This window comes from Littorina saxatilis, linkage group LG12, assembly GCF_037325665.1.
Source record: "Littorina saxatilis isolate snail1 linkage group LG12, US_GU_Lsax_2.0, whole genome shotgun sequence".
In the NCBI taxonomy this organism is placed as follows: domain Eukaryota; kingdom Metazoa; phylum Mollusca; class Gastropoda; order Littorinimorpha; family Littorinidae; genus Littorina; species Littorina saxatilis.
The window spans coordinates 34,675,195-34,731,589 of NC_090256.1; the positions used below are offsets into that span (position 1 = coordinate 34,675,195).

Genomic DNA, 56,395 nt, shown 5'->3' on the forward strand with positions numbered 1-56,395 from the left:
TTGGACGCGTGACGTCAGCCGCGGAATCGGCCGGGTTGAACGGTGCTCTCTTTATGCCGTGTAATGGGCGCAATCGGGTTGTCTAGTCAAGCCCTCAAGCATACTTCACGGGTAGGTGAAGAGAAACTTAGGATGGGGTGACTTCTCCCAGGCCAAAATTTCGCAGTAAAAAACGGAGTTCATAACATGTCTTCCGTCCCCCTCCTGCTTTTGTTCCACTTGAACCCTGTTTTTGTTCAACTTATTGGCAGATATTGTCACGCGTCGAGGAACACAAACACACACACACAAACACACTCACACACAGACACACACACGCACACACACACACAGACACACACACACACACACACACACACACACACACACGTGTTATCACACATATACACAGACACACACACACATACGTGTTATCACACACACACACACACACACGCACACACACACATACCCACCCACACACACACACCCACATACACACACACACACCCACACACACCCACACACCCACACACACACACACACACACGATAACCATCACAAACACAGCCGTTTGACAAATTCATCTTTGATTTTTTGCGGCCGAATCCCCCTCCCCCATTTTCCACACTAGATCCACTGTTTCATCTTTGTCTCCGTCTCTCTTCCCTTTATCTTATCTCGTCTATCTACTTGAGTGAGTAACTGAAGATGTATTATCATCATCTCTTTCCTAGATTTTCCCACCGACAGAGTTGGCTTTTGTCTTGAATTCAGTACCTCACACGTACACGGTAATTGGTGTGACACCTCAAGTGGACCTTCTTCATAAGTGTACAGTGTCTGCTGACCAGGGACACGAGGGTCTGTGGTTGAGCAACTTTATGGTTTAACCGGGTGGACTGGAGGAGTAGCAACAGCATGTGAACCACTTTAGAAATGACTTGTAAAGGTTGCAGTCGGTCAGATCAAAGAAGAGAAAATGGGAACGTGGGTCTTGAGAAGATACCACCATTCTAATACTTTACTTTGTGCAAGAATCAATCACGCGTACAGCATTACAGATGTCCAGCTGTAGTCTACATTGTACTGTAAACTTCACAGCGGCCTTATCGGCTTCCTCGAGTGACGTCACAGCAAGGCTAACGCTGCGGCGTCTTTTCTTGTGCTGACAGAGTTGTCGGTCGCGGATTTTGAGTCGTTTCGGCCTGCCAACTGCTTCGTTTTTTTGCGGATTGTGAGAACTAGCAGAAAGTTTCACGCATTTTAATGGTTTCAAACTAATGATGAAAGTGTCTTCTTCTGGACCAAATCAACAGTCTTTAGTTGAATCAACTCGGAAAACTCTTAAACGCGTTTTTGCACGCGACTCCGCGCATTTTTGAAGCCAGGCAACCCGACAGCTGCCCTTTAATTTCGCAGATTGACTTGGTTGAAAGTTACCAAATCGTTAATCCAGCAACATACACAGTAATAAAATTGATATTAAAAGTCCCACGTTTTTTTGCCATTTAAGGACTTGAGTGTTTGTCCACAACATACACAAACCTTACCCTGCACTTAAAGCTTCCGCTACGTTGGTTTTTTTGAGTGGTGTGTATCCGCTACGTACGTTGTTTTTTTGGAGTGGTGTGTATCCGCTACGTTGGGTATTTTGAGTGGTGTGTATCCAACTAGAAGGATGCTCTTATCCAATTTTAATTAAGGCCAGAACAGATATATTGTTTTGTACATATAGTAGTGTGCACACAAAAAGGAAAGAATGTTTTAAACAGTCCCTGCGCCTATTATTTTGTCGAGTCATGACGTAAAATGCTCTCGCACGACCTTCCGCAACAACAGCCATCCACTCATTAAAGGAGTTGTTTTACACCAACATGAGCATTTTTCCCCGTTTTTATATTTAGTCAAGTTTTGACTAAATGTTTTAACATAGACGGGGAATCGAGACGAGGGTCGTGGTGTATGTGTGTATGTGTGTATGTGTGTATGTATGTATGTATGTATGTATGTATGTATGTATGTATGTATGTATGTATGTATGTATGTATGTATGTATGTATGTATGTATGTATGTATGTATGTATGTATGTATGTGTGTGCGTGCGTGGAGTTTCTGGGTATGATATCCCCGGATCTTCTTTTTTCTCCATTTTTTCGATATATGCCTTTGATGACGTCATAAAATTATACGTCTTTTTGTGAAAGTTGAGGCCGCACTGTCACGCCCTCATTTTTCAATCAAATTGATTGAAATTTTGGTCAAGCAATCTTCGACGAAGGCCGGACTTTGGTATTGCATTTCAGCTTGGAGGCTTAAACATTAATTAATGAGTTTGGTCATTAAAAATCTGAAAATTGTAATTAAAATATTTTTTATAAAACGATCCAAAAATAAATTCATCTTATTCTTCATTATTTTCTGATTCCAAAAACATATAAATATGTCATATTTGGATGAAAAACCAGCTCTGAAAATTAAATATATAAAAATTATGATTAAAATTAAATTTCCGGAATCGATTTAAAAACAATTTCATCTTATTCCTTGTCGGTTCCTGATTCCAAAAACATATAGAAATGATATATTTGAATTAAAAACAAGCTCAGAAAGTTTTAAAAGAACAGAGATACAGAAAAGCGTCCTATCCTACTCAGCGCAACAACTACCGCGCTATTCTGACGAGTCAATTTCACTGCCTTTGGTACGATCGGTGGACTGACGATGCTACGAGTATACCTGTATACGGTCTTGGTGGAAAGAAAATGCAGTGCGTTCAGTTTCATTCTGTGAGTACGACAACTTGACTAAATGTTGTATTTTTGCCTTACGCGACTTGTTCTTTTTTTTCGAGATCAAACCCGTCCACTCATCTAATCCCCCTCTATCATACATAAAGTGCTCACGTGGAGCCCCGATGGATCGAGGCTGATGCGTCAGCGTGCGTGGTACGTGTTTTCTGGAGCGTGCACATTCAATATTAGGCCGTCAACTTGTCAAATTGTTTGACAGTCATTTCAACTTTCTTTCAGTGGAGCCCACGATTATGACCGGCGTGGAGCGAACTCATTAGAAATACTTGGTGACGTCATGCCTGTTTGTCCTAGTGCTCATTGTGTCTCTGCAAGTAGACCGCACCGTGGGCGCTAAAGATGGTGGTTGATCAAATTTGAAACGAATCATAATTTAAGTTGATCTCAGGGGTGGACGAGGGGGGGGGGGCACAGGGGGCACGTGCCCCCCCCCCCGAAAAAAAAAAAAAAAAAAAAAAAAAAGAAGAAAAAAAAAGATTTTTCTATGCTGATTCTATGACCATTTCTAAGTTCAAATGGCACCAGATGGCACCATTTTGCTTCTTTGGGCAAAAAAATTTTCCGGGGGGGCATGCCCCCGGACCCCCCCTAGCAAATTCGGGCGCTTTGCGCCCATCACATTCACTTTCGATTCAAAGTGCCCCCCCCCCCTTACAAAGCAACTGATCCGCCCCTGGATCTATTTAATCACCGAACCGGGCAAAATAATAGCGTAACTGAGTACACGATTAAGCGAAACCTTTTGTTTTTGTCATGTTCGCTTTTGTTGTTGTTCTTTTTTTATGTGTGGTGGTACCGGCTGCTGCTTTAATTGGTTGTACAATCATGCTGACTATGCGGCAGAGGCCGTACATGCATTTATATTTACCTATAGTCCTTTATTAGTTGTCACACGCACACACACGTACACTATCACAGACACAGGGGAATTACTATTTTCATCAGTTCACTGTGAGAAGTATTATTGAAGCACACCTCACGGAAACACTAAATATAACCTATTGTTAAGAGAAACGAAATAAATTAAAATAAAGAATACTGCATGATGCTTGTTGAAATCTTGAGCGCCAGCCAAAATTGGTCGATTATTGTTGTTCTTGATAGATCCGTCAGGATGCCTCTTCGTTAATGACCAAAGCCAAAATGATCTTTGTTTGTTCTTTTCTTCTGTTTATTGGAGGTTGCCCATTCTAAGATGCTCATATAAAATTGGCATCCTTTCAAGTTTTGCGCTGAAAAGATAGGGTCAGCATTGATTAGGCTGATCCATTCGGATTTGTTTCAGTTACTGATGATTTTTTTGTTTTTTAATAATAATAATAATAATAATAATAATAATAATAATAATAATGGACATTTGATATAGCGCATAATCATATATATGCTCAATGCGCTTTACATATTAATTTCTGCCGTGTGAGATGGAATTTTTTACACAATATATCACGCATTCACATCGGCCAGCAAACCTCAAGCCTATTAGGGCGAGCATTCACCTTTCACGGCCTTTATTCCAAGTCACACGGGTATTTGGTGGACATTTTTATCTATGCCTATACAATTTTGCCAGGAAAGACCCTTTTGTCAATCGTGGGATCTTTAACGTGCACACCCCAATGTAGTGTACACGAAGGGACCTCGGTTTTTCGTCTCATCCGAAAGACTAGCACTTGAACCCACCACCTAGGTTAGGAAAGGGGGGAGAAAATTGCTAACGCCCTGACCCAGGGTCGAACTCGCAACCTCTCGCTTCCGAGGCAAGTGCGTTTACCACTCGGCCACCCAGACCACGTGTGCGGGGGGGGGGGGGGGGGAGAATCAGTTATCTTTGCGCATAAATGCCCTTCCAATGTCTACATATATACACCTGTCGAGATGAATGCGTCAGCTAGGTACGTGTTTTCTGGAACGAACGTACAGTTATGTCAGTTCATTATCAGGTCGACTAGTTGTCTGATTTTTTGACAGTCATTTTAAATTTCTTTCAGACGAGCACACGATCATGACCGGCGAAGCAAACTAATTAAAATATATACTTGACGTGCTTGTGATCGTCTACGTGCCGGTGCTTCTTCTGTTATGGCCGGGGCGAGGCTGATAGTCATGATCGAGCGTGGGCGGTCGGCGAAGGTGATGGATCTAAATAAAAACAAGCATTGACCTTAACGGGCAAAAAGCCGCCCGTGGTGACACGGGGGTAGGACATGGATACCGTCTCTGCACAAACAGTTGACCTGTGACCTAATCCGCGACCTTAAGTCACGCTTAACAGTTTCAAACCATATACTGAGAGAGAGCGAGAGAAAGAGAGAGGGAGTACTGAGAGAGAGCGAGAGAAAGAGAGAGAGAGGGAGAGAGGGAGAGGCACCGAGAGAGAGAGAGAGAGAGAGAGAGAGAGAGAGAGAGAGAGAGAGAGAGAGAGAGAGAGAGAGAGAGAGAGAGAGAGAGAGAGAGAGCCCGAGCCCCATTTATATATAAATAGCGGCTTAATAACATATTAAGACCAAAACATTATTTGGCAAACGAGTCCGTACCACGGAACCACACACATCAATAAAACAAACTTCACTCTTACCGCCCAACTAAGCATTTAAATATCGGAGCACGTAAAATGAAATTGAACAAGACCAACGACACACATTCCTGTCGGTGATAGAACGAGATTCTAAGGGGAGTAAACGAACAACTCTGTGATTCAATTAGAGAGAGAGAGAGAGAGAGAGAGAGAGAGAGAGAGAGAGAGAGAGAGAGAGAGAGAGAGAGAGAGAGAGAGAGAGAGAGAGAGAGAGAGAGAGAGAGAGAGCCCGGGCCGTATTCTAATCCGCGAACTCTGTGATTCAATTAGAGAGACTGAGAGAGAGAGAGAGGGAACAACTCTGTGATTCAATTAGAGAGAGAGAGAGAGAGAGAGAGAGAGAGAGAGAGAGAGAGAGAGAGAGAGAGAGAGAGAGAGAGAGAGAGAGAGCCCGGGCCGTATTCTAATCCGCGAACTCTGTGATTCAATTAGAGAGAGAGAGAGAGACAGACAGACAGACAGACAGACAGAGACAGACAGACAGACAGACAGACAGACAGACAGACTTTTTTTAATGAAATTTTTTATCATTATTTTTTAAAGTAAATTGATAAATTTAAGAAAGAATTAATTAAAACAAATTAAATTAATAAATTAATAAACAATTAAAAAAACAATTGACCGAGCTCTTCATACGTGGTGACATGGTAGACGATTGCGATGAAAAACTGAAAAACAACAATAATAACGTAAGACCAAAACATTACTAGTTTGGCAAACGGCGAGTCCGTACCACGGAACCACACACACCAATAAAACAAACCCCACTCTTACCGCCCAACTAAGCATTTAAATATCGGAGCACGTAAAAGGAAAAACCAACGACACACATTCCTGTCGGTGATATAACGAGATTCTAAGGGGACTCTGCCAGCGGGTTTCGTCCCTTGGTTCGGTTTGTAAAAGCGTTTTAGCCAATATCTTCCGTTTGACTTTCGTTAGGAATGTAATTTTTTGCATACACCCGTGTAACCCTATTCCTTACAATTTCACGAAATTTGAGCTTAATTGACCCAGAGATACAAGTCTTACCCGACTTGTTTGTAAGACATCGTCCACCCGCCCGCCCTACTCAAACAAACAAACAAACAAACAGACAGACCAAATCCAGTAAGCCCCATATAATGGCGGCTTAACAATTCACGGCTACATGGACTAAGTTGCTGTCAACGCCGAAGCCGAACAATAATACGAAGCTGAAACTGATTTTTTTGTTGTTTTTTTGTTATCACATGTGTTTTTTGGTGGGCTCAGTTTTTGGTCTCGCCTTATTCATGTAGGATAGATAGGTCAACTCCTACAGTGAACAAAGTTCCTTTCTGAATGTCTGGTTATTATTGTGTGTACTGATCCGACACACACACACCGGAACACACACACACACACACACACACACACACACACACCGTGGCACACACACACACACACGTACACACACACTGACACATACACACACACCTGACGCGGCACACACACACACACACACTGCACACACTGGCAGTGGCACACACTGGCACACTCACACTGTGACATGCACACGCACACACGCACACCGGCATCAGTACACACACATACACTGACACACACACCCGGGCCGTCTGGGCACACTCAGTCACACCGTGGCACACACTGACTGACTCACTGGCACACACACACACACACATACACACGGCAAACACTCATACACACACCGTCACCGTCACACACACACACACACACGGCACACACTGCACACACACACTCACTCACTCACTCACACACACACATCGACACACACTGGCACCACTCACAGACACCGTCGTCACGTGATACGGCACACACTCAGGTTCAGTGACTCTGACTGACAATCAGGTATAGATATGATTGAGCCTTGCTTTGTCTGTGACCATAACGCAGTAAAAGGCTGACGCTAATGCCTTTTGAACTGCCGAGGAACAATAAGTAGATGTGCAACGCCAAGGCACTGCATACCCCAGCGAAAGACAAACCTCTCTCTCTCTCTCTCTCTCTCTCTCTCTCTCTCTCTCTCTCTCTCTCTCTCTCTCTCTCTCTCTCTCTCTCTCTCTCTCTCTCTCTCTCTCTCTCTCTCTCTCTCTCAAACACACACGAACACACACACACACACACACACACACACACCCACACACATACCCCAAGTTACACACGTACACACGCACTCACTCACTCTCTCACACACACTTCATACACACAAAACACCCCCCCATACGCACATATAAACAAACACACACATACACTTACGCACACGTACAAACACACACCCACCCACCCACTCTCTCTCTCTCTTTTTCTCTCTCTCTCTCTCTCTCTTTCTCTCTTATACAAACAAACACACACCCATACAAACAGACACACACCCACACACACACACATGTACATAGGCACGCATGTACGCACGCACACACCCGCAGACACACACACACACTCACACACACACACACACCCACACACTCACACATTGACTCACACAAATCTCATACACACAAATCACACTCATACGCACATACACGGTTGGCCTAGTGGTAAGGCGTCCGCCCCGTGATCGGGAGGTCGTGGGTTAGAACCCAGGCCGGATCATATCTAAGACTTTAAAATTGGCAATCTACTGGCTGCTCCGCCTGGCGTCTGGCATTATGGGGTTAGTGCATGCTAGGACTGGTTGGTCCGGTGTCAGAATAATGTGACTGGGTGAGACATGAAGCCTGTGCTGCGACTTCTGCCTTGTGTGTGGCGCACTTTATATCTCAAAGCAGCACCGCCCTGATAATTATGGCCCTTCGTGGTCGGCTGGGCGTTAAGCAAACAAACAAATACGCACAGTAGACAGACGGACACACACACCTTTACAAACAAACACATTATACACACTCATACACACACAAACATACACACAAAGTCATGCACACACACATTCACACACACACACACTCTTTCTCCCTCTCTCTCAGTCTTTCTTACACACACACACACACACACACACACACACACACACACACACACACACACACACACCCAAGTCACACACGCACACATACACACACTCACTCACACGCACTCACTCACTCTCACAAAAACTTCATAGACACAAAACACACACCCATACGCACATATGGACAGACGGACATACACACCTTTACAAACAAACACACATACACGCACACACATAAACGTATGCACACACACACACACCACACACACACTCACACACACACACACGAGTACAGACTCGTGCACGCGTGCGCGCACACACACACACACACAAATACACACACACACGCACACCCCACACACACACGAGTACAGACTCATACCTGCGTGCGCCGTGCGCACACACACGAGTACAGACTCATGCACGCGTGCGCACACACACACACACACACACACACACACACACACACACTCACATACACACACGAGTACAGACTCATGCACGCGTGCGCACACACACACACACACACACACACACACACACACACACACACACACAAATACACACACACACACACACACACACTCACACACACACGAGTACAGACTCATGCACGCGTGCGCACACACATACACACACACACACACACACACACACACACACACACACACACACACAAACAGTAACACTAACACATGTGCACACAATGAACACAAATACACACACCGCGCGAGAGAGAAAGACTACAGGGAGGCATGACGTCATGATGCAATAATTGACGTCAAAGACTTTTGACCGTGACGTAATCTTCTCACGCGAGCTTTATCCATAGTCTTGAACAACCACACACAAATAGACTTGGAAAGTACAGAATTTCTACCCGTCCAAAGCGGCCTTGGGTGGCGTTTGCTGAAAAAATGGGGGCGCCAATTTTACCCACCGTATTTTTGTTAGTATGGTCCCAATTTTTGGTGAACTTCCATCTCCAACTGTAGCCCATAATCGGGCACAACGAATCCTTCTTTATCATGTATTATCGGTGTGAACATTTCTCAAGTCGATTACAGTATGTTATGTGGGATACCTCCAGCTTCGCTGGGATCACAGGCACTCGTCACGATCGGGTCGGGATCAAAGTGGGCGGGGCCTGTGCGCTCTCAGGACTACTACTATTACAAGGTAAAACTCTCTTCGTTGCTCTAGACCGAACGGAAGTAGTGAAGTTATCAGAAACCGAGATTGCAGCAGACGACAGACAGGTTGCGCATGTTTTCTGCGCATGTGACCCCGTGACCAGGCATAATTAAAAAGTTGTCAGCGGCGTTCGTCAGTCGATCTGTCTGTTCACCGCCAACTTTCCTATTCCTTGATTCTTCTTGCAACTTCCAGATAATAGGATGCAAACATAAATTTAGATTGTATCATCCTTGTGATGGAGTTGGAAACCATGGATTCACCAGAGATGATATATAGCTGATTCGGCCAGTGTGACCAGTGCATCAAGTCTTCGGATAGTTTTCGAAAACTGGAAAATCTGTTTTGTCAGGGATTGTGGTTGTGTTTCAACCACGAGCAGAGATGAGAGAATTGTTTGTTTACTGCCGATGAACTCATTCAAAGCCTGTTGTTGAACGTCACGAAACATATGACCCATGGTTTTGACCATGTTCTGCTGAAGACGTAACGGAGTCCACATGTGAAGGTGAGCGAATTTTCGAATAGATAATCCCAAACACATGTATCCCCAACCCTTCAGCAGGTTATTTGAAAGAGAGAGAGAGAGAGAGAGAGAGAGAGAGAGAGAGAGAGAGAGAGAGAGAGAGAGAGATTGGGTAGCGTGGGTATGGCAGCTCACTCATTCAAGTAGATCTCAAACTCAGTCTGTGCACCTAGTTCAGTTGTAATTTAGATCTAACGACCAGAAGCAAATGACAAGTTTGGGGATTTTATGTTTCCTCTCTCAGATTGATGTGATTTTTAAAAGCGAAGGGGAGGGGTAAATCCGTTTTAAATTGTAATTTAAAGATTCATAGCTGAATATGGAAGCAGCAATTATCGAGTGATACCAACTACAGATTATATGTCATCAGGTTTACACATCAGTTGTCCAGTCACACAATTTCGGCTATCGGGTGTAGATCTACATTATGAATCAGAAGTTAATTATTTGACACATAATTTTAGGGGTATTGGCACTTTTGCAGGTGGAGTATTCTACATTGATGACTGATAGTGCTGGAACAGCAAATTGCAGAAGAACTTTACAAGAAGCCTCATATCCAGTGGAGCTACAGACGTAACAAAGAGACATCCGTTTACACAGCGGATGCTTGGGGAACTGCATGCAGGCCGAACACGGAAAACCCGAGGTGACATGCATGAGCAGAACTAATCTCTTGAGGAATATCAACAGAAGGTCAACTCTTCATCTCTGAGTAAGTTCAGACACCTATTCTTCAATGGTTTAATTAGGACATGTTATCAGAAAATACAAGATCATCTGTGTGTGTGTGTGTGTGTGTGTGTGTGTGCGCGCGCGCGCGTGTGTGTGTGTGTGTGTGTGTGTGTGTGTGTGTGTGTGTTTTCTAGTGATACATTTTTATTTTACATTTTTAGTTAGAGCTTTGACTATTTACACACTTCTAGGAATTGACTTTTAGACATGATTAATTACCTGATTTAGATTAATTACCTGTCTAATTACCATTTTGAGTTATGCACATGTTTGCGTTTATGCAAAACAGCTTGTCTTCAGCTAGGTTGTTCTTCTTCTTGGTTGTGGTGGTGTTTGTTTGCTTGTTTCCTCTGTTTTTAGTTTTGTTTCTTTTTTTATTTGAGAAACTCTGTGTGATAAGAGAGTGAGTGTACTACGTACAAAAGCAAAACAAATAAGTAGATGGAGAGGTGAACGAAAAAAGCTGCAGTGTTTTGGCTTAAGGACTATACGCACTAATGATATTCTGAACTGTTTGTTTCAGTAACAGTCTGATGGACAAGAACTATACAGTGGAGAGGAAGTGGATTTACCTTAGCGGCCAACTTTTTCAAGATTTATCACAACATTTTTTCAATCAGAGGGCCTCCAACATGTCAAAATGTACCGGACAGCAGGCTGATTAGCCAGTGGTCACAACAGTGCTTCAAATCAGAAAAAAAAAAGTGTGGACCAGTGAGAGAAAAAAAAACTTAGGCCTAAGAGCAACACTGCAGTTGACGATGTTTGGAAACAAATCTACTGAGGGTTTTATTGACCGCCGAACTTTAGGAACCTTAATTATGCCAAGGGATAATAATGTTCAGGCAAGTGATGAAAAGCCTCACAGTCCCGATACACATTTTCTGCAAATAAATATGACGCACTGTTCTTTCCAAAACCTGCACATCCAAACTTATGAGTACTACCATCATGTGTTAACTTTTTCAATCAGCAGTCAAACTATCATGCTGGCAGTGAATGTGGGCTCCCTCGTGCATATTTCCGACACCAACACTTTGACAAAATATGCACTTTATGATTATTGTTCACTATTATACGATCAACATGTGTGTGTGTTTTTTAGTTAGTTTTTTTTTTATCTCGGCTCACCATCCAGAAATTAAACTACTCCATAAACACTCACAGTCTTTTTCGGAAAATGTCTATTGAAAGACGAAAGAAGAGTGTATACTTGCATGTTTCTTGAATACAAGAATGAATGCTTGCATGTTGCTGTTAAATGTGTTCGTTCAACTTTAGCAGTATGATTCCAAACAGTATGTGTGTTTGTGTGTGTGTCGAAAGAAGTGTTGTAATAATTTTGAATGCAGATTATTAGTTAAGTGTGTCTTCCTCTATACTGTTGTTGCTAAATTGTATTGTTGTACATTGGTATGAATTAGTAACATATGGAGGTGTTTAATGAAAGATTTAATTTGAAATAAATATATATGAAGGATCATGATATAATTACTCATGTGTGACTTCTTCAATGGTTTTGAAGTATGCACATGCAGGTATGAGATGTGGAATGATCCTGAGTATATGGCTTCTGAAAATAAAAATATAAATAAGAATATGTCTTGTGATGAACACCAGAACCTGTAAACAATTAGTTACTTTGTTGAAAAAAATGTGTGCATAAAATATGCAGCAGGAGGGTATTATCTGCTTAATTTTCAATCAATTCGATTAGCATTTTGATCAACTTATAATTGCACAGATGGGTCAAGCTCGGTTGCCCTACTCAGTACTGTACACAGATGTCACTGCACTTGGTGCTCTTTGTGTGCTAGCTAACTGGGAATCTAAGCCTGCAAATTAGATTATTTGGATGCAGAGTCTACTTCTTGAAAAGATAAATCCTAACTTCACTCTCAACATAAACCACAAAGTACAATTGGGTTAAATATGTTTTGCTGTGGCATTATGTTCATTGATGAAAAATAGCAATAAAGATCACACTGTAAGCATGCAAGAACCCTGATTGTATATCCTTCTCTGCAAGCGTCTCGTGCTGTGTGCATTATCTGACCTGACTGCTTTGCTATCGTTCTACATCAACAACCAACCCGTAACTGATGTGGATGGGAAACAAAATTTCTCTCTTTCCTCTCTATCTCCCTCCCTCTCTCTTATGGTGCGCAATTTTGGACAGACATTGAGAAAAGCTCCATAAAAATAACAGTCTTGAGCAACAAAAACAATCTTACTATTTCATTCAAGATTACACGTAACCAACCTTTTTATGTTTTCTCAAATCTACAACAGATCTACACGTCAGATTTCGCGCAATATTTTTCCTTCAGCCAATGAAGGCACAGCTTGTTGTCTTGGTTTGATTATAAGGGGAAGTAAGTCATACGTAACTTCCGTTCGGTCTAGAACAACGTGGGTTTTTTGTGTGCCAAAATCCGTGCCGTTTTGCAAAATAACAGCCGTAGCAACGTCTAATTGGTATAAATCTGTAGCTGCCTGATAGTTTAATGTATACTTGATTTTATCATAGCCGTTGTTTTGCTTTGCTAAGCTGTGTATGGCAGGAATGCGAAGTTTGCCGACGAGGTCGAGAGAATCAGTATCATACCTTGTATAAACCATAAGAAAAGACCCCCCGTCCATCACAAGTGACAGCCATAGGCCACGCCCACCTCGTGACGAGTGCCTGTGGCTGGGATGAAGATATGCGCGCACCCAGACTGAAAGAAACTCTCTCTCTCTCTCTCTCTCTCTCTCTCTCTCTCTCTCTCTCTCTCTCTCTCTCTCTCTCTCTCTCTCTCTCTCTCTCTCTCAAACACACACACACACACACGCACACACACACACACACACTCACACACACACACACACCCCCAAGTCACACACGCACACATACACACACTCACTCACACGCACTCACTCACTCTCTCACAAAAACTTCCTACACACAAAACACACACCCATACGCACATATGGACAGACAGACATACACACCGTTACAAACAAACACACATACACGCACACACATACACGTATGCACACACACACACACCACACACACACTCACACACCCACGAGTACAGACTCATGCACGCGTGCGCGCACACACACACACACACACACAAATACACACACACACACACCCCACACACACTCACACACACACGAGTACAGACTCAGGCACGCGTGCACACACACACAAATACACACACACACACACACTCACACACACACGAGTACAGACTCATGCACGCGTGCGCGCGCACACACACACACACACACACACACACACAAATACACACACACACACACACACACACACACACACCACACACGAGTACAGACTCATGCACGCGTGCGCACACACAAATACACACACACACACCACACACACACTCACACACACACACACACACACACAAATACACACACACACACACACACACCACACACACACTCACACACACACGAGTATAGACTCATGCACGCGTGCGCACACACACATACACACACACACACACACACACACACCACACACACACTCACACACACACGAGTACAGACTCATGCACGCGTGCGCACAAATACACACACACACACACACACACACACACACACACACACACACACACACACACACACACACAAACAGTAACACTAACACATGTGCACAAAATGAACACAAACACACACACCGCGCGAGAGAGAAAGACTACAGGGAGGCATGACGTCATGATGCATTAATTGACGTCAAAGACTTTCGACCGTGACGTATCCATTCTTACGCGATCGCGAGCTTTATCCATAGACTTGGAAACTACGGAATTTCTACCCGTCCAAAGCGGCCTTGGGTGGCGTTTGCTCAAAAAATGGGGGCGCCAATTTTACCCACCGTATTTTTGTTAGTATGGTCCCAATTTTTGGTGAACTTCCATCTCCAACTGTGGCCCATTTTCGGGCACAAAGAATCCTTCTTTATCATGTATTATTCGGTATGCACATTTCTCAAATCGATTACAGTATAGCGTTCACGGGATACCTCCAGCTTCGCTGGGATTAAGTAGATGTGCAACGCCAAGGCACTGCATACCCCAGCGAAAGACAAACCTCTCTCTCTCTCTCTCTCTCTCTCTCTCTCTCTCTCTCTCTCTCTCTCTCTCTCTCTCTCAAACACACACACACACACACACACACGCACACACACACACAAACACACACACACACACACACACACACACCCCAAGTCACATACACACACTCATTCACACGCACTCACTCACTCTCTCACAAAAACTTCATACACACAAAACACACACCCATACGCACATATGGACAGACAGACATACACACCTTTACAAACAAACACACATACACGCACACACATACACGTATGCACACACACACACACCACACACACACTCACACGAGTACAGACTCATGCACGCGTGCGCGCACACACACACAAATACACACACACATACACCCCACACACACTCACACACACACACGAGTACAGACTCATGCACGCGTGCACACACACACAAATACACACACACACACACACACACACACACACCACACACACACACACGAGTACAGACTCATGCACGCGTGCGCACACACACACACACACACACACAAATACACACACACACACACACACGAGTACAGACTCATGCACGCGTGCGCACACACAAATACACACACACACTCACACACACACACACACACAAATACACACACACACACACACCACACACACACTCACACACACACGAGTACAGACTCATGCACGCGTGCGCACACACAAATACACACACACACACCACACACACACACTCACACACACAAATACACACACACACACACACACGGGTCATCAAACTCAGCCTGTCCCCGGCCACGGGGGTCTGGCGGAATGGCATAAATTAATTGCAAACAAATTTCATGTGGAATCTGGAATCAATAACTGAGAACATTATTTTAAGTAGTTTAACAAAATAAACAGATTCAATTTCACTTAGATCATCAACGTGATACAGAAGGGCACTCGTTTCACTCGCAAAAGACATATACCAGCAATGGAACTCACAACTGACTGAAAATCGGTATACTATTATTCCTGTTTGTAGCAAGCGGCCGTGTTTCGGTGCGTTTCCGGTCGTAAATTTACACATGCTCGTTGATGTTCCATTTGTCTCGTCTGCTTCAAAGTTGTAGATTGGGCGACTTGCACACGCTTGTGCGTGCTTTAACAAGCGGAATTATCAGATTTTGATGGAATGCTTCGTAGAATGGCAAGCAACGGTCCAAATATTTCACGTCAGCTGAGGAGCGTACTAGATCGCATCAATGCTGCAGCTCAGAGACGACCTGAGGTAAAGTTTGTAAGTTACGTAAGTGGATACATGTGCATTTTATAAGGCACAGTGCGAGTGAGTGAGTGAGTGAGTGTGTGTGTGTGTGTGTATGTGTGTGTGCTTGCTCGGACCCTGGAGTGAGTGAGTGTGTGTGTGTGTGTGTGTGTGTATGTGTGTGTGTGTGTGTGTGTGTGTGTGTGCTTGCTCGGACCCTGTCAGTGTGTGCTTGCTCGGACCCTGGACAGTCCCTGTCGATTTTCTTATCTATAATTATACAATAACGTATGACTTGTTTTATTTTTATGTGTTAAAGGGATATGATGGACATAAAAACGTTTTCTACTCGCACCAAAAGCTCTACATTTCGGCTTTGGGGTTGTAGTTATGTTACCACACACCAGGAATACCTACAATAAGTGTTTGAGCATGCAATTATTCCAATTTAAAAAGGCTGTGTTAGGGTGTTGACTATTCTGAGACTTTGATTTCTCCTCGCTGACAGAAAAAATCCCTCGCTGCCTGTGTTGAGTGCCTGTGTGTAAAACAAACTTAGAAGGGCTCTGGCAATTTTTGAACTACCACGTACATCAACAGCCATTATAAAGCCATATTTGATGATCAGCAACCATGATTGAGTACGCTTTAGACGCGCAAAGGGAGATGCATGAAATTAGAAGCGAGTAAGGAAGCAGCTTTCGACAAGAAGGAATTAAGAGGCAGTCAGTGTGAATTCAAGGGACTTTTATTTTGGCGCTGCTAAGAAGAGATGCCGGTTTTGAATTGCTGATGCCCATCTGGGTGTGCCTTATGTTGAACATTTGAAATGTAGTCTTTTCTCTCACGTAAACACACACACACGCACACACACACACACACACACACACACACACACACACACACACACACACACACACACACACACCCACCCAACACAATATAGTGGCTATAATTCTCAGATGGCACCATATTGCACCATTTTGCATCTTTGGTAGATTTTTGCTTTTGACAATGTCGCATCGGAATTTGGTTGAGGGGGACATTAACTGTCCCATTGCCTTTTTCTCCCAGGCTGAATCCTGCATGTGTTGTTCTTTATTATATGATTATGTTAGTGTATTTTTCTTTTTACATTTAGTCAAGTTTTTACTAAATGTTTTAACATAGAGGGGGAATCGAAACGAGGGTCGTGGTGTATGTGCGTGTGTGCGTGTGTGTGTGTGTGTAGAGCGATTCAGACTAAACTACTGGACCGATCTTTATGAAATTTGACATGAGAGTTCCTTGGAATGATATGATATCCCCGGACGTTTTTTTAATTTTTTTGATAAATGTCTGATGACGTCATATCCGGCTTTTTGTAAAAGTTGAGGCGGCACTGTCACACCCTCATTTTTCAATCAAATTGATTGAAATTTTGGCCAAGCAATCTTTGACAAAGTCAGGACTTTGGTATTGCATTTCAGCTTGGAGGCTTAAAAATTAATTAATGACTTTGGTCATTAAAAATCTGAAAATTGTAATTAAATTTTTCTTCTTACAAAACGATTCAAAATGACGTTCATCTTATTCTTCATAATTTTCTGATTCCAAAAACATATAAATATGTCCTATTCGGATTAAAATCAAGCTCTGAAAATTAAAAATATAAAAATTATGATAAAAATAAAATGTCCGAAATCGAGTTAAAAACAATATCATCTTATTCCTTGTCGGTTCCTGATTCCAAAAACATATAGATATGATATGTTTGGATTAAAAACACGCTCAGAAAGTTAAAACGAAGAGAGGTACAGAAAAGCGTCCCGCTCAGCGCGACGCGACCATTACCGCACTATTCTGGTTTGTCGATTTCACTGCCTTTGCCACGAGCGGTGGACTGACGAAACTACGAGTATGCGGTCTTGGTGAAAAAATGCAGTGCGTTCAGTTTTATTCTGTGAGTTCCACAGCTTGACTAAATGTAGTAATTTCGCCTTACGCGACTTGTTTTCTTACTTATTCACCTCTTGATACTTGCAGGAAGTACAAGTATAGATACATGGATGTACTACGTGTGCATGTACTACCAATATACTGAATGTGAAAACTGGTCAGACATGTAACACTGACATCGGCTAACACACTCATGGTGCCACTGGAACAATTAAGGCTCCCTAGGCTGAGAGAGCGGGACTACCCCAGTGCAACGATTTTCCCACTTTAAATATTTCCCGCACAGGTCCGTTTTGCAACTTATCTTCAATCTGTCAACAGTGCCCAGTGACTGATTTATCATCCTAAGCAAGAGTGAATCAAACTTTCAAGCGCCATATTTTCTGTGTTACAGCACCTGCAGAAAAGGGAGCCACGTCTGGTGGCGGTGTCAAAGACAAAACCTGTGTCCATGATCATAGAGGCTTATGCTTGCGGTCAGCGACACTTTGGTGAGAACTATGTGAGTAAAAAGTTTTCTTCTCAATGCAGAATGCATGGTCATATTTGGTTACAATTATTCCTAGACCCTAGACATTTTTTCTTTAAAATGTTTTGGCTATTGTGAATTTATGTAAATACTGTCTGCAACAGGATTTAAGAATTCTTGTCCAATGAGGGCCGCTCTGCCATAATTTTAAACCAAAAAACAAATTTATTGTGATATTGCTTTTTTTTGCAGGTTCAAGAACTGGCAGACAAGTCAATTGATCCAGAGGTGAAACGTTTTTTCTATCATTGCTTTCTATTTTTTTTGAAAGGCACACATTTAAATTTGTTAAAGGAAAGATGTGGGGGTGTGTACGTGTGTGTGCCTGTGCATGCATGTGTGCAGATGTGTGTGTGTCTGTATGTGTGTGAGTGTGCACGCTCTCTCTCATGCATGTGTCGGTTTGTTTGTCCATCTGTCTGTGTAAATATATATACATATATGCATTTTTCTGCCTGCGTGTCTGTCTGTCTGTTTGTCATTATTCAAGTGTGTTTCACAATAGTTCATATTCCTCATATCTTTGTGTCAAATCAAAGACACATTTGTATCTGATAATGATTTTTATATACATGTAATATTATCATTGAAAATAATTCATGTCTATCTTATGATTGTATGTTTCATATTAATGTTTCAGATACGGGAAAAGTGTAAGGATATACAATGGCATTTTATTGGTCATCTGCAAAGAAACAAAGTCAACAAAGTAACAGGTTAGTATGTGGCTACTTCAGATTGTAGAAAAAATAATAAAGACAAAGTAAAATGCATTCATTGTCATTGTTTTTATTTTTAATGTTAATCGTTGAATTGGCAACAATACTAGATTGCCATCATGAATCAATAGCATTTGATGAGCTTCATAATCTCTCTTCTGAAGGGCATATTGAGAACTTTTTACAAGTTTGTTGTAAACTGTGTTTCTGTTTGCAGCAGGAATTAATGCCAGAGTTCTATGAAGAAAAGTGATAAACATCTGTGATAACTTTTTTTTTTTTAAGAGTAGTGAATTTCAGGAGTGATAAATTAATGCAATAGCATTAACTCTTTAAATGGGCAGAAGTTGATAACGCTAAGTAATGTGAGGAACCTAAACATGGTAAACATCACTGATATCTTTTTTTGAAGTGTAGTGAATTTCAGGAGTGATAAATTCATGCAAAAGCATTTACTCATGAAATGGGCAAAAAGTGATACATGTTACACATATATATAAGTGATTTGAGGAACTGTGGCGCATATTGTCAGTGAAGGTGCTGCTACACTTTTGATGTCACAAAAACTTAGGTACTGTACTTCTTCTTCTTCTGCGTTTATAGGCTTAATCTCCCACGTTCACACATGTTCTTGCACGAGGGAGTTTTTACATGTATGTATGACGTTTTTTCCTCGCCATTTAGGCAGACAATTGCCGCTTTCGGGGGGAGCAAGCTGGGTATTTTCGTGTTTATATAACCCACCGAACTCTGGCATGGATTACAGGATCTTTTTCCTGCGCGCTTAGTCTTGTGCTTGTGTATACACACAAAGGGTAATAAGGCTCTATAGCGGGTCTACACATAAGTTGACCTGAGAGATTGGAAAAATCTCCACCCTTAGCCCACCAGACGCGGTGGGGATTTGAAAACATGTGACCTAGCTTCGGCTTCCGCATAGGAGGCTGGCGTCTTATCCACTAGGCCATTGTGCCCGTCATGTACTGTACCACAGTCACACAAAAAGTTATGCTTGACTCTGACTTGCTTTTACATGTGTCATGTGTGTTTGCACTGCAGGTTCGCCAGGCTTGTACATGGTGGAGACGGTGGACTCGGAGAAGATAGCTCAGGCCTTGAACAACTCGTGGGGCAAGCAGTCAGCCTCTGAACCCCTCGCTGTCATGCTGCAGGTCAACACCAGTGGTGAAGAAAGTAAGTGTCGGCAGGATAACAAAAATCTGCTGTATATATGTACTTAACACTGTTATACTGCAGTAGTTTTTTGCTTATACACACACACAGACACACACATGAACACAGTTGTATGCATGTCCACATTTGTACATCTACAGACAGATACACTCACATGTATACAGGCATAAACAGACCCACACACAGAGGTAAACACACACACACACACACACACACACACACACACACACACACACACACACACACACACACACACACACACACAGGTAGCTACACACACGCACACAAATACACACACACACACAGGTAACCACACACACACACTCACACACAAATACACACACACACAGCGGTTAACACACACAAACACACACACACGTACACACATCCACACACACAGTTCTATCTTGTTAGCTGCATGTTCCAGTGTTAATGTTTGGGAGATCTCAATTGTTCCTGGCATGTTTATCTGGCTTCATGGTTTAAGTTCCTAGTACATTTATCATGCAGTTAACTGCACTTACTCCATACAAAGCAGTGAATGCGTCTAGCCTGATCTCATTAGGTTGCGGACAAGACATAGACAGTTGTTGACATAGCTTTTAAAGTTCATGCTTGCAAGTTTGTTCTTGTGTTGCATGACAGATAAGAGTGGAGCTGACCCCAAGGAAGCTGACAAGATGGCTTTTTTTATACGAGACAAGTGTCCTCATCTGCGACTGGCGGGTCTAATGACCATCGGTTCCGTGCAAAGCAGTACATCGGAAGGCCCAAACCCTGATTTCCAAGTAAGAGATACATGCTATCTAATCATTTTGGTTGCATGTAGCTGCATCATACAGAGCTGCCAACTGTTATGCTTTCAGCATAGCAAGCTACATATGTTGTAGTAGAAATTGCTACGCTGATATGCCAAGCAAAAAATTGCTATGCTCAACCAAACAATAACAAGTATGCAACAGTTGTGAGTCCTGGTACTCATTTCTGGTTCTCACTCTGTGTTGACAGTCATGACATGGGTCAGAAAAAAATGTCCGCACAAAAATGTTCCAATGCAGACATATAATCCTGCTGATGTTTCTTGGTCTTAATACTATTTTTTATTTTTATTTATTTATTTTTTTTTAGATATTATAAACTGATATGAAAATTGCCTGTGTTACTCAAAAACATCCTTTTTTTTTACTCTGATTTCAGAATTTGCATCCAAAGCATGTTAAGCAAATTTTTCTTTCATTTGTTTAAATTTTCTCACAATTATTTGCCTGTCTGTCCTCTATAAACAACATTGGGTCGATGGACACATACTTGTGAATGTCTTGTTTGTCAAAAAATAAATGTTTGAATAACTAACATTTCTTGTGTTTTGCCTTTGTTATTGTGGCAGTGTTTAAGCGAGTGTCGTAAGATGGTGGCATCAGCACTGGGCGTCGAAGAACAAGATCTGGAACTCAGTATGGGCATGTCACAGGATTATGAACGAGCTGTGAGTATGATTCCTGTTGAATATATTTATATTATGCATCACGTGCCGTCATTCCATACTTTCATAATAACATCCTGAAGAAGGCATTTTGCCGAAATACTGAAAAAGAAAAATCTAACCTGGTTACTGATGTGTCCACTTTGGTTTAAATGTTTATGGTGTGTATGATACTTTAGATAGCAGCATGCACTCAAGTATTTGAGAGAACAGCTGGATTTGTAGATTCACTTCATGTTGCTTGTCTTAAGTTTGTATATGAGTTAATAAGAATGTTGTTTGAAACAAATATTACCTATTGAACAATTTACATTGAGGTTGCTAATTAGCCTAACCTAATTACCTTGGGACTCATGCAGGCTAACTCCTACCTCTTACCTCACAGTATTTCAAATATTTGCTGAAGTTTTCTTTTCATCTGGAAAAACCCACCTGTAGGCTTTAGTGAAGCTTGTCATGTCAAAATAATAATGTGTGCTTACAAAATCTTTATTCATTAATTTTCTTTTTTGTAGGTTGAAGCCGGCAGCACAAACGTCCGAGTAGGCAGCACCATCTTTGGAGCCAGAGATTATCCACCCCAGCAGTCAAACGGCACACCCTCACAGAACTCCAGCGACAACCCTTCTGCCTCCTCTCAAGCTTCAGAAAAAAGTGGCGACACCGCCCAAAAGTGCGTTGCCAAGGATACGCCTGAAGCTACCGCTAATTACCTCGATCACTTGTCCCTGGGCACTTGAACCCTTGGGTTGATGTGATTTTGTTGTGCTGTTTTATGGTGTGACCCAATGATGTTTACAGTGAATAGAACCTAGGACTGAGTATGGGTTGAAATACGTTTGTATATGATCAGTTTCAAGGCTGCTTATGGAAATACTATTGATTTGACCGTTTAGGAGGAATTTGAATGAGGTGAATTTGAAGAATCTGGAGAATCCACTGGACCTCAATTTAGACGCACACAGCACAATTTGCTCGGAAATCCACCACAAGTATGGCAATTATTTCAATCATTGGAAGCAATTTAAGGTCCTTTTTATATTTAGTCAAGTTTTGACTAAATATTTTAACATCGAGGGGGAATCGAAACGAGGGTCGTGGTGTATGTGCGTGCGTGTGTGTGTGTGTGTGTCTGTGTGTGTGTGTAGAGCGATTCAGACTAAACTACTGGACCGATTTTTATGAAATTTGACATGAGAGTTCCTGGGTATGAAATCCCCGAACGTTTTTTTCGTTTTTTTGATAAATGTCTTTGATGACGTCATATCCGGCTTTTCATGAAAGTTGAGGCGGCACTGTCACGCCCTCATTTTTCAACCAAATTGGTTGAAATTTTGGTCAAGTAATCTTCGACGAAGCCCGGACTTCGGTATTGCATTTCAGCTTGGTGGCTTAAAAATTAATTAATGACTTTGGTCATTAAAAATCTGAAAATTGTAAAAAAAAATAAAAATTTATAAAACGATCCAAATTTACGTTTATCGTATTCTCCATCATTTGCTGATTCCAAAAACATATAAATATGTTATATTCGGATTAAAAACAAGCTCTGAAAATTAAATATATAAAAATTATTATCAAAATTAAATTGTCCAAATCAATTTAAAAACACTTTCATCTTATTCCTGGTCGGTTCCTGATTCCAAAAACATATAGATATGATATGTTTGGATTAAAAACACGCTCAGAAAGTTAAAACAAAGAGAGGTACAGAAAAGCGTGCTATCCTTCTTAGCGCAACTACTACCCCGCTCTTCTTGTCAATTTCACTGCCTTTGCCATGAGCGGTGGACTGACGATGCTACGAGTATACGGTCTTGCTGAAAAATGGCATTGCGTTCAGTTTCATTCTGTGACTTCGACAGCTACTTGACTAAATATTGTATTTTCGCCTTACGCGCCTTGTTTGTAAGGTATTATCCCTTTAATCATCAGTAAACATCACAGGTTCAGATCAGGTTTCTGATCTTCGGGGAAAAAAGTTATGGGTTAAAGTATTCAGGATAGTGGTTGTTTCTTAAAAGCTCAGGGTAGAGTAGAAACTGAGTGAACACTAGCTGAAAAGGTCTTTTGGAGAATGCTCAGTAAGTGAGATACATCATATGATGCTGTCAGAAAGTGTTATCATGGCATGATTTGAAAACAAAGTATTTTCAAGCAGTTTGTAATCAATTTTCTAGGGAGAGGACAGAGAATTTGATGCAAGAGTGTTTGCATGTGTGTTGTGAACTTGTCATTAAACGAATCCCTGTGTGTTGGTCTGTGTGTATGTTACAATCAAAATATGCTACGTAGCACACTGAGTTTTTGCTGGGATGATGTCATGTACAATATATCTTGTTAACTGCAGATATGTGTACATTATGTGAAATTGCTATTGTGCCTCCAAAGAGAAAAAGACTCATTTGAACTGATCAATATCATTGTATATAGTGTATAGTTAATGTTTGCCTTTATCATGCAAAATCAACTAAAATGGTTTGCACCTGTCTCTTTTGTGCTGTATGACTGCACACGCACAAAGTTCAAACATTATTTTTGGTCAGTCGACTAAACAAGAATCTTTTTCTGCCGATCACGATTTTTTGGGAAGGGATATTTTCCTCTCTTGTGTAACTCAATTTGATTTTCTGCAACATGTTCTGTGAATGTGTCTTTTAACTTCATGAACATCTTTGCCCATGTCTTCTTTTGTGATGTGAAGTTTTGTCCAATGTTTGTGTATCCTAGATGTACATGTATCATAGATGAAGTAAAATGGTGAAGAATTTGTTGAGGTAAGGCCTATACTTCGTGCATGCTTTCAATCAACAGGATTCCATGGTGTTCTTGCTGCCAGAAATTACCTGGAATGTTTGCGCCTTTGCAGTGATTGAACATTGAAAAAGAAACAATAAATTATTATGAGCAGTACAGAGACACGGTTTATTGTTTGTGCTATGTAAGTAAAAAGAGAGGAAAACGTGCTTTGAATGCTTTTGAATGTTCTTGTGTTTTGAGAGGGGGGGGGGGGGGGGGGGTCTTTAAAAACAAACAAACATTCCCACATATAATTAAGTCATTAACAACGAAACATGTAAAAAGGGAAAAAAAACATCACACAGTTTTCTTTCAAAACAAGAAGCACTTTATTAACATAAGTACAATACAGAAGATGATAAAAGTGTGATGCCGCAAAACTGAAATGAATGAGAATGAGTTGAAGGTGACTGGTGAAAATGGATTTCCGTCGAAATGAATGGCACCCTGGAAATGAAATCACAACTCTGAACAGATCTCTCCAGACAATAAATTAAAATACAGCAACAGCACACATATAAAAAAAAATCTACAATGAAATATGAAGTGAAACAATGTAATAGGAGCACAAAAAAGTGACAAATGGTCGATAACACTGACCACTGTAGTGTCCAACATGTATCTAAATAAATGAGTTAGTGTCCAACATGTATCTAAATAAATGAGTTAGTGTCCAACATGTATCTAAATAAATGAGTTAGTGTCCAACATGTATCTAAATAAATGAATTAGTGTCCAACATGTATCTAAATAAGTGAATTTCTGTACAAATATCAAACAAGAGCAAACAAACACACTGAATGACACATACTTGTACAAGCATTTAAGCAAACAAACATAATTAAAACAGGTATTAATGCAGATTTCTATTTCTCTGAAAACTGTAATTTTAGTTACATAAGAACATTTTTTTAAACTTCATAGGACATGAATCAAAGTTTACAGTTGCCGATGTTGAATGTTAGCGTTGTAAATTCAGGGATGTTTTTCTACTGCAATCTAGTCCTCTGTTTTTGGAGGACTTGCTCTTGTAAGCATAAAAAGTCATTTTAGTTACCATTCAAGGTGTGGAATGAAGAGTTCAGATGCATTTCATGAACACAGGGTTTAGAACAAAAAGGTTGGCGCAACCAGTAAGGGAGACAACTATGTTGATCTTAGGTATGCGGTTTCTGCAAAAAAGAGACAACCAAGACTGCTATTTTCCTCGATCAACTGACCAAAGTGCTAAATTTGGAGGGTCAATCTGTCAATTAATTTCACAGACATTATTCTATGCGTTGATATAAGTGACTTGTTCCAAATATATATATATATGTCAAAAATGGCACTGGATTGTGAGCTGTGAATTTACAACGCTAAAGTTCTACATTACCATTTAGTCTTAAAATATAGATAAGCAGGTGGAGGAGTTTTAATTGATAAGTAGAAACACGTATAATGTTTCTTAAAATAGTTTAAAGACATTAGCACGCAGATTGTATCTACCCCTTAACAAGAAGAGCAAACGCTCGATCGAGTCACTTTCGCAGTTCTGAATATTATATGAGGCATCAGATGGACAGGAAGAAATTGCTATTCACAACACAATGAGTCACGTTCACATAAAATTTGAGCCCGGTCACTTTTATAGTTTCCGAGAAAAGCCCAACGTTAAGTTGTGTGTTGCCGAACAGAAAAGGCTAGTTATCTCCCTTGTTTTTCTGATAACGTTCGTAAAAGGCTACAGATGTAAATACTTTGATGTAAAGAATAATCCTACAAAGTTTCAATCACATCCGATGAACTTTGTCAAAGATATAAAATGTCTAATTTTTCCTTTGACGCTGACCTGTGACCTTGAAAAAGGTCAAAGGTCAACGAAACCATCGTTAAAGTGTAGAGGTCATTGGAGGTCACGACTAAACAAAATATGAGCCCGATCGCTTTGATAGTTTCCGAGAAAAGTCCAACGTTAAGGTGGTGTCTACGGACGGACGGCCGGCCGGCCGGACGGCCGGCCGGACAGACTAACACTGACCGATTACATAGAGTCACTTTTTCTCAAGTGACTCAATGAGAGGGATCTAATATTACTTTTGTGTTTCTATTATGTCTGCAAATAATTTGTCTACAGTACTTTGGAGGGTCCTATCGCACACAGATGTACAGCAAGTCCTTTTCCTACATTAGCTCCATTTTCAAACTCTTCATAAAACCTTGTGGGCCTTTTTTTTCATCTTCTTTGTTCGGTGTTTGACTTTCATGACAACAGACATTTAGTTAGTTCCTCATACCCGCTAATCCCCCCAGCCCCGCTCTATCTTTCTTTTAAAGTTTTTGTTTTGTTTATCCCCTCGAGATTAAACTTTGCAGGTGGGTTAAGTTCAGAATCAGAACATATGCACTATATGGCTTATCTTAATAACATTAAATAGTTGTTAAATAAGTTTCAATTTACTTAACTTTTAATCTGTGTAGGTTAGGAAAACAAATAGCTCTTTCTCACTTAAAACAACATTTTCTAGCATTTCCCCCCGGAAATAAACATTCAATCAATCAATCAATGAGTCTTATATCGCGCATATTCCGTGGGTACAGTTCTAGGCGCTCTGCCTCAATTTGTATTCATTTGTTTTAACTGTCTGCTTGTCTTCCAACAGCAGAGAGTGGTGGAATCAAAGTAAGAAATAAGCATTAACATCAGCACACAAACAAATCAATAACGGCTTTGTACATTACAGCGGTTGAAGATCAAGTGGAGAAAAAGTAAGAACAACCACCACAACACAAACACTTTCTTTCTTTCTTTATTTGGTGTTTAACGTCGTTTTCAACCGTTCAAGGTTATATCGCGACGGGGAAAGGGGGGAGATGGGATAGAGCCACTTGTTAATTGTTTCTTGTTCACAAAAGCACTAATCAAAAAATTGCTCCAGGGGCTTGCAACGTAGTACAATATATGACCTTACTGGGAGAATGCAAGTTTCCAGTACAAAGGACTTAACATTTCTTACATACTGCTTGACTAAAATCTTTACAAACATTGACTATATTCTATACAAGAAACACTTAACAAGGGTAAAAGGAGAAACAGAATCCGTTAGTCGCCTCTTACGACATGCTGGGGAGCATCGGGTAAATTCTTCCCCCTAACCCGCGGGGGGTCAACACAAACACGGTAACGATCTTCTAAGTGGAGATAAAGGTAGGTTCAACCAGAGGTACAAACACAATAAAGATCTTCAAAAACCTACTTGAATGCACGACAGAGTTTGAACTTACGAAGGTAATGCCATATGCCTCATGACAAATAACAGAAATACAGATTGTGTATGTTCACAGGCTCAAGTGATGCATTACATGATAATCTGAACATTAGACGAAAAGTGCTGGAAAAGTTCTGGTCACAAAACTGCACAAGTTACAATATTCATAAAGGTCAAAGGGAAGCATGCATTAATCAATTAACATTAAGAATTGCACCCGTCCGCTCATGGCAAAAAGCAAAAAAAATTGTTAATTTAAGAAAAGATATTGAATAAAGTACTACTATAAGATATGTGAGAGAGGTGTACACCAAACATACTTGGGGAAAACACTCTTTAGATTTAGATTTACCGTTCATAGTTTTTACTTATTATAAAGCTAATACCAGCCAAGCTTTTTGACATGTTTTCCTCCAAATGCTGCATACTAAAAAGACTACTAGTCATGTGATGAAACCTTATTTGCATTTTTGTTTTGTTTTTGGAAAAGTTATCCTAATAATTTTCTGAAGGGTCGTTGGGAAGGAGAGAGAAAATATGGTTTTGACTTAACTCAGTTACATTCAATCACACACTTAACATGACAACCGAACAGATATGTACAAGCGAAGTCATACTTGACTCAAAGTAATCTAATATAATATTAGGGATGCCTGCCCTCAGTAAAACCAATGAAAACCATTTATATGACTCACTTATATGGAATTGTATTTGTGTGTGTGTGTAACATTTGAACTTTTACATTCTATGGACATATGCATGAACTGAGCCACTCGCTACAAAATTGACAGAACACACAACAGGTCTTCAGACTAAAGCTCACTTTAAAGCTAATAGCTTTATCTTCCATTGTGGAAAATAGAATTACTGTGAACCAGTCAGCTGATATTTGAATGGAATGTACAGAATTCTAAGAAAGTCTTCACATAGAAATCTGAGAGGAAAAAATAGTGTGACAAAATGATGAAGCGGAAAATGATGATTTACATGAACAATGAAGATCCCAATGAATCATGAGAACATGACGCATTTACCTAGTTAAAGCAATGTGACCTCGACTACTGGGAATAGCATCACATTCACACAAGCAATAATGAAACAAAATTTTTGGTCGGTATCACAGTAACGTCAAGCCAAGCCACACCTCTGCTATAAATCAAACTTAACAATATAAAAACACTTTCAGTAAAACATTCATAAGTAATACAGTGGAACCCCCCTCCATTTTAAGACCCTGTTTTCTCAGACGTTTTGTTCAGAACCTCTACAAATTAACCCCCATTTTAAGACTCCTCCCTTTTTACGACCTGATTTTCTCAGAATGTCCAGGTCTTTAAAGGGGGGTTCCACTGTACAGTAGTACTTTGCACTGGCCTAAGACTTTAAACACATACTATTCTCTGCAAAATGGAAACCAAAAAAACAGCCACTCCCTTCTACACATGTTGTTGCTGATTTCAGGGGCAGAACATACCTCAAGGTTCACTACATGAAACTGATCTTTCAAACCCTACACCTCAGTGCATGTATCTCAGAAACTTACACAGCTCGCTCAAACAAAACTCTTCAACCAGCGTTCAAGCCCCATGCCCAGAGCTCTGAAGTAATTCTGAAAACAGTTCAGGTATACACGTTGGTCCAACCTTAGCTCCTGTTTGCCCTTACATCTCTTAAAAAGCCAGTATTTGCCCAAAGCTAACCTGATCTTGTAATATCAAGGAACATGGCAAACACATCATTTTTTTAAAACCCACACAAACAGCACACCGATGAGTGCCCAGATCTTTCATTGTTGTACGCACTAAAACCAGCTTTCAAACTAGCATACTTTGCACATTCAACGTCATTGGCATTGCACTTGATCTTCGTAACTTTCACAAACAGCCATGAGATTCCAGATGGACCAAACATGACACTAACTCCCACTTGAGAAGGGCTGCCTCTGTGACTCATAATATGCCTTAATTTCTATTCGGTGCTACAAGCAACCTCAGAAAAAAATGAGTGTCTCTCTCATGAACTTCTAGTTCTACAAGTATGATTAAAAACTAGCAGTAGCACTTATAGTTCACATTCCCTGGAAAAGGGCTGATAAATTACTCGACTTGCTTTGATGACACAAATCTAAAATGCCTCCATAATGTCTACAAAATGCAAACAACGAGCACAACATTGACCAGAGAGTGCAGGAAGGAAGCAGTCACAGCCTAAGGGAACTTGATGCAGGAGACCATGGGACTAATGACAAATGTTTTGACTGGTTGATCTTGATCCTTGCTTCACTTTGTGATCATCGGTTTTGCTGCTCTGTCAGGATACAGATTTCAAACTGAGTGGCTGTCAAGGAATACACACTTTAGCTGCTGCATGCAGATACACTTGCACATAACAACACTAACAGAACTGTTTTTAATTTGAAACCACAAAGCATTATTTAGTACTTATGTCTTCCTTTTAGCATTTTACATGCTAGCACTAGTTGTACATAATAAATTAACGCTAACAGAACTGTTGTTAATTTGACATCACAAAGCATTATGTAGTACTTACATCTTCCTTATAGTATTTTACATGCTAGCACTAGTTCAGGGCAACACTGCCAACCAGAAAGCAATTTAAGAACCAAAGCTGTGTTTAAAAAAAGCCTAGAATATTGTTAAAAAAAAATGTTGTAACCGTTATGGAAAATGTAACTTGTAAGGACAATGTTAAACAATGTAAGTGATACTTAAAATGAGTTAAAACCTCTTTTGCAAAAATAGGCATTATTTAAAACTCCAAGTTACAACACACATGCAACATGCATACTCGCTGTCACACTGACAGTGACACACACACACTGACACGCACACAAACAAATCTGAGTAAAGGATACAACTCTCAGCCCCCGTTCAGCTGGGTCAACGAGCATCAGCCCTTGTTGCACGAACACTGTCTTGTTCTGTTCCTCAATATAGCGGGCTACCTTCTTTAAGCACTGAAATAATCACACACAAAACATAAATGAATGTGGAACTAGGGGTTAGGATCTTGGGAAAATAACTATCTTAACCTGAAAATGATGATTATAGGGAAACTCAATTTCATTGATAGTGTCCTAGCTTTAACAGTTTCACTTTAAGTTTACCAAGTAGCAACGTTTTCAAAAAAACACAAGTTGATAAGCATGGTTTGTGTGAGATTGTGTGACTCTTTGACTCTGTGTGCATGCATATGTGTGTGTGTGTGTGTGTGTGTGTGTGTGTGTGTGTGTGTGTGTGTGTGTGTGTGTGTGTGTGTGTGTGTGTGTGTGTGTGTGTGTGTGTGTGTGTGTGAACCTTTTCATAATGGGTGTCCATGCACAGGTAGGCGATGTATGCAGTCATACAGGCAAAGCAGCTCTCACAGTATGTTCGACCACTCAGCGATTCTGCCTCCAGGTAAATACTGTTAACTGTGTTGATGGTTCTCTCCAGTATTGCTCTATCAATCTGGAACATTAAAAAAATCCAAGTAATTTCAATGCCTCCATGGTCTACTCAAATAAAATTCTTTCCACCACAACCAAGCAGCAAAAGCAGAGTCTGAATCTCTCTGCACATTATTAATTTTATGTAATAATCACTACATGATACACCAAAAATCAACAAACACCAATTTAGCAGCTTCCAGTTCAAACTACCATGAGTCATGACCTTCAAAGTAAAAACGGACACCAACATCTTACTATTCATGACCGCACATATTGAACCTCCTAGTTTCTACATCACCGTTTACTGAATTACAAGGATGAAAATGAAATGAAAGCTATAACCAAAAAGATATATATGAATACCTTTCCTTCCAGTTCTTGTGGGAATTTGTTCTGGAACCGAACACCTGTTCCTTCTGTAAAATCCCTCTGAAGGAAAACCTTGGTGCACTGAGAAGATGAAAGCCTTGCCATGTTGTCCATTGTGTGGCCTATAAAAATTAAATGAATGACAAAAATAAACTGTGTTGGTAAGTTGACTGTTATTGAAGGTAAAATATGTGTGAGAGAGAGAGAGAGAGAGAGAGAGAGAGAGAGAGAGAGAGAGAGAGAGAGAGAGAGAGAGAGAGAGAGAGAGAGGGGGGGGGGTACACATGTGTATTTCACCACAATTTCCAGGTTTATAAATTATGTAATCTTCTTGATTGTTGTTCCGAGTTGTTGCCAGGATTCTGTCTTACACTTAGGTTACGCACTTTTTATTTTTAACTGATGCATTGCAAGATTGTGTGGCTATTAATTATTATGTATACTTGCTTGCAGTTGCAAAATGCCGGCGAAGTCAAAGATTTGCAAGCGAGTAGCCACATGATCTTGAAATAAGTTCATTATCTGTTTCATAAATGTTTATCTGTCCACTTCAAGTTCAAAGACCTTTGGGTCGACATACTACTACTACTACTAGTAAATGTGATGTTTTGTTTTGTCAATAACAAATGTTCCAAGTACCATTCTTGGTTTTTTTAAATTCTAATTAAGAGTACCAATGTCATGTCTACTTTTAAACTTATCAATGGTGACATATAACCCACCCAGACAAACAAAATAATTCATAATTTATCTTCACTGAGTCATTGAGTCATTGATTGACTGATTGTGTCATAAATACTCTATAGTAGTACCGTAGTAGAACTAACCAGTAGATTATGGCTTAAACTTTTAAAGAGTTTACGTGTATGTCAACAATGATGTTAAAGGAAAAAAAATATTCAAGGTCTCTTAACAATAAGGAGTAAACTAAACGACAACACAAACAAATGAGGTTTCCTTCAAGTTCAAGATCTCATTTATGATTATGAGTTCACGAAGGTCCAACATGGATCTAGACTAGAGGATACATGATTACATCTTCTCATCTTCACTACACTAAAGCGAACTGCATGGTAAACAACATCATCGCACGGTCTTAGTGACCGTTCTCGTACAAAACGTTACATTTTCTCTGATACATAAACACGTACCAATACTCAGGCAGCCAGTAAGCTTAACAAAGGCAGTCGAAGGCTCCTCTAACACTCAAAATTCACTTGGGCTACACAGATGTACTTATCTATCCGCCATGACAGTTCACCGGAAGCGACGTGAAGAAATGTCACAACTCATTTCATTGGTTACCGGTCTCGGCCCCAACTTCCAAGATGGCGTGTTCAGGCAAGGTGCTTGCAAGGTTGACTGGTAAAACGTTTTCCTATCACTTTCATGCAACATGCAATTCGTTAAAAGGGCTGTCGTTTTGTCATCTGTTTGTTTATAGTCTATGCTGACGACCCTGATTTGGCTTTGTTGGCAAATATCGGTTTTCAGCACAGATGAAGGCAGTACAACACGAGACGTCTGATATAGCACTTGATAACAACTAAACTAGTGCATCTTCCTTTTGCTGAGCATTGCAAACTGTTCCAAAGTTCAGAATAACATTAAAACAATTGAGATTTACTTAACAAAAGCTTTTCAAACAGTTGTTTTTATACTAGAATTGTAGAAGCTTGCTGGTGAGGTTAGCATGTGTAGTTTGTTGGAAACCTTGGGAGCAGCGGGGATGTCACCACACACTGGATAGGCCTAAAAAAAAATAGGTGTGGTTACGGTAACCCGACCTACCCTATTTTTAGGGGCCGACCCTGTAACTTTTTATTACATTTGTCAAAAAAAGAAAAAAAAGAAAACGAGTGCAAAAAACGCAATGAAAGCGAAAGCGCCCGTGTCGCACACTTATTTCCCTGTCAAGTACCGTACTTTCCGGGTCATAAGGCGCGACTTTTTTCCTCGAGTTCGACCCCTGCGTCTTGTATAACGAAGCGCCTAATCCGTGTATGAAATACGAAAAAAATCAAAGAGACCGCTTGAGTACCAGTCAAACAACTTGTGATAATGCATGTTTCAACTACTAGGTACTGCCCTGCCTTTGATCTGGCCGCACACACAGATTTCCACTCTGTTAAACTCGGTCACTGACCGGTCACTGACCCCGATGCAGGAAGTGTTTCCTCTCTCAGATATGACAGGGGAACCACCTCTCATGGCAAAAACTGGGTCATTGACCCCTGGGAAGAAGGTCGTGTCTTTTAACAAGGCCACCCAGCTATCACAATGCCTTTGGTCACTGACCGGTCACTGACCCCGATGCAGGAAGTGTTTCCTCTCTCAGATATGACAGGGGAACCACCTCTCATGGCAAAAACTGGGTCATTTTGGTGGCCCTATATTGGCCCCCTGCCTCCAATGGGTGACTGGATTACAATTTTTTTTTTAAAAGAAGGGGGTGCGTCTTAGATAACAAAGCGCCTTGTCACCCGGAAAGTACGGTAGGTTTAATTTGTACACATTAGAAAAAAAAGTTTAAAAAAAAAAAAGTGATTGCCTACCTACCTACCCTATTTTTTTGGCTATGTTACCGTAACCACACCTATTTTTTTTTTGGCCATATTATTAGTACTGTAGTATTATTACTATACTCAGTATCACTAGATCAGAGGGAAGAAAGTACCCCATAACAATATTATTATGAACTTTACTTACCTAGTGTCATATTTTACACGGGTTTTACGTGATCACCCCATGGTAAGTCCTTGACAAGTATGGCCGTCCGTCCCTAGCGACCATGTTCTACTGGAACAGCAAGCTAAGCACTGGCGACCATGTTCTACCAAGAGGCTTACTTGATACGGAGGATCCCTTGCGGGGCGACGTAACGTCTGTCTGGTTCTGATTTCTCTGATAAACTGCGATCTTTCCTTAGTCGAGAATCTGCACGTCATTTCCATTGCGTCATTTCTTCCCTATATTATTTACGTCTGCTGTCTTGATATTCACAACCCTTTTGATAGTCACGGTTTCTCTCACATTCCTCCCCGTTTTATCAAAGATTATAACTATTTCAACACAACTCCTACAATTCCTCTTACACTAGCACATTTTAGATTTACCACACAATGACATGCATGAATACGATAGCTGTCACTCGGCTACCAGTAAGTTCGTCACACGGTAGATTCGTCACCGGTGACGAAGTTACCGGCAGGGTGGGCGGCTGTTTATGCTTAGAGCTTATGCTTTCAGATGTTTGATTTGTGGGAGAGATTCAAGATTCACATTTTTTAGAGAGAGAGAGAGACTGACTGAGAGAGAGAGAGACTGAGAGAGAGAGGGAGAGAGAGAGAGAGAGAAAGAGAGAGAGAAAGAGAGAGACTGAGAGAGAGAGGGAGAGACTGAGACTGACAGAGAGACAGATAGAGAGATAGAGAGAGTGTGTGTGTGTGAGAGAGAGAGAGAGAGACTGAGAGAGATGAATCTCAAACAAATTCCAAATGTCCACACCTAAACAACTTTATTTTCAAATCAGGTACCATCAATGATTCTGTCATACAAGTGAAGCATACAAAACATGTCATTCAACTGAAGCACACTTTCTTACTATCAGTTCACAAATATTTTATAATTATAAAGATCGGTCCAGAAGTTTACTCTCAATCGCTCTACACACACACACTGACGCACACACATACACCACGACCCTCGTCTCGATTCCCCCTCTATGTTAAAACATTTAGTGTGGTACAGCGCCATGTAACGACATCACGGCCCTGCCTATGTACACCGTATGTGTACCTGTCGGAATCCACCAGCAACGGATGACCCCTCTTGGTAGCTCTCGGAATGACCTCAAACGTGACATCACCCTGATCATTATCATCTATGGCATCTGACACCACAGGCTCGTCAAGCAGGGACGGCTCCTCCTGTTCCATGGGAACAGCAAACGAAGGCTCTGAAGTGTCTGAATCAGGCTCATCATCACCACCACCACCACCCATCATAGTCTCAGGGTGCTGAGACAGGTACAGCTCTGCCAGTGCACCGTCTCTATCGGGCTCGTCATCACTGTCTGCATCTGACTCATCATCGCCACCAACCCCACCAACTTCCATCTCAGCCTGCTGTGTCAGAGACAGTTCTGACTGTGCCACTGCCACACAGTCCTGGCATCGCCAGTCCAGTTCAATATCTCCCCTCACGGCATGCCTATAAGTTGCACGGTCAATACCAATGCCACAGATGCGGTGTTGCCATCTGCCACATGGCCCATCGGCACAGAGCAAGGCCTTAGTCTTGTCTACTGGTGACCGCCACCTGACACACAATACAATCGACTGCAGTATCCATAGCGAATCTGGAGCTGTTATGCCAACTGCCAGTTTGTCCATCATTATATAGTGGTCTTGTGTTAATTACGTAGATAACTGGAGTTGAGCAGTTTTCACACGGCACAGTCCGAGCGTTGTTATTTTAAAACGCGAGATCTACTCATTGAGCAGTTCCGCTCAACAGCCTGTAGTCTGAGAGAGGGAGCGAGAGAGAAAGAAAGAGAGAGAGAGAGCGCGCGCGAGAGAGAGAGAGAGAATAAACAATAGAGAGAGAGAGGGAGGGACCGGTGACGAATCTACCGTGTGACGAACTTACTGGTAGCTGTCACTCCATGACATGCAGTTTTAATCTCAAAGAGAGAGGAGAGCTCAGAACATAAAACAAAATAAAAAGTGGTGGATTACTGGAACTCTTTTCTTAGCTGGGACAAAATGTACGCAGTGGCTATGGTTACGCTTTTTTTGTGGACTGCGTAATCCAGCTCGGCTATTCTGTGGTTACGCCAGAACGGCATAATTCTGCTCCACCACACTATGGTTCATTGGTTATGCCAAAACTTTATTTTTAGCTCCAGTCCATGGCATTATTTTTCTCGGCTGTATTTCTTGGTCAATCCTGTCATTGTGTCAATGTTCGTTCCGATTGTTCAGCGATAAAAAAACTGTCAGCCTTCTGTCTCTGAGAAACTGTAGTTTAAAAAAGATTAATAATAATAATGATAAAACATTCTTTTATAGCGCTGTTCACCGCCAAATGGCAGTCTCATGGTGCTTTACATTAGACATTAACATTCAACATTTTACATATAAAAAGTTTGCTCGTAAGAAATAACATACAATTACAAGCATTAGGCCTAAAAAAAAAAATTGGTGTGGTTACGGTAACATAGCCAAAAAAAATAGGGTAGGAAGGTAGGCAATCACTTGTTTTTTTTTAAAACTTTTTTTTCTAATGTGTACAAATTAAACCTACTTGACAGGGAAATAAGTGTGCGACTCGGGCGATTTCGCTTTCATTGCGTTTTCTGCACTCGTTTTCTTTTTTTCTTTTTTTGTGTTGACAAATGTAATAAAAAGTTATAGGATCGGCCCCTAAAAATAGGGTAGGTCGGGTTACCGTAACCACACCTATTTTTTTTTTTAGGACTTAACAAAATTCATAGACAACGACCACTTATACTAACTTATAGTTATACGAATAAGATAATCTAGAAAATTTGTTTTTAAAAAGATGAAAAATACAAAAGATAGTAATAGACACATAGTTACACATGAAAAAAAGTCTTGACAATAAAACAGAACTTGCATAAAAGCGTACGGATCTAAAACAGAACGAAGATGTAACATAGACTGTAGGGCAACAAATTAAACAACTAACAATAGGCATACTGTATTATAATAATACATTAGGACTTTTAAACCCAATACATATTAAAACATCGAATTCAATTCATCATACAATACAGGCATTAATACTTATAGTTATATACTGTTCAAAAAAAGAAACGCATAGCTTGTAATATTTGGTTAATTTCGTTATATGGCTACAAGGATATCCACCAAACTGCAGAAAATGTTTATCTGGTCGTCGACCTTTCGTCCATTGCCACAAGTGAGCTCTGCACGTGACGCATGCGTTATCAGTGGCTACAATGTCAAAATTGCTCATTTGGCATGACCACTCGTCATGCTTCAGTGTAATCTCGTGAAACTCGGGGAATATTGAGCTCTCACCATGTCTTCCAAAACCCATAAAAGCGGATTGTTCGCCACAAAGAAATCAGACGACAATTCAGCGACGAAAGATGGCCCGATTGAGCAGAGAAGACCGCCAAATTGCATTGGGTCGTTTACAAGCAGGCCAAAGTCAAAGTGCAATCGCCAGGCACTTCCACGTGTCCCAGAGCACCATCAGTAGACTGTGGGTCAGGTTTCAAGCCACTGGCTCCGTTGCTGACTTGCCACGAGCGGGAAGACCAAGGGCGACAACTGCTGCTCACGACCGCTTCATACGGCTCCGCCACCTCCGGAATCGTTTCCTGTCGGCCTCATCTTCTGTCCAGGCTCTCCCCGGGCCACACCGATTATCGGACCAGACCGTGCGGAACCGCCTGCATGAAGCTGGTTTGAGAGCTCGCAGACCTCACAGAGGAGCTGTCCTCACCCGCCGCCATCGCCAGAACCGAGTGCAGTGGGGCAACCAGCACCTTCGCTGGACCGTCCGGAATCACTGGAGACACGTGTGGTTCAGCGACGAGTCCTACTTCCTGCTCCAGCGACATGATGGTCGGAGGAGGGTCTACCGGAGAGTAAACGAACGTTACGCGCCCAACTGTGTGGATGAGGCACCCGTTCATGGTGGTGGAGGCGTCATGGTGTGGGGGGCGATCAATACCGCTGGAAGGAGCACCCTGGTGCACGTCCAAGGGCGCATAACTGCCCAGCGATACGTGGAGGAAATTCTGCGCCCACACGCCCTTCCTCTTCTGGCTGACCAGGATGCCATATTCCAGCAGGACAACGCTCGCCCGCACACAGCACGACTCACCACCCAGTTCCTCACCGACCACCATGTCCAGGTGCTTCCCTGGCCATCCATGTCGCCAGACATGAACCCGATAGAACACCTCTGGGATGAATTGGACAGACGTGTGCGCAGGCGAGAAGAAGCGCCGGCAAATCACCGCGATCTATTGCAGGCACTTCAGGAGGAGTGGGACACCATCCCACAGCAAGATATCCGGCATCTGATCCAGTCCATGCCCAGAAGGTGCCGGGCAGTTGTTGCTGCTCAAGGCAGTCACACCCCCTACTGACTTGACAGCCTCGGCACCCAATCGTATTGATTGACTGATTGATTTGAAGATGCAAATGAACTGTGTGTGCATTCAACTGTGTCCATACCAAATTTCAAACAAATAATCTAAATATTGGATTTTCTGTTAATTTTTTCGACAAATAAAACAAATTTGGCAAGTAGCAACTATGCGTTTCTTTTTTTGAACAGTATAGTTAACATTTTGCAGGCATTAATACTAATAGTAATAGTTAACATTTTAGTAACAACAACCAGATACATTATAATAGAAATAATATGCACTCCCCAGACAAACCATGCAAGCACCAGAGAACCATTAGTTTCTCTTTTCCTATTTCATAGTCATATAATATATATATATATATAGTTTTGTCAACAACAATCGTTCATTACAACTCCACTGTCTCTATCAGTATCATAAATAACAAACATCATCTTTACTAGCATCTTCGAATCACTTTCAATTTCAACCATCTATGTTGTTTTTCTGTGTAAGACTGTAAATGCATGAAAAATAGTGAGCTAACATTTAACTCGGGTATTTCTTGCAAAATGCTCATGGGACAGTTGCAATAACTCCTTTGTGTCACAGAAGAGCACAGCCATTACAACAGCAATGATGCATAACATTAGAATCCTTAAATTGGTTTACAACCTCAAAAGAGTGGAAAGAGTGGCGAAACTATAGAATAGCAGAGCTAGACTATGCCGTTAAAAAGGTGTAACCGTAGCCACTGCCAAAAATGAATGCCATTAAAGTTTGAACTAGTCCATTTCATATGCTGCACCAAAAACTTTCTTTTTCTCTAGCCCTGGGTGGGCGCCAGCATATGCGCAGCATCTACACAGCCACACGACAGAACCTGCTGATCGGCTCACACACCAAACTTATCTGCCAAGGTTTCACTGGAAAGCAGGTTAGTAGTTGCTGAGCGAAGTTATTGTTATAGATGTAAGTGATGTGTCTGGCAATTGATGGTGCACATAATCTGTAGTTTGCATTTAGACAATACAAAAGAAAATATGTAGGATTGGCACTATTATAGGCCTTGCACAAAGAAATGGCAGTCATATCCTGCATGTGCTTTTGAGACATGAGTAATATACTCCTATAATCTGTATTCAAAACTTATAATGACCAAAGCTGTGACTGTGAGTGATGCATCACCTGACTGAAAGTGAAACACTGAATACAGTGATCGCGCTAGATATCTTTTAAACCGGTATGACATCATGAGCTGACCACAATGCTCTCACGAAAATTGGTCAACCTGCCAAGGCAACCAGTCAAACAATGACTAAATCAATGTTTATCAATGCCATTGACAGGCAGACATTTTCTGTGCAATAAATTCAAGTTATTAAATGTGTGAGCAAAGAGCGGAGCTGGTGTGTGTACAGGATTTTTCAGTATGATCGCATGCGGGCTTTAGCATCCTGCTGTTGGTTTGATATGACCTTGCGACACCAAGCCTCATCAATTTGTTTTTCATGAGACAATGGCAAACATTGTATCAACATGACACCTGTCACAACAAGCCATGCAACTCCCCTCTCTCTCTCTCTGTCTCTCTCTCTGTCTCTCTCTCTCTCTCTCTCTCTCTCTCTCTCTCTTGTACAGACCATGGATTCTCTGCAAAGGATTATTTTCCACTCTTTATTTTTACCCCGTCAAACCAATTAACAATCGATACGTCTGACCGAGCACCCATTTTTGTTATCGGTATTGGCGAATCTCAATCGGTAAAATACCGGAAATTACCATCCCTGGAACACTATGACAAGCAGACACTCCTTGCTTCTGCAACAGTTTTGTAATGCAGGTGTGCTTTTATGACATGTATGTAGGTTTCAGTCAAATTTGCACAGCAGTGGACCAAAGAATGTGTCCTTTAAAATTATTATGTGGCGTCCTCTCCTCCAATGAACCATTTTCTTTTCTTCTGGGAATCAATTTCAGAAAGTAATCCAAACTCTTTATCTTTCAGACTGTAGATACAGTGGAACCCCCCCCCCCCCCCCCTTTTAACTTATTTAAGACTTTGTTTTCTCAGACTTTCTGTTCATTACGTCTGTAAATGCACTCCCTCTTGTTTAAGACCTGATTTTCTCAGACTGTGGAGGTCTTTAAAGGGGGGGTTCCACTGTAAAGTGTCTATTCTCTGCAGGGAAACTTTCATGGTTCCAGTTCTGGTGAAGGCCATTTGACTCATTTTGAGCACGGACAGCTATGCATTGAAATATGGTACATGTAGTTTAAGTAAAACACTGTTACACTAAGTGTAAGGAAGTCATCCAATTTTGCACAACGAATATGTATATATTGCAGTTATTAAGCGCATTTTGTGCAACTGCTCAACATATGTTGAAATGTCAGTCTTTGTTGACCTTGATTTGATGCAAGTTTTAATCAAATGATTACACTTCAGCTGCTATTGGTTTTGCTATATTTGTGGGTGGGGTTGTTGTTTTTTGAGGGGGAGAGTAGTTGTTGAGGGATTGATTGGTTCTTTTGTGTGTTGGTGTATGTGTGCCCTTTGTTTTATTCAGGGCACATTTCACAGTCAACAGGCCATCGAGTATGGCGGCAATGTGGTTGGGGGAGTGTCTCCAGGTAAAGGAGGCAGTAAACACCTGGATCGGCCAGTCTTCAACTCTGTCAAAGAGGTGAGTCGACTTGGAAGTTGTGGTTTTGGGAGAAATCAGGCATTGAACTGTCAGAGAAAGAGAGAGAGAGACAGACCGACACACTTTTTATGTGTCATTCGTGGCATAAAAAAACCCTGTTTAAAGTGATGTAAATAATGGGTGTCTGCCAGATGTGTATGATTCTGTTATATATTTGGAGTATGTTGCATGATCTATAACCACAAAGGTTTAAAAGTAGCATGCCTTTTAGGATGGGCATGTTTCCTTGGTACAAAATTGAGTTTCAGGGTACAGGTACAACCACTTCTTTTTTTGCCTTTTCAAAGGGAGAGCAAGTGAATGTGTGTGACATGTTCTCATACATTTTCCTTACAATAAAACATTGCCAAATCCGTAGGAGACAACGTAACATTCTACTACTGTTGTTCTATTTTCACAGGCAGTTGATAAGACTGGTGCTACGGCCACAGTGATTTTCGTACCACCTCCTTTCGCTGCGGCGGCCATTTTGGAGGCGATCGAGGCAGAAATCGGCCTGGTGGTTTGCATCACGGAGGGCATCCCCCAGCAAGACATGGTGAAAGTAAAGCATCGTCTGGTCAGGCAGAACAAGACGCGGCTTATTGGGCCCAACTGTCCAGGTATCATCAAGGTAATGAATGGCAGTTTATTTGGGTTTATTCCTGATTTCCGGGTTGTGAAAAAGTTTAAATTATAAGGGATTTCCTGTTTTAGTCTCAGACAAAGGTCTAGGTTTCAAAACTTGCACCATAAGTGTTCTGGTTAAAGGATTCTAGGCTTTTCAGTGTCAGGTTTAGACATAGCGGAGCCGTGGAACCCCTGTAAGTGTAAAATGAAGCTTAAATTTGTGTTTGTTACGTGTCTGTTCACCTTCAATTTCTATCTCTTTTTTCCTTTTAGTTCCAATTTCTCCCTTGTCCTTTGTTTGTGTCTTTCAAAGTTTTCATTTCCCCCTAGCTCCGACTTTCCCTCCTGTCATTCCTCCCTATCTCTCTTTTTGGCTGTCGCTCTTTCCCGTTTGGTTGAGACATTGAATTTGCTTCTGCTGAATTTCGTGAGTTTATGCTAAAGAGCTTGAATTGTTTATGCAGCAATTGATCTTCCACACATATTATTTCTATATTGCAGCCTGGTGAATGTAAAATTGGGATTATGCCAGGCCATATACACCAGAAGGGAAAAATAGGTAAGCATTTTTCATTTTTCCTAAATACATCGTATGAGTAAAGTTTACAGAGGGAGCCTGTTTTTGAGAGAAGAATGTCTCGTGCTCAGTACAAATGTCGAACCCTTTGAGCATTAACTTTTTAAATAAAGTCTGCAATGTGCTGCTTTTCCAAATGGGTTTACTTTGAAACTACTTTTTTTCCTGGTTAAAATTGTTTCATACTCAAGATTAAAAAAAAGTTCAGGGTAATTATTTTTGACTGACTTTGTTGCGTTATGTGTGCAGGAATTGTTTCGAGGTCAGGAACTCTGACCTATGAAGCTGTACACCAAACAACACAAGCAGGTCTCGGGCAGTCTCTCTGCGTGGGCATTGGTGGCGACCCTTTTAACGGCACAAACTTTATCGACTGTTTGGAGGTGTTCCTTTCTGATCCACAGACTGAAGGTGAAGAGTTGTCTCCACTTGCTCCACACTTGTTCTCTCTGTCTGTGCCTTTTGTGTAGTAGCTGCTGTTCCCTTGGCGTGCATATTTGACCATGTCAGTTCACACCTTTGTGGAGTCTTTGGCATAAGTCAATTTCTTATTTTTAATTGTCTATTAGATTTCGACAACATTTTGCAAACCTGTTTGTGTTTGTACGTCTCTTTTTGGTCTTCAATACTTTTCAGTCTAATTTGTCTTATTTTCCTGTTCTTCTGTTTATTTTTAGAAATGAAAGATTAGAATTTCTTTAGATTTTAAAAGCGTGACATGTGTACAAATTGTATAAGATATTTTATTTTTTATTTTAAACAAAATCTTTCTACCTGAAGTCGTTTCTCATAATGCTGTTTTTGTCATAAAGTTCTTGTATGGGTTTTTTTATGTTACTATCTGTTCTTAACTTCTGTGTCTCTTTCAGGAATTGTGCTTATTGGTGAGATTGGTGGTTCGGCTGAAGAGAATGCAGCAGATTATTTGAAAAACCACAACACTGTAAGAAACCCTTTCTTGTTTTTCTCATATTTCTGCCCTAGTTTTATGCTTGCTTGCTTGTTGCTAAAGCCTTAGAGAAGGCACTGTTCCATTTCTGTGTAAAACCACAGTTGTCAGCGAACCTCTCAAAGACGACATGACCATGCTGATTCTGTTGTCTGTCTTTTTGTCTGTCTTTATTTCCTTCTTCTTAACTTTTGTATATTAAATTATTTATTTGGTTATACATGTATTGAAATGAAACTAAAATTGACTTGATCCTTGTGTGGATTTGCATCTTATTTGACAGTTATAACTTTCTTCCTTGTTAGGAAGATCATTTGAGAATAATAGTTATCCCTTGCATCAGTGAAACAGACACTGTTCTGGTTAGCATGTAGTGGAACCCCCCTTTAAAGACCTCCAAAAATCTGAGAAAATCAGGGCTTAAAATGGAGGGAGTCTTAACACTATTGTGACTAGCACTGCCACGGCGTTAACGTCCTGCCTGCCCAAGCTTGCCACCAAGAAACTTCCCAAAAATCAGTAACTGTAAAGAAATCTGTCTAGCAAGCTTGAATTAAGTCCAATCACCACAAGATTTTGTGTACTAATTCAAAAATGGATGCCCAGTTCAGTCGTGCTATTTATAAGTTTGTCACGCGATTTGTTTTAGCAAAGGGGGGTGAAAGGGGGATAATTTGTGTTTTTTAACGTTTTTTTGTGTGTGTTTTATTTTCCACTGCTTTTTTTAAAAGTTATTTTTTAACAGAAAGTATTATAAATAATGTTATAACCAAACAAGGTGTAAAACCTATGAATTAGCTGAAATATTGTTAACATTGTACACAGAAATAAGGAGACAGTACAAAGAAAAAAACAAGCAAATCACGCATTCACTCACAGCATCCTGACTCAAATGAAACAAAACTGTAACACTCACCAAATGATGTCTAGGTAATCCATATTAAATATAAGTCACATTTTCACAACAAAGTACCAACTGTACACCTATGAACATTTCCAAAAGGATTAGAAGGCTCCAGCCATCCATTGTTATCAGTGCTGCCACGCCCCCATAGCTCCTGCACGATTCCAAGATACATGTTCGTCTAGCAGTATCACCCCCTACCACGTGTAGTTTGCCGACTCGTACTAGCAACAACGGGACTGTTTCTTCCTCAATATCACTGCTATTATCGCTTTCTTGAGGCTAAAACGACACGATGTATCATGATCTACAGGATCCTCAAGATCCAACATCCGGAGAATCTCCTCCCGTGACAAGGCTCGCCTTCGATTCATTTTTTTTGTTCGAAAACACCACGCAAATCTGCACTAATTTGATCAAGCCGGAAGAGAAAACCACGTGTATCAAGGGAAACAACTCAATTTATTGCAATCTTCAAAAACCGGGAAGCAATCACGAGTCTTGTACCTTGTATGACTGATACTGAAAAATGCGCGTCCCGTCCATGGGCGTGTCAGCGCGGTTACTGATTTATCAGCGTCCCGTCGCGAAAGTGTTAAAAAGGAGGTAAATTTAAAGAGATAATGAACAGGAAATCTGAAAAAAGGGGGGTTCCATTGTACTGACACTTCATAATCATTTTGACTGACGCAGGGTTCTAACGCCAAGCCTGTAGTGTCTTTCATCGCTGGACTGACTGCTCCGCCTGGGCGTCGCATGGGTCATGCTGGTGCCATCATCGCTGGAGGGAAGGGTGGAGCCAACGAGAAGATCGAGTCTCTGAAGTCTGCTGGCGTGCATGTCACACTGTCTCCCGCACAATTGGGAACCACCATGTTGAAAGTAAGACTTTGATTTTGGATCCAGCGAGATACAGATAAATCCTTGTATTGTGAACAACTTAGACTTTTTTTTATGGATGTTCACTGTAGGAGTTTCTAACTGTTAATCACTTATAAGATAAAAGCAACAGTAGGTGAGCTAAGAGTTGCACATTTGTGAATGTAATTTGAAAATTTCACAGTTACACAGTGTCATTACAACGAATTTCTTTGAACACTTCCCCCTCAGTTTACTTGCAAGATTTTTAGTCAGTGTAATTTGTATCCCATTTTGTAATTAATCTCAATGCAACACATTCAAACTATCGACAGTCCTCAGAAGGTAAATCAGTAGGTTTTAAGACAAGTGGGTTGCTCATGATGACTAAATTAAAACTCTGTACTCACTCTGTACTTTAACAACAGCAGCAACAAAAACTAACTGTTCATGTTATGATCTGTTTCAGCTGATTTGCTGTTGTTATTGTAAACTTTATCTGGGACTTTGCAGTAACAAATGTCATTCTTTTAATAATGAAAAATGTTCATTGTGCAGTTTTTCACCGCTGCCTTTTCATTAACCGATGTTTCCATGTGTGTTTCAGGCAATGGAAAAGCCTGGCAAGGCATAATGAAAGCACACAGCATTCACTGACCGCACCAATCATCAGAGGGCTGCCTTCAACCTGGGTGCTGTCAACTCGAAGGCCAGAAGCCTCATGGGCTGAAAGGATGCTGAGTGAAATAGAGGCAATTGCCTGTGGTGTATCAGAAAAGAGGCTCTGGAGAATGCATTTCACCTTTCAGGGAGAGAAGATTATGTGAATTTTTGGCTTCCCTTTGAGGCTGAACGGTGATGGGTTATTCACAGTACAGTTCATACGGTCTATTGTTTCGCAGAAAAAATGTTTTGAAACATGAAGCTTGTCAGTCTGAAGTATGGCGTTTCTGTAGGTAAGGAAGTTTGAATTAAAAATTGAAGTGCATGAACTACAGAGGTAAACCTTGTGCCAAAGTTACTGGGTGATTTGAAACTTTTGAGTTAGGGCTTAAAAAATGTCTCTTACATCCTATTCACCTAGCAAATACCTGTATGCTAACCTATCCACCCAGCAAATACCTGTCTGCAATTCGATAAATCCACTGCCTTAGGAGTTCAGGTGAGTTTGATTCATAGAAGACATTGAAAGAAATGTTAGGTTCTTTGAAAGTTGGTATTGGCAACTTTGAAGGTGATTAGTAAATGGTGCAACATGGACGTCTGACATCTGCTGATACTGACTGTGTGTGTGTGTCTGCCAGAATGGTTCTCATTAACCAGGGATGTATCAAGTTGTTAGTTTAGACTTGAACTGTCTTTTTGGGTATGTGCTCACTAAGTTTGTGATGTGCTACTAAAGAGAAACTATCCAGTGATTAAATCAGTATGAATTTCAATACATGTCTTCAATGTAATGCTTTGGACTATTTTTCTCCCCTTGTTTTGATTTCTTTTGTGCAAGATGATAATATTTATTTTTTTGCACATATTTTGATGCTGTTAATTTGGGTGTGATTTTTGTAAAAGTTTTTTTGTGAATGTAAATATGTTACTGATACAGAATGGTCCATTTGTTCTATGTAGAGTAAGCAATGAGTAGGTCTGAACATGTGTGATTTGAGATGATTAAATCTGGGAGAAAATCTTTCATTGCTTGGTGTGGTGTACTGAATTTTCCACAGAGCTCTGCTCTTTTTGTATGTGTGTTGTTGCATATGTTGCTTTTTTTTGTTTGTTTTCTTGTTTTTTTCTATTTTGTTTGTTTGTAAACACAAATCAGAGATACTCTGTGGCAACCAGGCAACGTCAGTAGAAATAATATGAAACAAACACGAACAAATAACGTGGACGTTATAAACAAGAACAAGAACATCCCCAAAGTGATTAAAATATGTTTGAGATAATGTGAGTCGTCCATTGAACAAATTGAGGTGAGTGTGAGCCAAGAGAGCCTGAAAGCCTTGTGAAAGTCTACAGTGCTTAAACGTACTGTCCTCATGTAAGCCATCGCATACATTAACACCGATCTGTCCACAGTTACAATACAAGTATCCTTCCACTTGGGTAGATAAGAATAATCAACTGCTTGGCTGCTTTCTGCACACAGTGGGAATTTCTTACTGCAATAATTTGATGAATAAAATAAATGTCAACCTGCAAAAATTAATTAAAGGCACACTTTGGCCCTTGTAAACAGTTGGGCTCACTGTCTCAGATTTGGCCAGGCCTTTGAATGGGATAAGACCATCCCTCCACTTGGTCACACACCAAAAAAGAACAGCCTGGGTGCTCTCTGTGCACAGGACACATTTTCTGATTAAATTATTTTGTAAAAGCCACGGGTGGCTTTTTAAGTAATTAATGTATTTAAAAAAAAAATTCAACTCGTCACAGCAAACAGTAGGGGGTTTTGATTTTTGATGTGTCAAAATAGAGGGTTTGTCATCCCATGCAACAGCTTGGCCATCTTAGAGAGAGAGATAAGTGAGCAGAACTGTTTACAAGGGAAGGAGTGTGCCTTTAAACTAAACATTCCCACTGGGTACAGAAAGTAGCCTTGCTGAAGAGTTTTGGCAAGTGGAAGGATGATATTATCTACGTCAATGCACTTCGTGACATTGTATGGCTCTTGGAGCAGCTAAATAGGTAAAACATGTTGGTGTATATATACACTGTAAATAAATGCGCATAAAAAGTTGCATAACCTGTTTTTTCTTTTGAACAAGTTCAGGGACACACACATAATTATTTACATACCACTTTCAGAATTAATGTCATTTCTATTTCTAGAGCAAGCCGTAACCCACTTAAGATGATCTGCTCTTCCTTTGCTGCACCTGTTCATACTCCTTTTCTTCTTCTTTCCTCTTCCTCTCCCTTCTTCTTCTCTGCCTATTCCTCCTCCTTTTTTTCTTCTTCTCCGATCTCTCGCTCTCTCTCCCCCAAACTCTTTCTCTCTCTACCCCCACCAGTGTGTGTGTGTGTAACCAATATCAATGTTGCCAGAAAGAAAAGTTTCACGCTTTCATACAAATGCCTGAAACTCATAAAGGAAGCCTTTGATATTTCTTTTTACAAACACCCCCACTCACACACACACACACACACACACACCCACATCCCACACGAAACGCTTTCATATTTATCTTTTCGCTGCCACCCCCACACCCTCTGTTTGCCCAGTTTGTCATCCCCCACCCCAGCCCCGTTCACCTATACCCTCCACCCACCCACGCAACCACCCTCTGCCACTTTAGTCTCCGATTCGTATTACAAGTGCAACATACGTAGTTTATAACTCTGGGTCAATTTGTTTTGATCATATCATGAACACTTTCTCGCTATAATGAATATCCCGCAGTGACATTACTGAGTATCTCCCCATAGTTACCTTACATAATATTAATAATAATGCCAGAAGGAGGGGGGGGGGGGGGGGGGGGGGGTGTTTAAAAAAAAAGGTGTTGTACTTTTCAATGTCGCCATAAAAAAGTTGATGAACGGTTGCCTGGATATTTAATTGTCGGTGTAAACGCAAATTGACGGCTTTCTTATAAGTAAAGAAAGATAACTTACAGATATGGGATTTGAAAATATTCAATGATTTTTCGAGTATAAGTATTAAATTGTACTGTGTAATCAAACTTGTTTTCATTTTTCTCTCTCTCTTTGGAACTGGTTTGGTATACTGTCTACCTGCGTGGGTTCATTGTTTACAGTTCAAATATGCAGTGAGAAACACTAGCCTCTGAGTTGCATGGGAAGGGGGCTTTTTCAATGTTCAATAGCTGGTGTGAAGAAGTTCAGCTTTACATATGATAGAGATCCCTGAAGAATGAATACATTCACTGATATTCAGTCATCAGAATGACCCTTTTCCCCGAAAGAAAATGTTCATGCTTAAAATAATCTATTCTGGTGTTGTTTATTTTCTTGCATCGTAGTCTCATTCTATCAGGAGCCAGTTCCGCATTGTGCATATTTAAAGTACTTACTTCTCTTTGTTTCTCACATCCTCTACCTTATTTACTTGTTTTCCTTTGACCGTTGTTCGTTCTGCTTTCATCTTTTGTTTTCTTTTTCTTCTTCTTCTTCTTGTCTTCTTCTTCTTGTGCATTTTTTTCCGGGACAAAACAAGATTACTTTTTAAAGGAGACGAAGATTTTTGGGGGACAAGATTGACCGTAACAAGTGTGAACAGACATTAGCCTTTTAGAACCTTCTCAAGTTCGTTGGCACAGTGATAGACCTAACTGTAAATAGTTTCAAACACGTAGACTGCTGTGTGAACTGAGAAATGAAACAACCTTGCATCCGTCCCATATCCATATCGGTTTAAGGGACGTTAAAAACACAAAACAATAACAACCAACCAACCATGTGCATTGTTGTAACTAGACAACACCTTTAACCTGCAGTGAGCGTGTGCAGGATAGGTGGTAGGGTGGGTTTCAGTTTCTACGGCGGGCCGTGAGTGCCACAAGTCTGTAAATCATGGGGGTGGCCAAACACGGCCTTATTCGCCGTGTCAACACAGATAGTGTAAAAGACCTTCCAGCGGCTGCTAACCACCTTCGACAACAAACAGTACCGGCTCCAAGACTCCCACTAAGTGCAGTCCTCTTATTTCAGAGGGTACCCGGTACACTACTTTTGTACCTTTCTGATCGCAGCACGTTCGTATGATAAAAAGGAACACAAAGAGTCATGTCTCTTTAAAAACAACGCAAAAAAAGGGACGAAAGAAACAAAAGGAAAACAAATTAAAAATTGAAACAAAGTGACCATATATATTTATTGGAGGTAACATTTTGCAACATGTGGATGAAAAGTACCCTTTCAATACATGTACATGGTGTTTTTTTGTACAAGCACAGCCTGACACACAAACAATATAGAACATACAGTAGGATTGTTCTGTACTTCAAAAATAATGTAGTAACAAAAACAAAACTGGGGTTGGGTTGGAGAGATAGATATACATTCCCATGTCAGTGCGGCACCTATTTGCAAGTAGCAAGCGTTATTGTTACGTTACAAACTCTTCTTTATCACTTGAAGGGCGATTTTTCTTTACCAGAGAGTATACACACGCACAACACACAGCTTCGCGGAGAGCTCAAGAATACACCCAGCACCTTTATTCTAACAATTGAAAATGACTGAATGAAAGGGGTGTGCTGCAACATAAAAACATTAAAACAAGTCGCGTAAGGCGAAATTACTACATTTAGTCAAGCTGTGGAACTCACAGAATGAAACTGAACGTAGTCCGCCGCTAGTGCAAAAGGCAGTGAAAGTGACGAGCTTGTTTGGCGCGGTAGCGGTTGCGCGGTGCTTCATAGCACGCTTTACTAGTGTACCTCTCTTCGTTTTAACTTTCTGAGCGTGTTTTTAATCCAAACATATCATATTTATATGTTTTTGGAATCAGGAACCAACAAGGAATAAGATAAAATAGTTTTAAAACGATTTCGGAAATTTAATTTTGATCATAATTTTTATATTTTTAATTTTCAGAGCTTGTTTTTAATCCAAATATAACATATTTATATGTTTGTGGAATCAGAAAATGATGAAGAATAAGATGAACGTAAATTTGGATCGTTTTATAAAAAAATTATTTTTTTTACAATTTTCAGATTTTTAATGACCAAAGTCATTAATTAATTTTTAAGCCACCAAACTGAAATGCAATACCGAAGTCCGGCCTTCGTCGAAGATTGCTTGGCCAAAATTTCAATCAATTTTATTGAAAAATGAGGGTGTGACAGTGCCGCCTCAACTTTTACAAAAAGCCGGATATGACGTCATCAAAGACATTTATCGAAAAAAAGAAAAAAACGTCCGGGGATATCATTCCCAGAAACTCTCATGTCAAATTTCATAAAGATCGGTCCAGTAGTTTACTCTGAATCGCTCTACACACACACACACGCACACACACACACACACACACACACACACACACACACACACATACACCACGACCCTCGTCTCGATTCCCCCTCTATGTTAAAACATTTAGTCAAAACTTGACTAAATGTAAAAAAGACTCACGGCTACATGCTGACAACAGAACACCTTTTCATGTCAGTCTGTCACTCTGTGTCTGCCGGTCTATCTTTGTCATTTTCTGTACACTATTGAAGCAAGCACAAAGAGACTGTGCACTGGAAACATGCTGATCAAAAGATCAGGAATTATAATCGAAAGGCATATCAGCAAGCTCTAGCATACTTTTATAACAGCGGTGTGAGCCATATTGCCCCCCCCCCCCCCACCTCCTCTTTCCACAAAGACAGCAAATCAGGGCTCCCCAAACTGCGTGTCCCTGCGTCATATAGTACGCACTAGAAGCCACAACCACGAACTAGAAATTCATTGAGGGGGTCCCGGGACGCACGAAATTTCCGCTATCGTGCGTACCGTAGATACTCTTCAGTGAAGAATAGTGCAAGAACAAATGCCAAGTACACGCTGGAACGATATGGATAAGATTTTGTGTTACATTTAACAAGGTCTATTTGAGCCCCTATTTGAAGTGTTTTCTTCGAATATTCTGATGAAAAAAACCCACTTCATATCACACACTATTCGCGAAAACAACTATGCGTTATGTATCTATTGAACATTGGATTTCCCTTCTTTGGGCCATGTGACATCAGAGTCCAACAAAAATTCATATTTAGGCGGCTAGCCGAGGCTACAAAAGAGTGCATGCTTGTGTGCGTTCAATAGTAAAAAAGAAAAGTTCAAACTAAAATCGATCGATACATAGTAAATGTTATTTATATTTTTTAACCGAATATGACATTTGACACAGATCTCGACAGTCATTGTCCACCTCGACCGCTTGCGTGGTCTCGGAGGAACACAGACTGTCTCGATCTGTGTAAAATGTCATATTTTGGTCAAAAATACAAATAACGTGTAATACGAACACAGGGGTTTTTGGGACCATGGACTCTTGGGACCCTCTAAAACTCCGCGCTGGTCCATGGACCCTCTAAACATTAAAAGTGGGGGTCCCGGGACCCTCTAGGACGGGCGTCCGCGGGGAGCCATTCAAATAGATAAGAAAATCAGATCTCAAAGGCACAGACTTCAAATAAAATTATATTTACATATGTTACGAAAAGAAACTCCGAGAAGGTAAGGAGTTAAATGAAGAGTAGTTTTAAACTGAACGAGAGTGTGTGTGTGGCGCGGGGGAGGGGGGGGGGCTCTTTAAAAGCGGGCACCCGCCGAACTGCAGTACTGTATTCAAGATTTACGATCTACTTCTAACATACAAGCAATATACAGGCTTTTCACGACCTCAGACAATCCAGGGAGGCATTGTTTGGTAGTGTCTCGTTTCGATGATTGGTGAATAGAGACTCCAACAGAGATTTCTGATTTCTGCCAATGAAAAGCACGCTTTGAATTATCTCGTTCTCCTTTCATAGAAACAACAATGGGTGGTATCAACGAGCGATAACTCGGTAGTGGTAGTGTATTACTCTCAGTTCTTCCATTCAGCACGACCACAAAAGATTTCTCTTCGAGTAGGTTTTTGAGCAGAAAAAAATCATGGCTTCAGCATTCTATTGATTTCTCTTGGGGGAAATTATTCGTTGTGGGTTTCTTTCTATTTCTCTCTAGAATGAAGACTTTGGTGTACCAGTATTTCAGTCAATTATCATGCACGAAAGGTTTCATGGGTTTGGCCACTGACAATTCAGCACACGATTTGAGTAAAAAAAACACCATTCCAAAGCTTACGATATAATGTGAACTCAGAGACTGTTCAGTCTTCAAAGACATTGTCCTTTTATTTCGCAGTTACCTAAAACCTCTTTCAATTTTTGTTGAAATACGATCATGTGAAAGGTTCTTTAAATCTTGGTTCTTGCTGAAAGGATAAAGACACAGTACTTAATTACACCGTGGCCCGAGTATAAGACTCCTTTCAGTAGCTACATCGTGTCAGGAGTCGCTGGCTTAAACTAAAAATCTCTTGCTGTCTTCTGTAGTTTCACAATTACTCATAGGTTGAAATGCGAAGCGAGAAAGGGCAGGTGTTCAATAACTTCGGTTGCGATCGAACTTTTATTACTCAGAGACGATTTGTGTGTGTGCCGTGTTCATGCACGGCTTTGTTTCTTACTGGGTACGCGAAGGTTGCGGGTTTAGTGTGTGATTCCGATGTGGAATTTTAATGAAGTTCGCATGGTGATTTTTACCACTGCAATGAGCCTGTAGGTGCTTCACTGAGCCAAAAGAATAGCGCCGCTTTGATTTGGAGCATTGTGGAAAACCAACATAATTATGTTCTTCAACGAGGTACATTGATTTCTAGTGAACGCAAGATTTTGTAATACGGTTGTTTAACAAGCCCCGTTACGCGAACACAGATACTGTACTATAAACAAAACTTTATTAGTGACTATCAAAGGGTGTATTGTATGCTAACAATCAGGGCTGTCTGTGAAGCATTGCCTGGTCATACTGGTTCTTGTGCAACAGCTTTGATTTACTGCAGCACGGTAGTGACTGGACACTGATGTCTGCTAACACAAATGGCATAACGTGTTTCAAATATTTGCACGTCAAAAAGTGGTAGTACCGTTTCTTTTGGGATCGTAAAATATTCATGTTGTAACGAGTTTCAAATGTTGACACGTAAAAAAGTGGCGGCCGCGGTACCATGCATGTCTAAGAATCTAAGACATTTGTCGGCAAGTCATGTCGGCTAAGACGGATGTTGTAACGAGTTTCAAATTGTTTATGTTAACACGTCAAAAAATGGTGATGGTACCATGAATGTCTTAGAATCTAAGACATGTCTCGACAAGTCATGCATGTCGGCTAACACGGTTGTTGTAACGAGTTTCAAATGTTGAGACGTCAAAAAGTGGCGGCGGCACAATGCAAGTCTCAAGATCTAAGACATTTATCGACAAGTCATGACGGTCGCCTAACGAAGATGCTGTAACGAGTTGAAGTTCACGACAATAGGCTGTTGACGTCCAGATGTAGTGTTACCCCTTTAACATCTGGCACCCGCAGTGATACCTGTTAACTGACTTATCGCGCTGACCAAGGTGACGTGGTCATATTTCAAGACCCTTTCTTGTTGACTCTGGTCAGCTGGTCGACACGGCGGGGCACTGCTCTGTCCAGTCCGTCCCGACACTGACCCTGCAAAGAAAACATAGCACAGCCGTACAATTGTCAGGAACCCTCACAAAGAAAATCCTTTCAGTTAGTCGCTTGCTGGTTGCCCGTTTGGAGTGTTTGGTGAAGACTGGAAGCCTACAGAGCGAAGGAACTGTCGCCTAACTGTGTGATAGTGTGAAATGTGCATGCTTCAAGGTTTACTGGTTGTCAGTGCCGTGAATTGTTACCTTATATGCGTATACCCTGAACACTAAATGTCTGGCCATACTGTCTGTGAAGCTGTTGGGTATGACTGATATTTCAAGTTAATGATTTTGAAGAAAAGTATCACCATACGGTCAAAACACAACCAGGCCTTGCCAGTCTTAATTAAAAACAGTTTATCTTTGAAGGAATGGTAGAACGTTGTGCATTGTCGCTTCCAGCCGGGAATACCGCATTCGCAGGAATATTCTGAACGTTTTAAACGACTATTTCACAGCATATTTGCCACTGGCTAATCGAGAGAAACATTTCTTATATTGTAAGGTGCCGTTTAGTAGCTGCATGTTTAAAGTGTGAACATGTTCAAGAGAAGTCCCTTTTCTGGACTACCGTCATTATACCATGAATTGTTTGTATACATCGCTGATGAGTTGTGGAGAACATAGTTTTGCTCGATTTATGGTCTTACTTGTCACGGTCTGAACTCGATTTAGGAGTCGTTGAAAGGCAACATTATTTGTGTGTGAAATCGCGGTTGCGTGGTTTTATAACATCGGTTTATAGACTTGTTTGTGCTAACACCATAGTTCAATATTTTGCCTGTATATAAATCCGTGTATAGTTGAAACAGAAGATAATCGATATTAAAAAAATTCACTGACAGCTTGATAGATAACGGATTCAGGGATTCGCGGCAAGCACGTGTGATAAAACAGCAAATAACTGCTGCATGTCCGCTTCATTCCGCAAGATAAATAAAGAAGGTTTAAACTAGTTGACAAGAACAGAAAAAAAACTTGACTAAATATAAAAAGAGTGCTGCAAAGATTGTTTTGACAGTAGACTGTGAAGGCAAACACAGTCATCGATGATCCAAGAGCTCCAAAGATTCACCAAGGCACGTTATCGGTGGAGGTGTGTTTACCGCCACCAAACACCGAAAGCGTTATCTGTGACCTGAAGTGCACAACTTTCGTGAGCGAGTCATTTGATCACTCCCGTACGCTTCGATTTTCTGATAAGAATTTTAGGTTTTAAGCAGCCCCTCTTTAGTTCTTCCTTTACGGGACGTTTTCACTTTTGGAAGGATTACTGTCATGCTGAAGTGTACTTTACCATGTAACGTGCGTTATCAGTTATCTTGAGGTTTGACGGTTTGGCCTCCTAAGATTTATACTTTGGCTAGCTTCGCGGTGGTAAACAATTCCTCACACTGGACGGTTGTTAACAGTATTTTTACACCCCCGGTATAGGGGTGTGTATAGGATTCGGTCGATGTGTTTGTTTGTGTGTTTGTGTGTTTGTGTGTTTGTGTTCGCATATAGATCTCAAGAATGAACGGACCGATCGTCACCAAACTTGGTGAACAGGTTCTATACATTCCTGAGACGGT

General features: G+C 40.9%; 3 protein-coding genes and 1 long non-coding RNA gene across 4 annotated transcripts; 3 read left to right on the forward strand and 1 right to left on the reverse strand.

The window, feature by feature from the left end:
- Positions 1-9,788: 9,788 nt before the first annotated feature.
- On the forward strand, positions 9,789-11,932 carry LOC138981814 (uncharacterized). Its single transcript, XR_011460716.1, has 3 exons — positions 9,789-10,017; positions 10,520-10,750; positions 11,294-11,932. It is a non-coding gene; the product is annotated as an uncharacterized lncRNA (long non-coding RNA).
- Positions 11,933-15,923: 3,991 nt separating this feature from the next.
- Positions 15,924-24,902, forward strand: LOC138981815 (pyridoxal phosphate homeostasis protein-like). Its single transcript, XM_070354893.1, has 8 exons — positions 15,924-16,148; positions 18,457-18,564; positions 18,784-18,819; positions 19,232-19,307; positions 20,370-20,504; positions 21,150-21,292; positions 21,892-21,990; positions 22,503-24,902. The coding sequence occupies exons 1-8, from the start codon at positions 16,053-16,055 to the stop codon at positions 22,725-22,727; spliced, it is 918 nt and encodes a 305-aa protein (XP_070210994.1). The 5' UTR covers positions 15,924-16,052; the 3' UTR covers positions 22,728-24,902.
- Positions 24,903-25,091: 189 nt separating this feature from the next.
- LOC138981817 (golgin subfamily A member 7-like) lies at positions 25,092-33,129 on the reverse strand. Its single transcript, XM_070354896.1, has 5 exons — positions 33,006-33,129; positions 31,849-31,976; positions 31,352-31,504; positions 30,910-31,011; positions 25,092-30,363 (listed from the first exon to the last, which is right to left on the reverse strand). The coding sequence occupies exons 2-5, from the start codon at positions 31,966-31,968 to the stop codon at positions 30,325-30,327; spliced, it is 414 nt and encodes a 137-aa protein (XP_070210997.1). The 5' UTR covers positions 31,969-31,976; positions 33,006-33,129; the 3' UTR covers positions 25,092-30,324.
- A 6-nt stretch (positions 33,130-33,135) lies between these two features.
- Positions 33,136-47,281, forward strand: LOC138981816 (succinate--CoA ligase [ADP/GDP-forming] subunit alpha, mitochondrial-like). Its single transcript, XM_070354894.1, has 9 exons — positions 33,136-33,219; positions 39,817-39,923; positions 41,557-41,673; positions 42,095-42,307; positions 42,805-42,862; positions 43,130-43,291; positions 43,750-43,823; positions 45,427-45,615; positions 46,199-47,281. Exons 1-9 carry the CDS (start codon positions 33,183-33,185, stop codon positions 46,223-46,225), a joined length of 984 nt encoding a protein of 327 aa, XP_070210995.1. The 5' UTR covers positions 33,136-33,182; the 3' UTR covers positions 46,226-47,281.
- Positions 47,282-56,395: the final 9,114 nt, after the last annotated feature.

Bases quoted from the DNA above. Each gene is read 5' to 3' on its own strand.
- LOC138981816 (XM_070354894.1), top strand. From the start codon at position 33,183: ATGGCGTGTTCAGGCAAGGTGCTTGCAAGGTTGACTG. The intron at 41,674-42,094 runs GTGAGTCGACTT...CTATTTTCACAG, and splicing joins TCTTCAACTCTGTCAAAGAG to GCAGTTGATAAGACTGGTGC. The intron at 42,863-43,129 runs GTAAGCATTTTT...TTATGTGTGCAG, and splicing joins ACACCAGAAGGGAAAAATAG to GAATTGTTTCGAGGTCAGGA.
- LOC138981815 (XM_070354893.1), top strand. From the start codon at position 16,053: ATGCTTCGTAGAATGGCAAGCAACGGTCCAAATATTTCACGTCAGCTG. The intron at 19,308-20,369 runs GTTAGTATGTGG...TTTGCACTGCAG, and splicing joins CAAAGTCAACAAAGTAACAG to GTTCGCCAGGCTTGTACATG. The intron at 21,293-21,891 runs GTAAGAGATACA...TTATTGTGGCAG, and splicing joins GCCCAAACCCTGATTTCCAA to TGTTTAAGCGAGTGTCGTAA.
- LOC138981817 (XM_070354896.1), bottom strand. From the start codon at position 31,968: ATGGACAACATGGCAAGGCTTTCATCTTCTCAGTGCACCAAGGTTTTC. The intron at 31,505-31,848 runs GTATTCATATAT...TTAATGTTCCAG, and splicing joins CACAAGAACTGGAAGGAAAG to ATTGATAGAGCAATACTGGA. The intron at 31,012-31,351 runs GTTCACACACAC...TGATTATTTCAG, and splicing joins TGGACACCCATTATGAAAAG to TGCTTAAAGAAGGTAGCCCG.